At 42.5% G+C, this 51,828-nt stretch overlaps 1 protein-coding gene across 2 annotated transcripts; it reads right to left on the bottom strand.

Moving 5' to 3' along the window:
- Positions 1-5,709: 5,709 nt before the first annotated feature.
- LOC114667887 (myelin-associated glycoprotein-like) lies at positions 5,710-46,846 on the bottom strand. 2 transcript variants are annotated; one of them, XM_028823403.2, is made up of 11 exons: positions 46,708-46,846; positions 44,053-44,134; positions 33,688-34,029; positions 22,855-23,148; positions 21,923-22,183; positions 14,185-14,445; positions 12,180-12,440; positions 11,124-11,223; positions 7,719-7,796; positions 7,497-7,584; positions 5,710-6,111 (listed from the first exon to the last, which is right to left on the bottom strand). In XM_028823403.2, the coding sequence occupies exons 2-11, from the start codon at positions 44,099-44,101 to the stop codon at positions 6,037-6,039; spliced, it is 1,809 nt and encodes a 602-aa protein (XP_028679236.2). In that variant the 5' UTR covers positions 44,102-44,134; positions 46,708-46,846; the 3' UTR covers positions 5,710-6,036. The 2 variants fall into 2 exon arrangements, with proteins under 2 accessions (XP_028679236.2, XP_051776649.1); XM_051920689.1 differs by lacking the exon at positions 14,185-14,445.
- Positions 46,847-51,828: the final 4,982 nt, after the last annotated feature.

The raw sequence follows: 51,828 nt of genomic DNA, 5'->3' as shown, positions 1-51,828 counted from the left end.
TCTGGAAAGTATTGACAGCGCATCACTTTCTCCACATTTTGTTACGTTACAGCCTTATTCCAAAATGGATTAAATTCATTTTTTTCCTCAGAATTCTGCACACAACACCCCATAATGACAACGTGAAAAAAGTTTAATTGAGGTTTTTGCAAATTTATTAAATATTAAAAAACTGAGAAAGCACATGTCCATAAGTATTCACAGCCTTTGCCATGAAGCTCGAAATTGAGCTCAGGTGCATCCTGTTTCCCCTGATCATCCTTGAGATGTTTCTGCAGCTTCATTGGAGTCCATCTGTGGTAAATTCAGTTGATTGGACCTGATTTGGAAAGGCACACACCAGTCTATAGAAGGTCCCACAGTTGACAGTTCATGTCAGAGCACAAACCAAGCATGAAGTCAAAGGAATTGTCAGTAGACCTCAGAGACAGGATTGTCTCAAGTCACAAATCCGGGGAAGGCTACAGAAAAATTTCTGCTGTTTTGAAGGTCCCAATGAGCACAGTGGCCTCCATCAACCGTAAGTGGAAGAAGTTCAAAACCACCAGGACTCTTCCTAGAGCTGGCCGGCCATCTAAACTGAGCAATCGGGGGAGAAGGGCCTTAGTCAGGGAGGTGACCAAGAACCCGATGGTCACTCTGTCAGAGCTCCAGAGGTCCTCTGTGGAGAGAGGAGAACCTTCCAGAAGGACAACCATCTCTGTAGCAATCCACCAATCACGCCTGTATGGTAGAGTGGCCAGACGGAAGCCACTCCTTAGTAAAAGGCACATGGCAGCCCGCCTGGAGTTTGCCAAAAGGCACCTGAAGGACTCTCAGACCATGAGAAAGAAAATTCTCTGGTCTGATGAGACAAAGATTGAACTCTTTGGTGTGAATGCCAGGCGTCACGTTTGGAGGAAACCAGGCACTGCTCATCACCAGGCCAATACCATCCCTACAGTGAAGCATGGTGGTGGCAGCATCATGCTGTGGCGATGTTTTTCAGTGGCAGGGACTGGGAGACTAGTCAGGATAAAGGGAAAGATGACTGCAGCAATGTACAGAGACATCCTGGATGAAAACCTGCTCCAGAGCGCTCTTGACCTCAGACTGGGGCGACGGTTCATCTTTCAGCAGGACAACGACCCTAAGCACACAGCCAAGATATCAAAGGAGTGGCTTCAGGACAACTCTGTGAATGTCCTTGAGTGGCCCAGCCAGAGCCCAGACTTGAATCCGATTGAACATCTCTGGAGAGAGATCTTAAAATGGCTGTGCACCGACACTTCCCATCCAACCTGATGGAGCTTGAGAGGTGCTGCAAAGAGGAATGGGCCAAACTGGCCAAGGATAGGTGTGCCAAGCTTGTGGCATCATATTCAACAAGACTTGAGGCTGGAATTGCTGCCAAAGGGGCATCGACAAAGTATTGAGCAAAGGCTGGGAATACTTATGGACATGGGATGTCTCAGTTTTTTTTATTTTTAATAAATTTGCAAAAATCTCAAGTAAACGTTTCTCACATTGTCATTATGGGGTGTTGTGTGTAGAATCCATCCATCCATTTTCCAACCCGCTGAATCCGAACACAGGGTCACGGGGGTCTGCTGGAGCCAATCCCAGGGCACAAGGCAGGAACCAATCCCGGGCAGGGTGCCAACCCACCGCAGGACACACACAAACACACCAATCACACACTAGGGGCAATTTAGAATCGCCACTCCACTTAACCTGCATGTCTTTGAACTGTAGGAGGAAACCCACGCAGATACGGGGAGAACATGCAAACTCCACGCAGGGAGGACCTGGGAAGCGAACCCGGGTCCCCAGGTCTCCCAACTGCGAGGCAGCAGCGCTACCCACTGCGCCACCGTGCCGCCTGTGTGTAGAATTCTGAGGGAAAAAAAAGAATTTAATCCATTTTGGAATAAGGCTGTAACATAACAAAATGTGGAAAAAGTGATGCGCTGTGAATACTTTCCAGATGCACTGTAGATGACGGCACTCTGGTCACCTATGTCACCTAATGGGTTAGCTGGCACAATTAAAATCGCTTCACTGTCATGGGTGCAGTCAGGTTTTGGTGAAATGGAGGATACAACCCTGGACGGGGCAGCTGCCCATTGCAGGACACGTCCATGTATTATTTTTAAGTCATATAATTTAACTTAACTGATGTCAAAAAATAAATTGTGCAAACATGGCTCGGTTTTTACAATAATAGATTTTATTACTGCTGACTGTGGATAGATAGTTCAGTCCATCAAACCCATTTGTTTAGCTAAGCTCTCCCAATATCTCACCCAGATTTCTCTTAAAAATTGATAGGAAAGGCACTATATAATATTTAGATGGACAAATACCAAAATAACCAAATACAGGGATTATTAAAAAAAGTAAACTGATTTGGCTAAAGATAAAAAAGACCTGTCCCAGTCCCAGTAAGGTGCTATACAGGTGTATTTCTATTGGTATATAAGGAGCCCCCTTGGTGTTTCTTGACACACTTCTGCTGAATAATTCGTTGGCTGAAAGTCCTCAGAGCTGGTGTGTCACAGAGACGATGTGCAGCTTTGTTCATAATGGCACTCAGTTTTGTTTTAATTCTTTTCCTTGCTCCGACCTTCAGTGTCCCATAACTGAGTCTGTCCTTTTAATTAGCTTGTTAATTCGGTGGGCCTCTCCTGATGTGATGAGACCAGTCCAGCACACCACACTGACCATCACAGACATGTAAAAAATTTAAAGGATGTCACTCCCTGCATTAAAGGAACACAGTCGCCTAAGGATGAAGAGTCCGCACTGCCCTTTCTTCAGTTGCTATGTGTTATGAGGCCAGTCCAGCCTGTCACTGATGTGGACCCCCACGAGTACTTGTAGTAATGAACCACCTCTACATCAACTCCCTGATTGGTGACCAGACATAGAGGCCCTTTCCTAAGTCAATAAGCAGTTCCTTGGTTTTGATGATGTTAACCTTCAGACAATTCTCACAGTTCTCCACTTGACTCCCCTTTGTTTCATCCCTCCTGTTAATACGTCCCATAAGTGCAGAATCGTCTGAGAATTGCTGCAAGAGATGGGACCTGCTGTTATAGTGAGAGGTGTACAGAACAAATAAAAAAGGAGACACTACTGCTCCTTGTGATGCTCCAGGTGACAGGTGCAGCATGAAGTGCTTGATGTTTCTCTTTGAAGATTTCACAGCTATAGATCGATTAGAGGAAATCACCGGTGAGCCATGCATTGTCATTTAAGATTTTTTTTCTTCTGTTAGTAATAAACTTGTCTTCTCGGTGTTTGCTTGATTAATGTGTGGATCCTGAAAAACACGAGATATTCACATAGATACAAAGGCGTTTCTCTGTGAATAATTACCCTGTTTTTCTTAACTTACTACATGGGGTGTTAGACGGTGCACCTACCTGTATTTTGTCTCGTGCTGCCCTTCCGTTTATAGTGTAGGCCTACATATCGCACATATACAAGTGTGCAGATTCTCATTCAAATCACTCCATATTTCAATTTTAAGGATAAGGAACAATTCAGCAAGAAAATCTAAGGTGCCACCGTCACAAAACCCCGTCAATGGCAGGTCACTTCCGGTTGCGGTCTGTCATTGTTCATCCAGGGTTGATGGTTCCGGTTCAAAATCTTCTTACTTGTCCTTTTTTGTTCATTTTTGATGTCACTGTTGCTTTTGTTGAGTATGTGCAGTAGTCTTTGCATTTGATCTTGTATGCAAGCTGCCTTGGCTATAGTCTGTGTTTTGTGGGTGGAACAAGAGGCGGGGCCACCTGCCAATCACCACCAGGACCTGCCTTCTGCCTTATATATATGGAGGTCCCACAACCCAGCTCTTAGACAGTTCATTTCATTGCAAATGTGCTCAGGTGGGGTTTGGTGAATTTTTCTAATTTTCGTGCGTTGTGAGTTTTGGGGATATTTGAAGCTTACTGCTCCGTATTTGACTTCATTACTGAATTGTGCTTTGGGATTGCATTGTGTTTTTAGGAAAATCAATTTTGCCTGTTACTGATACTGGAAAGTATCAAGTGGAGCCACCTGCTGGTGAATTCATCACAATGTAGAAGTTGCTGGCTTACCTGCAGGCTTTTCAGAACTCCAAAAGCTGTCATACCAGCTGTAATGAATGTCAAAGATCTGAGAGTAACTCATAAACCTCACAAATGTCATATTCATGCCTGAAATATGTCTGCTAATGAAACTGAAATGTCAGTCAGTTAGCCATTATCCAACCCGCTATATCCTAACACAGGGTCACAGGGGTCTGCTGGAGCCAATCTCAGCCAGCACAGGGTGCAAGGCAGGAAACAAACCCTGGGCAGGGCGCCAGCCCACCACAGGGCACACACACACACACCAAGCACACACTAGGGACAATTTAGGATCGCCAATGCACCTAACTTGCATGTCTTTGGACTGTGGGAGGAAATCAGAGCACCCGGAGGAAACCTACACAGACACGGGGAGCACTAAAGACGTGAACCCTGATCTCCTTACTGTGATACAGCTGCGCTAATCACTGTGCCACCATGACACCCCAAAAGAGTACATATTTTTATGAATTTACTGTATTGCTGATTTTTATTGTACAGGCATAAACAAAAATGTTCTTTTCAAAATAAATATGGAAAAAGAAACATAAACCCATGTAGAGAATGTAAAAAACTGCTGCTGTCATTTAAATCAAAGAAGCACCTGAGAGCAACAAAGCAAGAAAGACCTGAAGTATCAGTGCATTCAAAACTTGGAGCATCGGAGAGGGCAACCTTAAACAGGCCTCAAAGAGATAGATAATAATACATTTTATTTAAATAGATAGATAGATAGATAGATAGATAGATAGATAGATAGATAGATAGATAGATAGATAGATAGATAGATAGATAGATAGATAGATAGATAGATAGATAGGGTGAAAGGCACTATATAGATAGATAGATAGATGAAGGGCACTGTATAATAGATAGATAGATAATAATACATTTTATTTAGATAGATAGATAGAAATAAATAAATAGATGGATAGATAGAAAGGCACTATATAATAAATGTAATTAGATAGGAAAGCCACTATAAAATAGATTTATTTATTTATTTATGTATAAAACCTTTATTGAAATAATGATTAAGACAGATAGATAGATAGATAGATAGATAGTATATAGTGCCATCCTATCTATCTATCTATCTATCTATCTATCTATCTATCTATCTATCTATCTATCTATCTAACTAGATCTATATTTTTTTAATCAACATTTATTGAGATGATAGACAGATTGATATATTGATAGATAGGAAAGACACTATAAAATAGATAATATATTTTTCTTTATTAATTTATTTTTTAAAACAACCTTTATGAGATAGATAGATATTAAAGGCATTATATTATAAATAGATAGATAGATAAATATGAAAGGCACTATATTATAGATAGATAGATATGAAAGGCACTATATGTCAGATAGATAGATAGATAGATAGATAGATAGATAGATAGATAGATAGATATGAAAGGCACTATATGATAGATAGACAGATCGATAGATATGAAAGGCACTATATGTCAGATAGATAGATAGATAGATAGATAGATAGATAGATAGATAGATAGATAGATAGATAAATTGGGTGAAAGGCACTATATAGATAGATAGATAGATAGATAGATAGATAGATAGATAGATAGATAGATAATACATTTTATTTAGATAGATAGATAGATAGATAGATAGATAGATAGATAGATAGATAGATAGATAGATAGGGTGAAAGGCACTATATAATAGATAGATAGGGTATATACTGTACATAAAAATAGATACAATAGAGAAATGGTGACAAATGACATTATATGATGTGCAGATACAACAAGTGCTATTTTGTTCATAATGACAATCATAAGGAACTCTTAAGCACCCTTCTTCTTATCATTTATTGCGTTCTTTCTGTTCCTCCATTCACTATCGCTGTCTTCTTCTATTATTCCTTCCATTGTCTGACCTCTTGTTTCATCCCATCATTTCACATGTTTGCATAAATGTCTTCAGCTTCCACTGTGCTGCTCCTGCTGTATTCGTGTGGCATTTCTTGTAGCTCCTGTCAACATAAGGACAGCCAGATGTTATAACATGTGGTCCCTTGCTGATATTCGAGCTGTTTGAGAGTTGAGGGGCTTTTCATGAGAACAGGAGACCTCCGTGTGTGTTTTATTCTGTCTCTCACAAACAGCCTGCCTGGTGCCTTCCTGTAAGCCCACGATAACTGGGCAGTTGACAGGTGCTGTGTGTGGGGCAAAGAGAAGAGAAAGCCATGACGGTGTGGGTCTGACACGTGTTCAGCAGTGTGCTTACCTATTTGTGTAAGCAAATGGCCCTTGCTGCTTTCTCCTTTGTTGTTCTAACATCATGGGGGCTAACTCTTAAATTCTGACCAACTCCAAGCATTGATTATATAAGAATGGGCAGCTGCCATCAGTCAGGATTGGGCCCAGAAGTTGATTGCCAGCCTGCCAGGGTGAATTGCAGAGGTCTTGAAAAAGAAAGAAGGGCCAACACTGCGAATATTGACTGTGCGCGTAAACTTAATGAAATTGTCAATAAAAGCCTTTGAAATTTATGAACTGCTTGTAATTCCAGTTCAGTACACCACAGAAACATCTGACAAAAAGATCTAAAAACGCTAAAGCAGCAAACTTTCTGAAAACCAACACTGGTGTCATTCTCCAAACTTTTGGCCACGACTGTACACTAATTTGTGTGTTAATAAGTTAAACAGCCTGTGTTTGCTCATCATTGTAACTTAGATGAAGTTCAGACCATATTTATACATAAATAGTTATTTCCAAAGGGTCCACATACTTTTCAGGATATTAAAACATTAGAACAATCTGGACGGCAGACAACAGGCCATTCAGCCCGAACTCGCTAGTCTACTTAATTCTCCTAAAATAATATCAAGTTGACATTTGAAAGTTCCTAAAGTCCTATTGTCCACCACGATACTTGGTTGCTTATTCCATGTGTCTATGGTTCTTGGTTCTTGGTATGTGGAATCTGGAAATGTCATGTGTGATGCCAGCATGCCAACTGTATAGAAGATGGCTTCACTCTCCCACTTCCATGTCCAGATTTCTGGACACCTTAACAACCCTTGCATTACTTCAGAATCAAAGTAAGGTGTCTGGACATTTATGTGTTTTCTTTGGCTTGATTTCTGATTGGGCTTTGGATTGTTTTGTGGGGATGAATTTTTTGCTCATCTCCTGTTCTTGTTGTTGTTCTTATGGTCTGCCCTTTTCTTTACTGGTAGAAACATCTGGAAGGGGTGCCAGTTCACCACTAAGCACATTTGTGATCACAGTGGGATACATGAGAATTAGAAGTATAGAGCTTCGACTAGTGGGAGGAAACCACACAAGCCATGTGGATAGCTCGGGGGACCGTGAAATAAGTAGTGCGATTAAACTCGTATTTGAGATGTACCTCAGTGTTTCCGTAGACAGGATGCTCATTGCAGTAAATATCCTGATCATATGAAGTCTGGTGTTCGTTTATTTCCCACGAGGTATACCTGAAGTGCAAACAAAAAGGGGAGAAGTCTTTCAATTCATGAATCCAGCACTAAACTCACTAATGTTAAAAACTGAAAATTTCCTCCATTTTTCTGTAACACGGAACCTTAACTTCAGTCGGACAAAGTCTTACCTAGACTTCTCACCATTCCTGTAATCCTCAGAGTCTACTGAAGTTTTTTTATTAACGTAGTTTATGTTTTTCTCCGCTCTGTGAAAACAAGGAATTTTTGAGATGAGCAGACATGTTGGAAGATCAATGTATGACAGCGGAAATGCTCATTCATGATCAGGCTCTTTTTTATGACTTTTTTATTATAAATTCTTCTAGACTTCTAAAAATGATTTAAAACTTATTTTAGGGGTTTTACAGAACAAGGAATCTCGTGGTCACATCTATTGAGATCCTTTCCATTTTTAATAATATGGAAAATAAGTAGCATTCTCCTATGATGCCATTTTGGTTTTCTTATGGGCGCCGGTATTTTGAGGGTTTTGTTATTTACCGTTGCTATACCATCTCTAGGTAAGGTCAACTGAAAGTGTGCCAAGCGTAACATATCTGAGTCAGGAGCTTAAAGGTTGCATCATACACTTCCAGGTTGTCCTCGATTGGCTTCAACCCAAACCTTAAAACTTTCATTTCTTTGTTGAAATTCTGGCCTTGCTTTTTGACTATGTTATACCTTTTGACACCTTTTTTTAATTAGTTCAGGTTCTACGTTTCTCTTCTTAATTTATTCAGTCATTTACTTGTTATTCTTTGTAATTAATTTTGGAATTTTGGATTTTAGGATCCTTGGTAGTTAATTAACAATTAAAATTTTTGATTTCGACAATTGTTTTGGTGATTTTGGCTTTCCCTTCTACGGTGAATTATAACACGTGGCAGCTTCTCATGCAAAGCAGGGACCACTCGTGGTCAGGGTGCCAGTTTACACTTTACACTCACTCATAGTGCCTGCTTACAGAAGTCAAAAATAGAACACACGTCCTTCGAGATGTGGGAATAAATAAACACTGCCTTGGATTCAAAATGACGTGAAAGCTGAAAGAGGCCACTTTAATTCTTCACTCCTGTCTCCGAAAGGGGGTCTGTGAACTGAAGTAACATCAACAGGGAGAATCCGGCTGTCCAAATGAGGTCCCTCGATCAGCACTTTCTATTATTTGAATGGTTACATCACTGCAGCTGGCAGCCACTTGGTATTCAAGGTCATTAAAGTTATTCAGCTGTATGAGGAGAAATCAAGCTGACCACGTGAGAAATTTTAGGTTATTAAAAGATAAGTAAAAAAAGTGCCCTTTGCTCTTTTTACAGTGTTGTGTGGTCACTTTAGTTCATGATGTCTGCCATTTTTGCTTTGTGCCCTCCCCAACCATAACCTATCATCTATGGGGCAGGAGTGAAAGCTTTAGATTCATTCAAAATTTTGATTGCAGATTTTCAACGTTTTAGGATCCCCTTGATACCAAAAGCATTGATACTCGATGATGGGTATGTGTCTGTCTGGGTATCTGTGTGTCAAAATTCTTGAGGACGGTCAAGAGCTAAAACAGCTGGACGGAAAAATACCAAACTCAAAACTGAAGCCTGTTATGAGATGACGATGTGCTGATTAATTTTTAAGCCAAATCATGCAAGAGAAAGAGGTGCTCTAGGGAGACCCTCAAATACCGTAATTCTGCAATGAATTATGAATTCTTTTTCTTCAATTGCTATCGTAATGACCTATTTTATGATCAGAAAGATCAGCATCAGAACGGAAAACAATTACTGAAATGTCATAGATAGTGTAGCAGTAGGGGGCGCTAGAGCTCCCTTGAACCTACAGATACCACTGTGGGTTCAAGGGAGCTCTAATAATAATAATAATAATTATAGTTTTACCAAACACCTGGTAAAACTCTAATTATTATTTATTTTATAATAATACTGTGCATAAAGCACCCTCCACTCCACACTACACATACAAGTACACTATAATCACTAATCAATACCAATCCTCCTCTCCCAGACACTTCGCCACCCTACCACCCAGCTCAGCTCAACGTCTGGGCTTTCCCACAGTCCTTTTATATTCCCTGAGTGTTTCCAATCCTACAGTCCATGATTCCTTATCACTTCCGGGTCGGGTAAAAAGTCCTTTTCTTCAACCCGGAAGCACGTCGTTCCTTCTGGTCATGTGATCATGACGTACTTCCAGGTTATAGGGCACGTATAAGTCCTTGAGCCTCTCTGCAGCATCCTCTGGTGGGCCCCACGGTGTCCAGCAGGGTTGGGAATACAAACTCCATTGTCCATAATTCCCTGCTGGTCTTCGGGGCACTTCCATGCTACAGGGAGGCCTCCATCTAGTGGTCTGGGGGTATTGGCCAGGGATGAACAGCCGGCCATCTCCCACAATAGATAGAGATACTTTATTAATCCCAAAGGGAAATTCACATAGAATAGTTTGGGTAACTTGGTTCCTAGAGCGCAATGCCTATCACGTCCAGATTTTTTGTTCTGACTTCTCTATTCCTGTTTATGAAAAAAATATTTTTGGATTTTTGGTTTCCATTTAAAACTTGAAATTTGATTGCCTGTCTCATCTGGTTATGACTCTCGTCTGTATTTTTTTTTTGTTCCTGTTTCCTTTAAAATCTCTCCTGTCTCATTCTGAGTCAGTACAGTATTCATGGATATCCAAGATTGCGGATATTCCCTAGACGAGTTTGTGTGCCTCATTAAAGACCCTCTAGTTATTGACTTCTGGCTTGGTTTGATGTACAGATTTTTGTTTTGCGCTTTTATTTTGTTGAAAGTTTGTGAGTCCTTCTGGTTTGGACCTTTGCCTATTAATTCTGGTTTATGGTCATCTCCTGCTCCACCTTAACCACCATAGTGGCCTACTCTTCTCCAGCTGGTGGCAGAACAGAAAGTACAAGTCACATAAGAACAAACTCAATGAGAGCTGAAGAGTACAAGCTGACTAAATGGGCCAATGCCACAGCACATGAGTAGTGGTAGCAGGCGTCTTCAACAGGACCTTTAGGTCATCACTGGCACATTAACCGAGTCGTAAACGATTAGGACTGGGGTTAAGGGAAAGCAGACAAAGAAAGAAGACAAAGGAAATCCTCAATGAAACTCAAAAAAAGGGAAATTGCAAACATGACAAAAAGAAAAGGCAAACACAATCCTAACATTGCTGTTGTAGAATTCATGGACACAGCAAGGTGCATATGACCATAAATTCTACCTGGAACTTAAACCAAAACTTGAGGACAACCCAAAATTTGGATTTTAAGCGTTCTGTCGGATGTTGGCCACACTCATCACCGGATTTGTCTGTAGGGTTCCCGCTTATATTTCGGAAATAAGATGAGAATATCATTAAGGCTTAACAGTTGCAACTTTCAGAACAATGGAAGCTATCACACAGTAGGGTGCACATCTCTAACATTTCAATATTAAATGAATCCTGGCACAAATCCTAAATGCCCACCCACATCTGACATATCAGTAAACCTCAGTTAAGTTGAAGTAACTCACGTGTTTTTGCCAGCTCTCCGCCTGCACACCACAACAACGAGAACAACGATTAGGAGCACAGCGGCACTCGGCAGCGCTATGAAGAGGTACCACATCAGATCTAAGGAGACAGAGAGAACAGAGAGGGCTGAGGCAAGGAAGTGGTGAAGTGAGAAGGACGCTCAAAGATTAGTAAAATATCCAGTTTACCACAATCACTTTGGAAAACCTGACAGAAAATAACAAATGCTGTAATGGAGAACCACTAGGATGAGTCGGGTGTCACTTCTGAAAATGTTTGACTCGTTATGGTTGAGCACTAATCAATCTCCGTATCAGCTCAGAGGGCTTCTTTCCCTGTCCAGAGACACTTTGGGAGGTAAGTGCACTTTTAGTAGATAGGGACACCCATGCAGGTTTTCTGTTGGCCATTGTTTAGATAGCTCAGGGTTTTTCTTTATATTCTGGTGAGCACCTTCCATAGGTGCAAAGACACTAAACATGGACAAAGGTGAGAAGTTTGACTTGAAGGCCATCACCTGTCATTTGGCACAATAACCTGTGCTTCAGGAGAGGTCATCTACCTGGACCTAAGCATGTTTGGACCCGGCCAGTACTTGGATGGGAGACCATCTAGGAAAAGCTGGGGTTGCTGCTTGAAGAGGTGCTGGTGAGGTCAGCAGGGGGCGCTTACTCAAGTTCTGAATGTGGATTCCAGTGTCCCAGTGCAGTGATGGGGACACTGTGCTGTAAATATAGCACCACAACCAGTTAACTCGGATTTACATTGAGAAGACTCAGAGTGCCCAGTGAACTACTAGGAATGAGTGATTAAGTTGGGATTCACATTTTAACGACACAACATTTCCTAACAGATTCATCTGTAAGTGACAATTGAATGTAAGAAAGGGCTTGGAAAAGCTACCATGGGGGAAGTGTTGGGATTAAACTGGGACTGACGCTGAGGGTAAACTCTGAAAGATACAAGGAGTGAAATAACTGGCTCACTGACAGATAAAGAAAACGGCTCTTATTTGTGTCCTCTTAACTCTCATAGTCTTCAAGTGGACACTGTACCATCTTTGGGCACCGTGAAGGTCATGCTGGCTCTGCCGTAATCGTTCACTGCCAAGCAGGAGATGCTCTGGCTTGAGGTGATGGGGTCCATTAGGATGGCAGTTGTCATATCACCCTGCTTTGTGGTGATGGAGCTCGACAGGTTGGTCCCAGAGAGCTGCCATTGGATGTCCACCGGGGGAGTTGAGTTGACAAAGCAGATGCAAAACAGGCCGGTGGCATTGATGGCACATCTGGAATCATTGTGAATTTCTGGCTTTTCTAAAAAAAAAAGAAAAAACAAAAAAGTGTTTTGAAGTCTCTAAAAAGAGTTGGAGAGAAGTTAACTATTTTTTTAAGTCTCTAATAATAATAATGGGTCCAATGCTATGGTCAGAAGAGTGGAGAGGAGAGGAAGCTCAAGGTGGTGAGATGTTCAAGAAAATAAACTTCCAGCTGTTCAAAAGGCCAAAAGATCACCCAGCGACAACTGTGCATTAATCGACTGGGCATTAATCGACTCCCTTAGGTGGCAGTTTTACTGAGTAGTTAAGTAAGTATGTCCAGCACCTCCATGTTAATCAGATATTAATGACTGTCATTTGTGGTCTCTAGAGGGGGCTATTGAGCCAAACTCTAATGTTGCCTATAAGGCAAGAATAAGTGAAAAGAAAAATGTGCTTCTTTCCACACTAGTTTTACTTTGTCAGTAAGTATGCACATCTGGTACTTCTGTACTGATCACATGACACACACAGTACGTTCCACACTCCAGCTTATTACTGCCTGGTGTGCATTATTCGTGTGGCCTCTTGTATTCTGTCTTAATGTGTTTATTTATTTAGAGCAAGTTCAGCACAAAAAAAGCAAAATTGCACCACCACTACTTCGGGTCCACATTCCCTGCCCTGGGTAATTTTTTGAAAGTATACGTGTCATGCTGAGAAATGGACAGGTGAACATTTACTAAGCTAACCGGGAAAAACTGAAACCAAAACAAATCAAAATACACCTAGCTACCCAATCCTTTTTTTTTTTTATATTTTTATTTTATTAATTTTCATTGTAATCATTCCATACAAATAGATCAATTTATAACCCAACAAAATTGAAGATAAATCAAACCCCACCCTGACCTAGCTACCCAATCCTAACGATAGACAACAATCAAAGTCGTGAACAGAAGGAAAGACATCAAACCCTAACCCTAATGCTAACCCTAAGCACAAAACCCCTAAATTATTATTTTTTCTTTATTGTTTTAAGAGGTTGTATCTGCAGATCGGATAATGAAAGGAGCCCCCAGCCGACCCTTAACCCTGTTGTTCAGATTACCCGTGGGTCACGCCCCTTGATGCCACACCCCTAGAAACACAGGATGCGGCACTAACAACGGCTGCAATAGAAGGACCAGAAAATAGTGGTCAAGAAGTAGGATTTACAAAATAATATCACACAAACCTAATCATGGCATGAACTAGGATTCTCAAAGCACTTCAGGAGAGGTCATCTACCTGAACCTAAACACGTTTGGACCCGGCCAGTATTTGAATAGGAGACCACCTAGGAAAAGCTGGAGTTGCTGATGGAAGAGCTTCTGGTCAGGCCAGTAGGGGGCGCCTACTCTGAGTTCTGAATGTGGATCCCAGTGCCCCAGTGCAGTGATGTGGGCACTGCTGTAAATATAGCACCGTATCCAGTTAACTTGGATTTAAACAGGGATTTACGTTGGGAAAACTCTGAGTGCCCAGTGAACTACTAGGAATGAGTGATTAAGTTGGGATTTACATCTTAATGACCCAACATTTCCTAAAAAATTAAACTGGAAAGGGCAATTGAGGCTAACAAAGGGCTTGGAAAGGCTACAATGGGGGAAGTGTTGGGATTAAACTGGGACTGACGCTGAGGGTAAACTCTGAAAGATACAAGGAGTGAAGTAACTGGCTCACTGACAGAGTCGGTGATAAAGAAAACGGCTCTTAATTGTTTCCTCTTAACTCCCGTTGTCTTCAAGAGAACACTGTACCATATTTGGGCACCGTGAAGGTCATGCTGGCTGTGCCGTAATCGTTCACTGCCAAGCAGGAGATGCTCTGGCTTGAGGTGATGGGGTCCATTAGGATGGCAGTTGTCATATCACCCTGCTTTTTGGTGATGGAGCTCGACAGGCTGGCCCCAGGGAGCTGCCATTGGATGTCCACCGGGGGAGTCGAGTTGACAAAGCAGATACAAAACAGGCCGGTGGCATTGATGGCACATCTGGAATCATTGTGAATTTCTGGCTTTTCTAAAAAAAAAAAAGAGGAAACAAAAAAAATGTTTTGAAGTCTCTAAAAAGAGTTGGAGAGAAGTTAACTTCTTTTTTTAAGTCTCTAATAATAATGATGGGTCCGATGCTATGGTCAGAAGAGTGGAGAGGAGAGGAAGCTCAAGGTGGTTAGGCCAAAAGACCACCCAGCCACAGCTGGGCATTAATCGACTCCCTTAGGTGGCAGTTTTACTGAGTAGTTAAGTAAGTATGTCCAGCACCTCCATGTCAATCAGATATCATGACTGTCATTTGTGGTCTCTAGAGGGGGCTATTGAGCCAAACTCTAATGTTGCCTATAAGGCAAGAATAAGTGAAAAGAAAAATGTGCTTCTTTCCACACTAGTTTTACTTTGTCAGTAAGTATGCACATCTGGTACTTCTGTACTGATCACATGACACATACAGTACGTTCCACACTCCAGCTTATTACTGCCTGGTGTGCATTATTCGTGTGGCCTCTTGCATTCTGTCTTAATGTGTTTATTTATTTAGAGCAAGTTCAGCACAAAAAAAAGCAAAATTGCACCACCACTACTTCGGGTCCACCTGCCCTGCCCTGGGTAATTTTTTGAAAGTATACGTGTCATGCCGAGAAATGGACAGGTGAACATTTACTAAGCTAACCGGGAAAAAACTGAAACCAAAACAAATCAAAGTACACCTAGCTACCCAATCCTAATGAGAGACAACAATCAAAGTCGTGAAAACAAGGAAAGACATGAAACCCTAACCCTAATGCTAACCCTAAGCACAAGACCCCTAAATTATTTTCTTTTCTTTATTGTTTTAAGAGGTGGTATCTGCAGATCGGATAATGAAAGGAGCCCACAGCCGACCCTTAACCCTGTTGCTCAGATTACCTGCAGGTCATGACCCTTGAAGCCCCTCCCCTAGAAACACAGGATGCCGCAATAACAATGGCTGCAATAGAAGGATCTGAAAATAGTGGTCAAGAAGTGGAATTTACAAAATAATATCACAAAAACCTAATCATGACATGAACTAGGATCCTCAAAGCACTTTGGGAGAGGTCATCTACCTGAACCTAAGCATGTTAGGTCCCAGCTAGTACCTGGATAGGAGACCACCTAGGAAAAGCTGGGGTTGCTGTTGGAAGAATTGTTGGTGAGGCCAGCAGGGGGCACTTATCCTGTGGTCTGAATGTGGATCCAAAATTTCCCGTGTAGTGATGGAGGACACTGTGTTGTTAAAATGTAATGTAAAACCTGAGGTCCTGACTCTCTGTGGTCTTAATATCCCTGGGCATCCTTCATAAAGAGTAGGGTGTATCCTGATGCCCTGGCTAAATTGCCCTTCATGGCCTGGTCATTCTGGCCCCCCAGTACTCCCCTGCATCTAATTGGCTAACTGTCTCAGCAGTTCACACCTAATAGCTCATGTGTGGTGAGCATATTGGCAGAAAAATGGCTGCTGTTGTGTCATCCAGGTGGAATAATGTTACACATTAGTGGTGGTTGAAGTGGCTCCTCACTCGCTGTGTAAAGTGTTCTGAGTAGTGAAAAAATCACTATATGATTGTAAAGAATAGTTATTATTATTATGATGTCCCAAAAGTACTTCAAAAATGCTCACTAGAGGGAGAAGTCCTGTCAAAAACCCAACCTAGACACGGAATGGGCCTCACAGAATCTTTACAAAATAAAATTTAAAACATTATTCAATAACAATGAAGCTCTGTGGGGACAAAGACAATTAGATTTGCCCAAAACAATAAGGCAGTCCTTCACAACCAATAGTCCTAATACAGATCTCAAGAAGAGTCAGAATACAACGTAAGATGTCAGCAATCCAAGAACCACAAAGCACATTTGAATGGCACTCAGATCTCATCACTCCTAACTGCCAAGAACTGTGGGAGGACCCTTCAGAATTGTAGAGCGTAGATTGGCAGGTGGCCACACATCTTGGGGGACCACCTGCAAAATACATAGAGCATAATACAGGTTTAGATACAGATACATAAAAGGTACAAAAATACTACAAATCATAAACAAAATAAACAGTAACACATTTAAATAAATCAAAAAGGTACAACCATGACACAAAACACACATTTGCACCCTAATCAGGAGAGAAACCCTTGGTGTGGCATGAAGGGCTTGACTGGTGTTAACCTAATTCAAGGTTGCATAGGGCAGATCTTATCAAGGCAGAGCATCTCAGACCATTTGAGAGCACCAGGATGGCCCCCATTAAGATGTGAGCAGGCTTTTAATTCCCTTCCTAAGTGTGATATTCATTCAAAGCCTCAGTCTGCTGATGTCCATAGTTTGCCCGCTGTGAGTGTTTTACATTTTTCTAAACAGTACCCAACAGAGGATGAAGATCATGCAGAGGAGCATCTTGGCACCAGTCCTCCTGGCAAAAGCAGAAACACTGGACTGCACTGCAGTGTGCCATCCCATATAGTATGGATGGCAGTGCTCTGTTTTGATATAGGAGTTTCCTTCTAGGCAGACTGGGGTGAGGCCTCTAAAAGAAGGTATGGAGCAGGCCAGACTTTTACCTGGTCTGTCCAGCAGAGGCTAATCTGACTTCAACCAGACTCCTAAGGCTACCTGATAGCTTCTCCTGGGGCATGCCCAAAAAATTGGAAATTGACAAAATTGCTAGCAATATCTTGGAAACAAACTGATGATGTCAGTTTATACTTCTCTCAGCTCTCACTATTTCCATGCAGCATTGCCACATAAGTGCTGATAGAGTGAAAGAGCCGACGTCACCTGGAAGTGCTCACCTCTCAGTATTTCAGAGGTGAAACTTGTGTGGCTGGGACAAGGAGTTAGTTCAAACTGTAAGGAGACCACTTCTGAACCAGATGTTGTGGGTTCATGGTTGACCACCGGTAGGTTACCACAATACCAATCTGCGAGCTGAGATGCTTTGTGGTTTCTGGTATGAATCCACAGCGATACACTTGAGAATCTGGACAGAGTTAATCCTTGGTGACAAGGGAGGGATTTACATTGTTAGGGGTGGAGTGTAGGGGAGCGGTGAAAAGAAGGATTTAGGCAGAAAAGGAGGATTTAGAGGGAGAGAAAGAGAGCTCAACTGGTGTCCCATATTTATGTATATGACATTTCACAGGCTGTAGCATTTAAACTACTACATGCAAAGTATCGAAAATGGCATCACTGTGTAGCCTGAGAATGGAAGTAACGATGTGTTGGGCCGGCAACCCCTGCTGTGTTCGAATACAGAATGGCGGCAAATTGATTGTTACTAGAGCAGCGCATACATTGTGTGCGTTTATACTCCACAACAAACAACTATGCGGTGGTGAAACAAAGGATGGCAGTTGAGTTTGGAGGCAGTGGCCCTAGTGTGCTGACCATCGCAAGAATAAACACAAAATTTGACATCAGCAGTACTGTTTTGCAAGCGAAGGGAGCAGGTAGGCCCAAGAGTGTGCGTACCGATGCCAACACAGCTCTTGTGGCGAATGCCTTTCAAAGTTGAGTTCTTCTTCAAGTGTGTATTGATCTGGATGGCGCATTGGTGGACCACGCCATGGAAAACAGGGGATTAAAAAACATTTAAGGTTCTTAATGTTCATGTTCCATTATGTTACTTTGTAATAACATTGGTAGTTTCCTGACAATAAGGCCTTTTCAATCATATAGATAAATATGGGCCACCCTGTATTTATCTCTCTATTATAAAAAAAAATCTTGGAAGGTGACAAGACGTGATTTTCTCAGAGAGACACTTATAAGTCCCGTGAGACGAGTCCACACCCGGAAATAAAGGACAAAATAGAACGTTGTAAAGAATTCAAAAATGTTGGCGTGGTACACATGCAGAGCAGGTTAGAGATAATGGAAGTACGAAAATTTGAAAGTCTCAAAAAAGGATAGTAGAGATCACATTAGTGCAAACAAAAGGAAATGATTACTCTGTGAAATAATGGAACAGTGAAAAGAGACCAAATATATTGTTCGGATTTAAACTTTAAGTCATTGAGTTGTAGATCATCTAATTCATGTTGCCAGCGAGAATTAAAAGATTCCAAAAACGTTGTTGCGGTATGAAGTCCCGTGAGATGGAGACTTTGAATGTGAGATTCTTTCAAGTCACACCCTACTTACAACTGTTTTAAAGCAAGACCAAAGGTCATCTAACCTCAGTCGTGTGAATGTTTTTGTCAGACACACTTAATGTGCTCTCAGCTCTTATAAATTTTATCAGGACAATAATTTTACATATTCTAGATGACATGTCAACGACAAAGCGAAGAAGAAAGAGCATGGACAAACATTCAGAAAAGTAATTTATTAGAGAAAAAGAAACGATATTCACTCACAGGTTATACGTTGCATTGTCATGATGAAAGTCCAAAAATGGAATCAAAATTCAATGTGATCTTGAAGAAAAGTTAATTCCAAATATTGTTTTTACTGAAGTTTTAAATTAAAAGTGAGAATAATGCATATGTAACAATTCCCATGAAAATAACAATCTGTTAAAATTGTATATCTGGTTAACCAAACCCGGGGGTGGGCGAGCGAAGTGAGCAGGGGGCAGAGCCCCCTAGTATATATATCTATATATATAGACATATATACTAGTTGATTACCCAGTGGCTTCGCTCACTGAGTGCAAGGGAAAAAAATAAAATGTAGTCTATAAGTTATTAAACAGTAAAACATTAACATTTAAGAAGTAAAGATACATCGAGGACTACTGGAGTGGTTTTGGGTAAACTACATTTTAAAGGCGCTATAACACAACAGGTAAGTAGTAGATCCCTAGTGAAAGGCGCCACACGACCGCTGTGGTATAGAAATTACATGCTCTATGTGATTGTCCAAATTTTTGCCTGACAACCTTGCACTACATGCCTGTGATTTACTTGTTAAAACAATTAATCACAAAAGCAACCTTGAATGTTGTGGGGTTTTAGTGACCTGAACTTACTTTAAGGGACAGTAAGTAGTTGTGCAGGGTAATTTACAAACATAGTCCTGCTTCGATGGCGCCGATTACACTCATTTGCAAAGATTTCCACTCTCCCAGGAGCCGACGGGGGACTTGAAGGGTGCAAGAAGAGAGGACGCTGCCCGAAACTGCTAAGCTCTCGACCCCGCGGAGCAGCCTGACATTCCGCGCCTCCCAGCGTCCAGTTTGTTTTCACACACATTGTTTACAGCTCGCCGCAGTTGAAAAGTAGAAAGACGCAAAGCTGTTTTCCTCATCTCTTCTACTATCAAGTACTGCCAATTAAAAAAAAGTTACAATGTGGCAGTTTCAGCGACAGTCACGTGGATGAATAAATAAAACTTCTCTGTCAGAACGCACCTGGCTAGTTCCTGTATTATAATATGTTTTGTGGTCATAGGTAATTTCCATATCGTGTGGTCATACATAATTTCCATATCACGTGGTCATACGTAATTTCCGTTTCCAACGCGAAAAGAATTTTATATATTCCATATATATACAAACGGGAGGACGGCGGCTATGCTACGACTGCCGCCGGCCGGGCCACTTATGGCGAAGTTGTCCTCGGACGACAGGGGATCAGAGGGATTCCCAATACAACGTTCCCCCTAGGTTCTCCGAGGAGTCTCTACGACGTAGCCATGGCTCGACCCATGGATCCTCCTGGAGGAGGACCTCCCTCGCGGGGCTGGCCGCTTCGAACCTTGGTTCTTCGCTGGGTGGGGAATACTGTGGGATATGGCCGGCCTGTCACCCCGGCCAACACCCCCAGGCCGCCAGATGGAGCTGTTCCTGTGGCATGGAAGTGCCCCTAATACCAGCAGGGAATCCTGGGCGATGGAGTTTTCCTTTACAGCCCTGCTGGATACCACAGGGGCCAACAGATGACGCTGCAGGGAGGCCCAGAGAGTTGTTTGTGCCCTATAACCCAGAAGTACGTTGTAGGCAAAGTGACAAAGGAAATGACGTGCTTCCGAGATGAAGAAAAGGACTTTTTATCTGACCCGGAAGTGATAAGGAATCACATGGACTGTAGGGTGGAACCACTTCCGGGTCAGGGAATATAAAAGGACGATGGGAAATCCCAGACGTTGAGCTGAGCTGGGTAGAAGGGTGGCAATGCGTCTGGGAGTGAGGAGGATTATTGATTGTTTATTAATTATTTGAGTATTGTGGAGAGGAATGGTGCTTTGTGCATGTTATTGTCCTAATAAATATAACATTTGGACTTTTACCTGGTGTCTGATGTATGGTCTGAGGGTTCAAGGGGTCACGGAGACCTTAATCTGTCACAATAGCTAGATAGATAGAGAGATATACAGTATATATTGAGAGAAAGAGAGATGAGTGAAATGATTGTTGTGCCACATTACAAAAATAAATTGGATGTTTCATGCGTAAGTTACACATTTTCTTTTTTAGGTGTGAAATCTGCTATTTTGACAATATTAAAGTGTACCATTTTACAAACAACGCCTCATGTAATTTGGTTTCATATCCTGTTCACCTGATCACAAAAATATCCAAATAACACCACTCATTTAAGTATCAGATAAGCCGCTCCACTTTCTTCCTACCAGATTTTGACGTACCTGTCTGCCTTTGTCAGATGCAAGAGTCAAAGGGGTTTATGCGTAATGCCGTGACACACTCTATCAATATTCCTCATCCGTCCTCAGCCGAGAAGACTAGTACTCAGAAGGAAATCCAGGACCCCATTTTATACTGCAGTTCCAGCTTTGCCTCTCTTGCTCCCAAACAGATAAACCCTAATGCTATTGTTCTATTTACCTCAGAAGTCGGATGTCGGAGCTGGGAATGATGTCACCCCCAAGTTGACTACAGTCCAGCAAAATTTTTGGAAAACCAATGTAGACACCCCAAGGAAAACCTTTCTTGTGCTTGCTTTTTTCGGGAATAATACCACTTGATAACAATGCACAGAGACACTGATAAACAATAGTGCTAATAAACATCCATCCACAGTACTCCACTAAAGTTCGCAGTGTACGTCGCCATTTTGGATTCAGGTCGTAATCTAAAGTCGGACAAAGTTGGACTTGACACACCCACCCCGAGTGTGCAGGTAGGAAATTTGACTTGTGGAGGCATTCCAATTGAAAATTCTGACAAGAAACTCAGAAATCCTGACACTCCAGATCAAATATCTCACAGCATAATACCAAAATGTGACCATTGAGACGGGCACACCAGAGTGGCCTCACTCGTATGTTTTTTTTATGAATTTCTTTTGTTTTTCACCTTTGCGTACAGTTTTTAAGCAGAGTCACCTCACTGATATGTAATTCATGTGTTCTCTCATCACTTTGTATCTATCTTCACTTTTTTATATCGTTTCGTGTCCTTTGCACACACTAAACGAGGTAAACAGAAACTCTTTGATCGTTCTTGTCATGACGGTAGCAGACCCCACTTAATTTCCATCAGTACACAGCCTTTTCCCCCCCACATTCCTAATTTACCACAGTACCGTGCAAGGGCAGAAGAAATGACTTCTCATCCTTTCCGTAAGAATTTGTAGCCAAGCACAAAACATTTCTGCTGAGCGGAAACGCTGCTTGCAGAGTTCCAACAGTTGTCGTTCCCTTCTGATAGGTGATGTTGGCCCCCATTTCTCTGTTTCGTACACGCCATGTAATTTGAGACTCCGGATTGGAATCCACATGGCACTGGCAGCTCACAGTCGTGGTGTCGACTGAACAAGATGAACTGTTTTGAATCCTTGGCTGATCTAAAAAAAAGATGGAAGAGCTTTTTTAGATTATTTTCATATGTTAACTCTTTGAAGTAAGAACCCCTTCATAGAAAGAACTGTGGGAATCTACAGGAGCCTAGCAAGTCCGGTAAGTGACGGTGAGATCTTTTGAAAAATATGCAAAGCCCTATTATGACGGGTTTGGTTTTAGAACCAGGAGTCGGGGTAAAGTAATTCTTAGTGGAGAACCTCAGGAATTTTAGTCCCACCTGACTTTACAAATTGTGTGTCAGTAACAGAGTCATCTGTGCGATTCTGACGAGACTAAAATTTCAGCGGTCCTCCGGTAATAACAAGGGTATGGAGTATTCCTCAAAGTTCTGAGCGCACTAATTACTTCCTCATGGACATATTAGCACTATAAATAAGGGTTGCTAATGTGGTCTGATTTGATGGTACACATACATTAGCTTCCATAAGTCAAGAACAGGGAAATGCCGGATCAGAGTACTGGGAATACCGGACCACTTCAAGCACTGACTTCAACCCACTTCCTGGTATAAAACTAACCCCATCCGAATAGAACTAAGGAAACCAAAGGACGTTGATGGACTGAATGGTGTCCTGCCGTTACATGAAAACTTCCTCTCTTCACGTGAAAAAGGCCATTCTGAGTAAAGAGACACAAAGCTGACCACCTCACTTACATTTCACATTCAGAAGTACAAAGCTTTCCTTTATCTTTCCACCCCTGTGCTCCACCATACATGTCAATTTCTTGTCATTATCTTGTATGGCAGGAGTGAATTCGAGTGTTGAAGATGATTTCCACTCGCCATTCTCTAATTTCTGGTGTTGGGCATGACTTAGGCCTTTGGTGTTCCTCCAGGTGAATTGAGGGGGGTGACTTGGGCAGCTATGCAGGGCTTCGCAGCTGGCAAAAATGCGATCACCTGCCTTCACGTCTCTGGGTGAATTCAGTTTGGGTTCCTGGGGATCATCTGAAACAGAGAAACTCAGAGTTAGGTCAGTTTCTTCCTACTGTGACCACTAAAGGGTGCTAGATAGAACAAGATACAAGGAGGAGGAGGAGAAGGTTAGCAGTAAGCGCTGATATATGACAAACCACCTCAGGATCCCAGATTAGGACCCCTGTGACACCTCAGCACCACACTAGTTCAGATGGAATGGAACAGTGTGAAGACTCTAAAATAAACATTTAATGCCAGTCATGTCGGATTAGTTCATTAGACATTGCTTTACATTCTGAACATCTCCATCTCAGATGGCATGTTAGAGTCGCACCACTGCCTTGCTCCTGTCTAGGTTTTATCCTTAATTTTTGTGATTTTTCCATTACTTTCTTTCTTTTGTTCTGCTTTCATTTAGTTTCATATTTGTAGTTTTGCTCCGCTTTCTTACATTAAATTGTGTTTGCATTTGGGCTCAACCAAAATTGTTTCTCCGGCTAAGTTTATTGTTATCAGGTCTCAGCATGGGTTCCTCTCCAAATTCACATTCTGCGTCTCTTTTGTTCATTTTTGATTCTTTTATTTATGTCGATTGTGTATTTTTGGTTTTGTCTATGTATATAAGTTGTCTTTATTATGCTCCATGTGTTTTGGGGGTGGTCAATCACTGGCAAGAACTTCTCTCTCACCCTATAAATCCGGAGGGTCTCCCATAGTTCCTGGTGGTTCATTATGAATGCGCTTTGCAGTCGGTGAGTTATTTGTGTTTTGCTTGTGCGCCTTTTGTATCTTTTGGAAATTTTGAACCCTTTGCTGTTTATTGACCCCTATATTTGAATTCTGTACTGGGACTTTCTTTGACTAAAATTGCCTTTGTGTTCTGTGGAACTTCCTTATGATTGGAATACATTTTGGTGAAGAATAAAACCCTGCCCGGGATTGGGTCCTGCCTTGTGTCCTGTGTTGGCTGTGATTGGCTCCAGCAGACCCCCGTGACCCTGTGTTCGGATTCAGCTGGTTGGAAAATGGACAGATGGATAAATCTTTCATTTTATAAAGATTACAGTGCTTGTTCTTATTTCTAGACAAGTTCTGACGGTGATATTAATGGAAGTGTTTTGAACTACATGCCCTGGAACTCATTAGTGGTTGGGACTTCAAGTTCATGACAATTGTTTGTTTAGTAAGTCTATTTGTTATTATTTAATTATAATGTTGAATGTTGATATTAATTATGTTTTTGTTTTGGTTCTGTATGTACTTTATTTATTATGGTGTGACTAATTTATTTTTCCATTTCGTAGCATATTAAGTTTCTATGCATTGATTTCTTGTTATCAGCCCTGTCTCCTTTGTGTGAAGCCCAGGGAGGCAGGGCCCTGTAACAGTGGACAGCCCCAGTAGGAATTTAAGAAGAAGATGCTGTTCTGTTTTCAGCTCTGGCATTATTGCATTTCATTTCCTGCATTTTGATTTTTAAATTGTTTCTGGATTTGGACCCCATTGTTATGAACTAAAGAGTTCAGAAAATGTCCACTGGGAGGATGAGTGTACCATCAAACTTTGGTTAATTAAAAGGGCAAACACAGGATCTTTATAAAATAAAGATGTGTTTTAAAGAAACTAGGCTTGGTTACAATGTGAAGTTTCAAAGAGCACAAAAGGCATACAATGTCTGTAAAAGGCAAATCCAAAAGCAACCCAAGTCCCAATATAAATTCAAGGCAAAGTCAAAAACAGAGCACAGGTTCAAAAATCCAAATAATCAACATACTGTAAGCGCAGAAAAATCATAGTAAGTCACCACTCCCTACTACATTCAAGATGAACCGGCAGGAACTGTGGGAGCCCCTCTGGTTTTATATGGTGAAGTTCCCTTCCAGGTTTTTTTGGGAATTTTTCCTTGTCTTCTTAGAGAGTCAAGGCTGGGGGGCTGTCAAGAGGCAGGGCCTGTTAAAGCCCATTGCGGCACTTCTTGTGTGATTTTGGGCTATACAAAAATAAATTGTATTGTATTAAGGTTTAAGGTTTCTTTATTTAGTCATGTTTACACAAGAAAATATGAAATTTGCCTTCTCAGTTGCATCTAATAACAGACTGAATGAAAATAAAACAGACAAATAGAAACAAGAAAGGTTAAGGTAAGGCAGTTACCGTAGATACTTGCGTATAAGTCGAAAAATTTATGCCTTAAAATTCATTCAAAAAAACAGGGTCGACTTATCCGCGGGGCAACACAATTGTCCATAGAATTTGGGTAATGACATTGTACACTCAGCGCTTCACGATGTTAAGTTACCGGTCATCTGCCATTTCCCATGGTCTTTGAAATAATTATAAGCCAGCAATACTATTGCTAATTAGCTAGTTTTTTTCTAATTTCATTAAATAATTCTTTAAACTGTGAAATACTTGAATTTGAGCATTAGCTTTTGCAGGTTTTGGATAACAAACATACTATTAGCTGTCACGTGCAACCAGATTTGGAATCAAAAGAACCAAGGCAACGCACGCTATCAATGCGATGCAAGCGCAGCCCACGATTCAAAACATTTCTCTGCCTACCTGTTTGTCTCGTCTGACAGTAGCTGAAAAGCAGCATCAGGAGAGAGCAGCCTGAAGTAGTCCAGCAGCTGGTGATCTGTCGTGTCCAACAGTAAGCCATGCCGTCTTGTGAACTCCGGTAGCCCACGGATCAATGTCTGTGTATTCCTCCCACGCGAACCTTGCGCGAATACGTTCGCTGGCAGCGGATCAGCTGGCGCGGCATCGGCTGGTGTCCGATCAGCTGATGCCGGCTTCTCACTCTCTTGTTCGATCTCCTGATCACTGTCAATAAAGTCCGATTCTGAAAAATCAGAGTCCGACTCCGCGATAATGCGCAAAACATCGTCTGCCGAGTGTTTTCTTTTCTGCACTCGTTTTGCTCCCTTGTGACATATCGACGCCATCTTGCCTTTGTTTATATTTGTTTACATTTCGCAACTCACGCACACGCAAGGATTAGTTGCCGAGTCAACAAGTCTAGCATTTCTCCAAGCACAGAGGGAATGCCTGTGACGTGAAAGTGAGTTTTGTCGCCATTAACAGCTGATTGTTGCCCTCTATCTCTGATAGCTGTCAAGTTTTACCCTTGACTTATACGCAGGTCATAACAAATTTCGTAATTTTTGGCTTAAAAATACACTCGACTTATCTGCGAGATCGACTAATACGTGAGTATCTATGGTAGATAATACATATTTACACCAAAAAAAAGGTTACAGGATATATATCAACAACCTTAATCATTATCTCCGATATTTCTTATTGAAAAGTCGTATGGCACTAGGAAGAAAGGAGTTTCTGGAGCGATTTGTGTGGGTTTTCTCCTTCCTGATTTACTGAACTTTAGTTCTACATGTAATGGATGTCTGTCATCAGTTGAGATGATTTCCAGTTTCTTTAACATTGCCCCCTAACACACACTAGTCAAACAATCTACATCAGCCCCAATAACTTTAGCTCTATACTTCGTAATCTGCTGGAGCTTTTTTGAGTTTTGGTTTGTCAGACTATTAAACCAGGCAATGAAACTGAAAGTGATCACAGACTGGATCAGACTGCGATAGAAGGACAACATGAGGTCCTTGTCTACTTTAAATAGTTTAAGTTTATAGAGGAGAAATAAGCGCTGGCAGCATTTAGAAAATAATGTTTTTGTATTTGTATTCCAGTTAAGATTGTATTGTATTGTATTGAAGTGCAGTTCCTAGCAGTGATTGGCAGGTAGCCCCGCCTCTTGGGGAACCACCCACAAAACACATGGAACATAACACAGTCAAAGAAAAATACAGCAGATAATTAACAAAAGCAACATTAACCTAAATAAATGGCTCAACAAAATACAAAAAGGACAGAAAACATAGACTTGAACCCCAGCCAGGTGAGGGATCCTGACCGAAATATCACACCCCTTATTTTTCTTTTGTCTTGTTTTGGCTGTTGACTTTTTAATTTCCTGACTGTTCCTTAGTCTTTTACTTTGTTTTGGGACAGTGTTTCCAGATTTGATTTGACTTTGATGATGTGACTCTTTTGGCTGCAGAATCCTGCACTTTATCCCGACTTTGATTTCTGATTCATGTCCGGAGCTTTGTTTATTTATGTCACGTCTCTACACTGTTTTAACCTTTGGCTTGTTCTTTTGATGTCTTCTCCCGATTCCCATTTCGTTTTAAAAGTTTTAGTACCCAGAGCAGACAGTACACATTTAAGGTACTCACTCGTATATTTTGGACTCTTTGGATTTTTTTACTTTTAGATTTGCCTAATGCACTTCCATTCAAACACATGGGTAATGTAGGGCAAAGTGGGCATTGCTCTTTCTGCTAAGCTTTAGTGGCACAGCAGGCCTATTAAGACAGCAGATTCAACAAGGATGCAGACATCCAGTTCTGCCAAACTGCCACTCACAATCCAAAATGAGTGGCTGAACTTGTCGTAACAGGACCAGCATGCACTTCACCTGGTAACAAAGGTGGAAATCAGAGTTCAACTGACCTCTTTGCACATGACTCTTTCGGTCTAGAGAACGTGAAATGAACACCCAAGGACACGGAGCCGAAATTAAACAAATGACAATTCTGATGGATGCACCAATGAGAAGGCACTGACTCTGTAACTGAGGTTGACTTTAATCCAATCACGAGAGATTACACATTTCTTTCCAACAACTAGCTGCAGCCATATCTCTGGGACACTCTCGAGAGAGAGAACCTCTGGGCATTCTGAGGAAACTCTCAGGGGAGCATTCTGCTGTCACACTCTCCAAAACTCTGAAACTAAAAAGCTGATGAGCCGCTCTCTCACTGGGGAGCTGAAGGCTGACATACTGTTCTCTTTGTGGACTAGGAAGCCAATACTTTGACATTTTGAACGTGGTAGGCTAGTTTTCGGGCCATCTGTGTAGCGATATATAGCCAAAAAGCCAATATAACAGCCCACCTATCTACCAGCATAACCCTACTGACCTGAATTACGGCCTACGCATGGCTGGTACACTACGCTACAGTTACGCTACCCTGCTCTCTATACCTTGCAGTCCACCGCCAGAGAATCTTATTCCTGAAGGGCTGCCAAACCTATCTGCTATCATAATCCAGCTGGCCAGCATACTGATCTCCACTATGTTAGAGTATGCACATAATTTACTGCTATCTAGTTATGATCTTACACTCTTAACAAGTTACACTGCTCTTTATTTATTTTTTTGTTGCAGGTCAAATTTGCTTTTGCTCGTAGGTTTCTAGAAGGAAATGCAAAAGATTTTAGTCGTACTACAGCTTAGGAGCAACTCAAAATAACGAACGTGTAGTGTGTACAGAGAAGTACACAACAGGCAAAGAGAGCTGTTGCCCTTCTACTCTACGAGAGGCTTCTGGCTTCCCTGAGCCTACCTGAGGGCACCCGCGTTATGACGTGACAAGTCCACCACCCCAGTCAAACTCCCCCGAAGGGAGTTTGGGCTCTTGATAGCAGAAGCAAGAGACCCATGGAGGGGCAGAGGGAGGGCACCAGCCGATTGATCGCAAGGAGGTGAAAATCATGTGAAGCACCTTAGGTCTGCACAAAATGATGAAATGAGTTGTGGCTTATCATCATATTATCATAATATAATAGAATTTTACCTTTGTAAATCAAACTTTTTGATTTTCAAAATTGGGAAAATTGCTGTGGAGGCTGGGGTTATAGTGCCAATGCAGGGTTCAAAGGGTTAAGAAGGGAACTTCCACATCTAAACCCTGGTACCAGAGGGAGTAACGCTTTTAAATATGAAGTCGCAGACGACAAAGCAGAGGTCCTAACTGAGGAAAACACTGCATGCCATGGACAAAGGACCACATTGAAACGAGAAAAAGGGTGGACTCCGATGCAAGAAGAATCTTCCACTTGAACCTGGAGCAGCAGCAACAAATCAGCAACTCCACACAACATTATCTATAAAGACTTGATATCATAAAACTATCCATGTCAATATAAGTTACAACTCCAAATAGCCAGTAAAGTGGCAGCCTCTTCTGCGTTACTTTTTGTTTCTGTCTCATCTGTCTGCGTCCTGTCTTATATAGTGGCCTCCATAATGTTTGGGACAAAGACACATTTGTCCTTGTTTTAGACCTCCGTGACTTTCTTATATACAAAGTGTAGGGAAACTATTGGAATCCTCTAAAAATTACATTTTCGAGATTTTGATGATTAGACCTCCGAAAATACAATTTTTGGAATTATATCTGTGTGTGTGTATGTTGTCACACACGTGCGCATGGGAGGCAGCTAAAGGGCTCGAGGGAAGGCAGTTCTGAGGCATGCCGGGATGTGGCAGAGTGCACTGGTTCTTTTTTTCCCTTGCCTGTAGACCATTCCCGGGAGATCTCACCTGGCTCTCATGACGTCACTTCCGGGACTGAGTCAATGGAAGAAGACCTTACCGGCTCCGGCCTCTGTGATGTCACCTCCGGACTTGAACCAATGGCAGATGAACCTGAGCCAGACCCATATGACCTCACTTCCTGTCTTCCCCTTTAAAAGTCTAACCGTTTCCTCTATGTGTAAGTCTTGTTTTGGACTCTGTTGTATGCACATCAGTGCTCTTTATTGAACAAACAACTTTGCAGCCAGGATACCACATTATATGGGTGGCTGCCCCAAACTTTATCTGTGTAATGTCTCGTTATTGCGACAATGTGTAAACATGATAACCTGAGTACACTTTCACTTAGGTCAACCAAATTTTGCATGCAACTATTCGGTACAAAACGTAGATTTCTCTCAATTTTTGGGCTATTTCCGTTAACCAGAAGTGGTACTTTACCTTTTATTCATGCAGCTGCATAGTCTGATTTATTCAATTTTACTTTTATAATAATCTTTCAATATATTATTAATTTGATTTGATTTGTTGACCCCTCCTCGAACCGCCACCTTATCGTGGTGGAGGGGTTTGCGTGTCCCTATGATCCTAGGAGCTCTGTTGTCCAGGGCTTTATGCCCCTGGTAGGGTCACCCAAGGCAAACTGGTCCTAGGTGAGGGATGAGACAAAGTGCAGTTCAAAAAGACCTTCTATGATGAACAAAAAATTTGGATGGTGTTTTCCCTCACCCGGACACGGGTCACCGGGGCCCCACTCTGGAGCCAGGCCTGGAGGTGGGGCTCGATGGCGAGCGCCTGGTGGCCGGGCCTGCACCCATGGGGCTCGGCCGGGCACAGCCCGAAGAGGCAACGTGGGTCCCCCTTCCCATGGGCTCACCACCTATGGGAGGGGCCAAGGAGGTCGGGGTGCAGTGTGAGTTGGGTGGTGGCTGAAGGCGGGGACCTTGGTGGTCCGATCCTCGGCTACAGAAACTGGCTCTTGGGACGTGGAATGTCACCTCTCTGAAGGGGAAGGAGCCTGAGCTAGTGCGCGAAGTTGAGAGGTTCCGGCTAGATATAGTCGGACTCACCTCAAGGCACAGCTTAGACTCTGGAACCAATCTCCTTGAGAGGGGCTGGACTCTCTACCACTCTGGAGTTGCCCCCGGTGAGAGGCGCTGAGCGGGTGTGGGTATACTTATTGCCCCCCGACTTGGAGCCTGTTCATTGGGGTTCACCCCGGTAGACGAGAGGGTAGCCTCCCTTTGCCTTCGGGTGGGGGGACGGGTCCTAACTGTTGTTTGTGCGTATGCACCAAACAGCAGTTCGGAGTACCCACCCTTTTTGGAGTCCCTGGAGGGGGTGCTAGAGGGCATACCTTCTGGGGACTCCCTCGTTCTGCTGGGAGACTTCAATGCTCACGTGGGCAATGACAGTGAGACCTGGAAGGGCGTGATTGGGAGGAATGGCCCCCCCGATCTGAACCCGAGTGGTGTTTTGTTATTGGACTTCTGTGCTCGTCACGGATTGTCCATAACGAACACCATGTTCAAGCATAGGGGTGTTCATATGTGCACTTGGCACCAGGACACCCTAGGCCTCAGTTCGATGATCGACTTTGTGGTCCTGTCATCGGACTTGCGGCCACATGTCTTGGACACTCGGGTGAAGAGGGGGCGGAGCTGTCAACTGATCACCACCTGGTGGTGAGTTGGCTTCGATGGTGGGGGAGGATGCCAGTCAGGCCTGGTAGGCCCCAAACGTGTTGTGAGGGTCTGCTGGGAACGTCTGGCAGAGCCCCCTGTCAGAAGTAGCTTCAACTCCCACCTCCGGCAGAACTTCGACCACATCCCGAGGGAGGTGGGGGACATTGAGTCCGAATGTGCCATGTTCCGTGCCTCTATTGTTGAGGCAGCTGACCGGAGCTGTGGCCATAAGGTGGTCGGTGCCAGTCGTGGCGGCAATCCCCGAACCCATTGGTGGACACCGGCGGTGAGGGATGCTGTCAAGCTGAAGAAGGACTCCTACAGGTCCCATTTGTCCTGTGGAACTCTGGAGGCAGCTAATAGGTACCGGCAGGCCAAGCGGAATGCGGCTTCGGTGATTGCTGAGGCAAAAACTCGGGCGTGGGAGGAGTTTGGTGAGGCCATGGAGAACGACTTTCGGACGACTTCAAGGAGATTCTGGTCCACCATCCGGCGTCTCAGGAAGGGGAAGCAGTGCAGTGTCAACACTGTATATGGTGGGGATGGTGCGCTGCTGACCTCGACTCGGGACGTTGTGAGTCGGTGGGGGGAGTACTTCGAAGACCTCCTCAATCCCACTAACATGCCTTCCAATGAGGAAGCAGAGCCTGGGGACTCAGAGGTGGGCTCCCCCATCTCTGGGACTGAGGTCACCGAGGTGGTCAAAAAACTCCTTGGTGGCAGGGGCCCCGGGGGTGGATGAGATACGCCCGGAGTTCCTCAAGGCTCTGGATGTTGTAGGGCTGTCTTGGTTGACACATCTCTGCAACATCGCATGGACATCAGGGACAGTGCCTCTGGATTGGCAGACCGGGATGGTGGTCCCCCTCTTTAAGAAAGGGGACCGGAGGGTGTGTTCCAACTACAGAGGGATCACACTCCTCAGCCTCCCTGGAAAAGTCTATTCAGGGGTCCTGGAGAGGAGGGTCCATCGGATAGTCGAGCCTCGGATTCAAGAGGAACAGTGTGGTTTTCGTCCTGGTCGCGGAACAGTGGACCAGCTCTATACCCTTAGCAGGGTCCTGGAGGGTGCATGGGAGTTCACCCAACCAGTCTACATGTGTTTTGTGGACTTGGAAAAGGCGTTCGACCGTGTTCCTCGGGGAATCCTGTGGGGGGTGCTCCGGGAGTATGGGGTACCAGACCCCCTGATAAGGGCTGTTCGGTCCCTGTACGATCGGTGCCAGAGCTTGGTCCGCATTGAAGGCAGTAAGTCGAACCTGTTTTCAGTGAGAGTTGGACTCCGCCAGGGCTGCCCTTTGTCACCGATTCTGTTCATAACTTTTATGGACAGAATTTCTAGGCGCAGCCAGGGTGTTGAGGGGGTCCGGTTTGGTGGGCTCAGGATTGGGTCACTGCTTTTTGCAGATGATGTTGTCCTGTTTGCTTCATCAGGCCGTGATCTTCAGCTCTCTCTGGATCGGTTCGCAGCTGAGTGTGAAGCGGCTGGGATGGGAATCAGCACCTCCAAATCCGAGACCATGGTCCTCAGCCGGAAAAGGGTGGAGTGCCCTCTCAGGGTTGGGAGCAAGATCCTGCCTCAAGTGGAGGAGTTCAAGTATCTCGGGGTCTTGTTCACGAGTGAGGGAAGAATGGAGCGTGAGATCGACAGGCGGATCGGTGCGACGTCCACAGTGATGCGGGCTCTGCATCGGTCTGTCGTGGTGAAAAAGGAGCTGAGCCGCAAGGCGAAGCTCTCAATTTACCAGTCGATCTATGTTCCTACCCTCACCTATGGTCATGAACTATGGGTAGTGACCAAAAGAACGAGATCGCGAATACAAGCGGCTGAAATGAGTTTCCTCCGCAGGGTGTCTGGGCTCTCCCTTAAAGATAGGGTGAGAAGCTCAGTCATCCGGGAGGGGCTCAGAGTAGAGCCACTGCTCCTCCGCATCGAGAGGAGTCAGATGAGGTGGCTCGGGCATCTGATCAGGATGCCTCCTGGACGCCTCCCTGGTGAGGTGTTCCGGGCACGTCCAACCGGGAGGAGGCCCCGGGGAAGACCCAGGACACGCTGGAGGGACTATGTCTCTCGACTGGCCTGGGAACGCCTTGGGATTCTCCCGGAAGAGCTAGAAGAAGTGGCCGGGGAGAGGGAAGTCTGGGCATCTCTGCTCAAGCTGCTGCCCCCGCGACCCGACCTCGGATAAGCGGAAGGAAATGGATGGATGGATGGATTGATTTGTTGATGATGGTTCTTTAATGTGCATAATATAAAAATATAATCATTGTCTTGTGGTTTACCCCTCAAATATCCATCCCCATATCTGAGTATACAAGAAAGTCGAGTGGAGACCACTCCCAATTTACTTTTTTTGTTGATATTTTTATACATCTGTACATTTAGTGCCAGGATTGTTCAAAAATCTAAAAATCTAAATCAACTGAGCATACAGTACATGGAATGAAAAGTTGAAAATAATAAAATCTCACCTACTAATTCCACGGTCACTAGATTTTCTTTAAAGCTGTAGCTATTCAAGTTCTTCACCTCAATCCTGAAATGGAGCCGTCCAGCGTCAGTATTCCGAACTTGATCGATCTCCAGAGTGCAGTTCCTCAGCTCAATGTCGCCAATCTGCTTCCAGCGGTCCACTTGTTCTTTTGAACTGAACATTGTATCAGAATTCTTGTACCAGATGGTAGTCACTTCATCTGCCGATTTTGCTTCACCAGGATAAGTGACCTCACAAGGGACCACCACACAGGAACCTTGGAGTGCTGATATTTTATGAGGAACACTCAGGCTCCAGGATTGGCAGTCGGTACAAACAGCTGTAAGCCAATAAACAAACAAACAAACAAAAAAATAATAAGGATGACATAAAACATCAATGTATCGAGTCTCACTTTTGTTTTAATAACAAATTAGGAAGCATCAGTGATTTACATTAAAATCTATAATCTGCATCTACAATTTTACCTTCAGTTCATTAGCTGTTTATAAAGCTTGCCAGACACAAGAAGGAAAAGTACAGTTGTATCTTCTTATTAAGGACGGGTGGGCATTGCCCTTCATCCTCCAGCAGATGATGCTGTTGTGCAAAAATTCAGTAGGTAGTTTGGCCTGTAGGGGGCATCTCACATCTCCAAATCTCATATGCACCTTCACCACAACAGTCTCGGGTTCAAATAAGCTATTTTTTATTAAACAAAATACCTTCTGACAGACTTCTTCACTATAAACAATTCTCCTCCTCCTCCTCCTCATCATCATTATTTATTTCTTTTTTTTTCTCCTTCCAGGTGAGTGTTGTCCTTCTCCTGTCCCGACTCAAACTCATCTGGATGAGGGCGGAGGGCTCCTCTTAACTGGGAGTACTTCTGGGGTATCGGCACTGTACTGAGGGAGCAATTCTGGATCAGGTGCAACCTCTATCGAACAGGACCCTTTAGTTGAACCTGGGGTACCCACCAGAACTACTCAGAACAGTACCCTCAATAATTCGTCAGTGAGAGAAGTTTGGAACAACCACAACTTGTCGTAGAGTTGGCCAGTTGGGGGAATTGGACCTTGGTGAGAGAGGTGACCAAGAACCCAACAGTCACTCTGATTGACCTTCACAGAACCTGAGTGGAGATGATGGAAACATCCAGAAGGACAACCACCACTTCAACACTTCACTAATCTGGGCTTTATGGCAGAGTAGCCAGACAACAAATGGAAGTCCACTTGGAGATTGCAAAAAAGGCACCTAAAGGACTCTCAGACTGTGAGAAACAAGATTATCTGGTCTTCTGAAACCAACATTGGACTCAATGGCCTCAGAACTAAGTGTCATGTCTAGAGGAAACCAGACACAGCTCATTACCTGTGCAATACCAGCCAACGGTGAAGTATGGTGGTGGCAGCATCATGCTATGGGGTTGTTTTTCAGTGGCTGGGACAGGAGACAGGGCATGGTGGAGGAAGAGCTGAATGGAGCAAAGTTCAGCGATATCCTTTATAAACTCTGCTTGGAGTGCTCTGGAGCTCAGAGTGGGATGAGGGTTCACCTTCCAACAGGACAATAACCTTAAGCACAAAGCAACGACAACACAGGAGTGGCTTAGAGACAACTTGGTGAATGTCCATGAATGGCTGAGTCAGACCCACACCTAAACCCAATCAAACATCTCTGGAGAGACCTGACCCCTGTCCACCGATGGCCTCCATTCAGCCTGATGGAGGTTGAGAGGATCTACAGAGATGAATGCCAGAAAATCCGCAGAAATCCAGATGTCAGGCCCAAGAAGACTCCAGTTCCGAATGGCTGCCAGACGGGCTTCAACTAAATACTCTGTAAAGAGTCTGAATACTTGTGTCAATGGGATTGTTCAGTTTTTTACTTTTAATACATTTGGGAAAAATACTAAAATCCTGTTATTTTATTTATTAATGTATTTTTGTCTGGGGTACTGAGTGTTGCTTGATGAGGAAAGAAAACATTTTAGAACTAAGCTGAAACAAAAACTGTAAAGTGTGAAGGGGTCTGAAGACTTTATGACGGCGCTGTAAACAAACAGATTTCCTCCACATTCTGAGAAATAAATAATAATAATAATACACTTTATTTATATAACACCTTTCCCTTGCTGAAATGTTTACTGCTTTAAGATTATTTAATGGTGACCTAAGAAATGCCTATTGTTAAATATAAAACTCACTTCAGACTTCTTTTACTGATCTCAGCTTTTAAAGTGAAGTTGATATGTCTTTATTTTATCTGCAGCTACGCTTGCTAGAGCTGCGGATGTTGTGACAGTTCATGATGTGCTGTTAAAATGTGTGACTTACCAATGTATTTAGGGTTTTGTGTACTTGCAGCTTTAACATTTTTCTCTGTCTCAGCTTCCTGGCCACAACTTTAAACTTTGCACTTGTTTTAGCAACAGTGTCTTGCTTAGATGATGAGAATGTTGAGTCAACATACATAAACTCCAGAATCCATTCCAGAGGGTTCTTCCTTTAGGACAGTATCTCCCATCTTGTATTTATATAGTTATAATATTTCTTGAACCTCTGTAAAAAGCTACATTTCACCTTCAGGAAAAATAAAGAACTATCTGTCCATCTAACTATGATGTAGTGCCTTTCGTAGCTATCTGTCTATCTATTGTTATGAACGCGCATGTAAGGATCACATTCCTCGCAACTCATAGTTATGTAGTACCACTCTGGGACAAAAGGGGGCACTGTCAGCAACATTATCATCTCCAAAGCCACACATCCACGGAAAGAACCGTCTGACTTTGGTACGAGCCAAACTGGAAGATGGAGCTCCTCAGAGTCAAACCTGCTTAACCGAACAGCACTTACATGTTAAAAGGAGGCTTTAGCTTGTGGTTTATTGTTTGACACCATTCTGCAGGATTGTTTGTTTTCAGTTTTTTTCTTTGAATCAAATGGGACAATTTGTTATATAGTGCCTTTCATATCTATCTATCTATCTATCTATCTATCTATCTATCTATCTATCTATCTATCTATCTATCTATCTATCTATCTATTTGTTATATAGTGCCTTTCATATCTATCTATCTATCTATCTATCTATCTATCTATCTATCTATCTATCTATCTATCTATCTATCTATTTGTTATATAGTGCCTTTCATATCTATCTATCTATCTATCTATCTATCTATCTATCTATCTATCTATCTATCTATCTATCTATCTATCTATCTATTTGTTATACAGTGCCTTTCATATCTATCTATCTATCTATCTATCTATCTATCTATCTATCTATCTATCTATCTATCTATCTATTATATAGTGCCTTTCATATCTATCTATCTATCTATCTATCTATCTATCTATCTATCTATCTATCTATCTATCTATCTATCTATCTATCTATCTATCTATCTATCTATTTGTTATATAGTGCCTTTCATATCTATCTATCTATCTATCTATCTATCTATCTATCTATCTATCTATCTATCTATCTATCTATCTATCTATCTATCTATCGTGACTGTGTGCAGAGGGTACAGACCTATAAATACCTGGAAGTGCAGCTGGATGATAAATTGGACTGGACTGCCAACACTGATTCTCTGTGCAAGAGAGGACAGAGCCGGCTATACTTCCTTAAAAGACTGGCGTCCTTCAACATCTGCAATAAGATGCTATAGTTGTTCTACCAAGATGTTCTGTGGCAGAGTGACGGGCGCTGAGCAGACTCCTATCAATCATGGAGAATCCACTGCATCCACTGAACAGGATCATCTCCAGACAGAGGAGCAGCTTCAGCGACAGACTGCTGTCACCGTCCTGCTCCACTGACAGATTGAGGAGATCGTTCCTCCCCCAAACTATGCGACTCTTCAATTCCAACCATGGGGGGGGTTGGGGGGGGGTGGGTAAACATTAACATTAGTTCCTCCCTGTGTGGATAGCGCTTTGAATACTGAGAAAAGCACTATATAAATGTAATGAATTATTATTATTATTATTCAAAGTTGTTGTCTGTTTTTACCTACATTTTTATTACTCTTTAATATTGTTTTTTTGTATCAGTATGCTGCTGCTGGAGTATGTGAATTTCCCCTTGTTATTAATAAAGTATCTATCTATCTATCTATCTATCTATCTATCTATCTATCTATCTATCTATCTATCTATCTATCTATCTATCTATCTATCTATCTATCTATCTATCTATCTATCTATCTATACCAAGTGAGAGTATGAAGCCATCAGGCCTGAGGCATTGGGATTTAAAGGTAGAGACTGTAGACATCTTCATCTACAGACCTCACCAGAGTGACCCACAGAGTTGTGTATTTATAAAGTGTGGCAGTATGAGGGAACACCAGCTGGCCAGAGGCTACCAAACTCAGTGAGCACATACTGTAGACAAAGGTCCGTGTATTTTCATCTTTCTCTTCTAAGATTTCAATGTGAACAAACAGCAGGATCACTGAAGCTCAAGTGACACAGGAACAGAGTCATATATCAGGCTAAGTGACAATCTAGCCAATGGAACCACTACAATCATAAAAACCCAACAGACTGGGCAGAAGTGAAGTGAGAAAGGCTGGAGGTTGGGCCGGGGTATAAAACCAGAATGTTGACATCAGGAAACTGAATGGCCCACTCACTGCACAGAGGTTCAGAGCATATGCTGATTGCTGCACCCACCACACAATGAACCACTCGGAGTGGGCAGCAGCAGGTGGCACCTCAGCACCACACTGGAACAGAAATGACACTAAAACAAACTCTGTGTGACATGTCCTCACTAAGCACATGTCATGAAAATAAAGAACATCTGGAAATGTTTTATAATGCTTCATGATAACAGGAAACTCGCGTCCAAAATGAGTCAACTATAAATATACTTGATAAGAAGTTTTCTAATAGCAAAACCAACAGCAGCAGATGCATACATTGAGCAGGCCGAGTGTCTGCAAAAGCAGCCACCAGCTGACGTGAAAACAGACAAGATGGAAGGGGGACAACTCAGATACAGTAATCCCTTGCTACTTCGTGGTTCACTTTTCGCGGATTCACGACTTCGCGGATTTTATATGTAAGCATATCTAAATATATAACGCAGATTTTTCGCTGCTTCGCGGGTTTCTGCGGACAATGGGTCTTTTTACTTCTGGTATTTGCTTCCTCAGTTGGTTTGCCCAGTTGATTTCATACAAGAGATGCTATTGGCGGATGGCTGAGAAGCTACCCAATCAGAGTTCCTGTGTGCTGCTGATTGGCTCAGCGATGGAGTGCTGCATTAACCAGGAAGTCTCATCTCACTCATTCAGCATTAACGTGCTCTTGCTACCGCATTCAGGGGATTATCACCTTCATCGTCATCATTTTTACTGCGCAGCATATTCATCACCATCATCACGTCATATATAGCTACGTGTACTTCACTATACAGTAAGTGTAAACTTATCAACCGATTTCATATTGCTTAGCAGTTGTCCCTCTTATTAACAGAGTAAAGGGTGGGTTGTAAACAATACAGGAAGGGTTTAAAAACGTCCAAATACACGTTAAATAATTAAATAAATATGGTGTCCCTACTTCGCGGAAATTCAGTTATCGCGGTTGGCCTTGGAACCTATCTCCCGCGATAAGTGAGGGATTACTGTATTGCACACTCAGTGCGCTCAGCCCAGCAAGAACTATGTTCAGATATTTTGTGAAATGGATGTCATCAGGTTCATCCAGATGGTACATTGGCTTTGGATACAAGTGCTTTCTGAATGATGGCTCTGACTCAAATTCCAGGATCATGAATGAAGCTCATAAAGTCATAAACTAACCTCTGAAAACAATTTGTGGGTTCACATTAACACAACATTTTCATTGTCTAAGCAAGAAATTAAAATGCTAAATAAAATGTTAGATTATAATGTTAAAAAAAAACAAACTGCTGAAGACTGAGAAAACACAGGGTGTGTGTGAGGACTGCTATGAGATGACGATTGACCGGGTGATGGTTAACCAACAATGAGATGAGGTTTGGCACAGTAATGATGTCACTTCCGCCCACCTGCTTTAAAATCCAGACAACCTTCACTTGTATTCAGTTCTGTTGTTGGACTCAGACCTGTACACTTCTATGTTGCCAAATCTCCATTATTGCAGCCTTATTCGAGTACACGGGTGGCTGCCCCAAACCTCTTTTTGGTGTCAACGTCTAGTCATTTGACAACTACAAAACAGATGGAAATCCTCAGGGAACGTCTCTTCATTTATCTAAGTGCGGATTTTTTTTTTGCTTCAGTGACTTGTGGTTAAAGAAGTTTTGAACCTGAACTGAGATGAGGAATCGATGCTGAAAAGGATAAATGAGGATCATTTGATAAAAATAGCCAAGTGGAGAATTTCCAATGTGAATAAAAAAAAACTTAAACAATGAGAAGGAGAACAATCTGAAAGAGTTGTAAGTGCCACTTAGGATGGACGGGCATCACTACCAGAAGAGGGGAAGGTTCCTTACCTGGACGGGAGGCCACCACTGAATGGACAGGTGTCCCAACCAAGAGGGAGAAGAGTGACTTCCCCTAACCAAGTAAATGGACGGACATCACAGCCAGTAGATGGGAAGATTACTTATCTGGATGGGAAGCCGCAAGTAAATGGACAGGCATTCCTGACTGGACATGTGCTTAAGATGTTCCCTGGCCAGGACTGTCTCAGAGGGATGTTTAGCAGCCCTCCATATTGGCGCCCATTTGGAAACCAGGGGGGGATGCTGGGAGTTGGAGTCCGGCAGCACAGCCCTGCTGGAGTCCATGGGTGCCACAAGGGGGTGCTGCAGGGAGATGCACTCCCGAGAATATGGGACTTCTGTATGACCCGGAAATACTTCCATCAGGCAGTAGCTCTGGCACCAGAAGTACTCCTGGGTCCTCAATTAAAGGGACCACACTCCCTTATTCAGGCATGTCAGACCTGGGAAGACACTCAATTGAAGGAGGGCAGTGCAGTGATGAAAAGAATTGTAGAGAGGTGCTTGGAAGAGAGAAGAGTATGTGCTTTGTGCTTGTTACTCTGGGGAGGTACTTTGGTAATAAACCATCCTTTATTTGTATCCAGGATTATGGGTGTGTTTGTGAAGGGTTTGGGGCTCACTGACTCCCCTGTTTCTATCACAGAGTGTAATTTAACAACCGTATAAAATAAAATGCAATGAAAGAAGTTGACATTAGCATGGACGGATTTTCTTTAACATGACAGGTCAGGACACTCTCAGGCCCTCTGGGACATTTTCTGTAACACACTGCCAGCAGCATTAGAACCTGTCCAGGCTGAGCATTCCATGGAGTCACACATGGTGGGGTTTGCTGAAGACTGGGATGATGGCTCGATCACAGTCAGGCGAGCGCTTACTTTTGTTTCTGTGGTTTGGATCACCTCTGCTTTTTTATAGGAAGTGTTGACTAAATTAACAGAAAATAACATCTCTGAATTTTCACTTCACTATTTTTATTGAGGGTGTTTTCCTGTAAAAGCTTGAGGGTGTGATACAGTAATGAGAAATATAAAAGTAATAGAAAATGTAATGTAAGCACAGAATAAGATTTATAAAATACTAGGGGGCTCTGCTGCCTGCTCACTTCGCTCGTCCAACCCCGGGTTTGGTTAACCGGATATACAATATAAAGAGATTGTTATTTTCATGGGAATTGTTACATATGCATTATTTGAAACTTTAGTAAAAACAATATTTGGAATTAACTTTTCTTCAAGATCGCTTTGAATTTTGATTCCGTGTTTGGACTTACATCGTGACAACGCAACTCATAATTGCCTGTGAGTGAATATCGTTTCTTTCTCTCTAATAAATAAAACAACTTTCTTGTCCATGCTCTTTCTTCTTCGCTTTGCCGTTGACGTGTCATCTAGAACATATAAAATTATTGTCCTGATAAAAGTTATAAGAGCTGAGAGCACATTAAGTGTGTCTGCCAAAAGCATTTACATTACTAAGAGCTGAGAGCGCAGGAAGAGTGTCTGACAAAAGCATTCACACGACTGAGGGGTTAGATGACCGTGGTCTTGTTTGAAAATAGTTGTAAGGAGGGCGTGATTTGAAAGAATCTCATGTTAAGAGTCTCTGTCTCACGGGACTTCATACCGCGCCAACGTTTTTGGAATCTTTTAAATCTCACTAGCAACATAAATTAGACGATCTACAAGTCTCCGACTTAAAGTTTAAATCTACATAATATATTCAATCTCTTTTCACTGTTCCGTTATTTCACCGAGTAATAATTTCCATTTGTTTGTGTTAATGCGATCTTTACTCTCCTTTTTTGAGACTTTCAAATTTTCATACTTCGATTATCTCTAACTTGCTCTGTATGTGTATCACGCCAACGTTTTGGTAATCTTTTACTTTTTTGCTTTTTAAATAAACAGGATTCTGAGAAACTAATTCATGCATTTATCTCTAGTAGGATTGACTACTGCAATGCGGTGTTCACTGGATGTTCAAACTGTTCTTTATACAGCCTCCAGTTAATCCAAAATGCGGCTGCAAGAATTATTACAAGAACAAGAAAATACGAACACATAACTCCAGTCCTTAAATCCTTACACTGGCTCGCAGTTAAGTTTAGGGCAGATTTCAAAATCCTTCTTTTAACATATAAAGCATTAAATGGTCGAGGTCCGGCTTACTTGTCTGAACTTATCATGACTTACAAACCTGAGTGCACATTAAGATCTCAAGATGCCGGTCTGCTTATGATTCCAAGGATTAATAAAATAACAATGGGAGGTCGAGCTTTTAGTTACAGGGCCCCTAAACTGTGGAATGGTCTGCCTGCTACTATAAGAGATGCCCCTTCGGTCTCAGCTTTTAAATCCCAGCTGAAGACTCACGACTTCAGTTTAGCATATCCTGACTAGAGCTGCTGATTAACTGTACAGACTGCATCTCTGTTGTTAGTCATTAGCACTTAAACATAAGTAACATGACAGTTATAATTGTATAATAACCCTCACTTATTCTGTTTTTCTTCTCGGTACTCAAATGTGGCACTTGGTGCCATGGCCCACCTGCCAAGTTGTTTTGCCTGCCTAAGGAAAAGTCATCCCAGATGGAGGATCGCAGGAATCGTGGGAAAGAGGGGTCCTTTCATCGGATTGGCTGGCCCAACACTGTTTCAGCCGTGGAATGGCCAAATGGGCAGCTTGAAGGATGAGGTCTCCAGGACTCTACACAAATCCAAATCTTATTATGGGATATATCATCTACTGTTAAATTCTGTTCTGTACTTCTAAAATTTATATTTTTTATTTCTTACTATATTGAGAAATTGTTCTGTGTACTGTACTGCATTGTATTGTATTGACCCCCTTCTTTTGACACCCACTGCACGCCCAATCTACCTGGAAAGGGGTCTCTCTTTGAACTGCCTTTCCCAAGGTTTCTTCCATTTTTCCCTACTAGGTTTTTCCTTGTCTTCTTAGAGAGTCAAGGCTGGGGGGCTGTCAAGAGGCAGGGCCTGTTAAAGCCCATTGCGGCACTTCCTGTGTGATTTTGGGCTATACAAAAATAAACTGTATTGTATTGTATTGTACTTTTCGCAGATACGCCTTTTCATTGGGAAGAAACACTACTTTTATCCCTGATGGCAACACGAATTAGATGATCTACTAGTCTCTGACTTAAAGTTTAAATCCGAACAATATATTCAATCTCTTTTCACTATTCCGTTATTTCACCGAGTAATAATTTCTGTTTGTTTGCGTTAATGTGATCTTTCCTATCCTTTTTTTTGACTTCAGAATTTTCGTACTTTCATTAGCTCTAACCTGCTCTGCATGTGTACCGCGCCAATGTTTTTAAATTCTTTACGACGTTCTACTTTGTGATCTACTCTTTGTCCTTTAAATCTCTTTCTCGTGGGACGTATAAGTGTCTTTCTGAGAAAATCACGTCTCGTCTTCTTCCTTCCAAGATTTTTTTTTTTATAATAGAGAGAGATATATATTTTGGGAAGGTTTCAATATGCTAGTTAGAATTTGGTGCCCAGAAGGAGGAAAAATGGGGTGATTTTCAAAATATTATAATATATTCATCCATCCATCCATCCATTATCCAACCCGCTATATCCTAACTACAGGGTCACGGGGGTCTGCTGGAGCCAATCCCAGCCAACTGTTGTCTGACAGCAGTGCTAACTGACCGTGTCACCCATTTCTCAAGTTGACTTTAAAATTTTAAATTACATTTTTCTTGAGAAAAGTTTAAATGGGTAAAATGGGAGGCTACATTAGACCTCAGTTCTTCCATTTCTGTGGATAGTTGAGAACAGAAGGTTCATTTACTTTACCTGTTAGAAGAAGACACAGCAGTGCCAGGCCTGGCTGGAGGGCCTTCATGTTTCCAGTTTTTGAGCCTAAAACACCTTCAATCTGTAAAGAAGAAAGTACAATGGAGCTTGAATACAGTTTGGAGTGTGCAAAACCTGGGGATAGAGGAGAAGAAAAAGAAGAAGCAGAACGAGGAAGAGGAGGATAGAAATGCTTCAAAAGCCAAATATCAGATTCAATTCAAAGATTTGTGCATTTTCCTTAAATTAAAAAGAATTACATCGAGAATTTAGTCTGCAGTGTCTTATACACCTTGGGCGCTGCTCCTCCTCCTCCACTGCCCCTCTCACTTGTGAGATCCATGAGGGTCCTTCTGTATCCCAAGTTATTCTAATGGTATGTGCTCCCCTTAGGGTCTACCGGGAAGTGCCCCAGGTGCTTGATTGCCCATTTCCGGCTGCACTTCCGGGTGTGGTGAAAACACTGCCCATAAGGGCCCAGCAGCTCCTGCTGCAGCACCCCCTGGCGGCGCCTGCGGATCCCAACAGAGCTGCACCAAACTCCAACTCCCATGAAGCCCTGCGGGAGTCCGGGGCACTGTTGCAACCCAGGGGGGTTGCCATCTAGCATCCCAGGGGAGGTATTGGGTAGCCCATGCTTGCTCCCCTGGAACACATACTGAAGGGGCTTCCCAGCCAGGGGTCACTCCTTTAAGTCCTTCTTGGACTGTGGGGAAGACATCCTTAAGGTCAATAAATTTTCTTGATTTTAATGCAAAGAAAACTGAGATTGTGTTGTTTGAGATCTCTGACCTCCATAGTGCCTCTGAGTGAAATCTCGGTTTGCTAGTACCATTCATTATACCCTGAGCTAGGAACTTAGATGTGGTATTTGATAGTGTGAGAGCATAAAGGGAACGATCAAGGGGTGATGTAGTTATTTAGGGGTAATATAGTTTTTGTGCATTAAAAAATTTGGTATGCAGTGCATATTAAGATAAACATACAGCATTTGTCTTAGAAACTTGGTTTTGTACATCCATCCATCCATCCATTTTCTAACCCGCTGAATCCGAACACGGGGGTCTGCTGGAGCCAATCCCAGCCAACACAGGGCACAAGGCAGGAAACTATCCTGGGCAGGGTGCCAACCCACCGCAGGACACACACAAACACACACACACACCAAGCACACACTAGGGCCAATTTTAGAATCACCAATCCATCTAACCTGCATGTCTTTGGACTGTGGGAGGAAACCAGAGCGCCCGGAGGAAACCCACGCAGACACGGGGAGAACATGCAAACTCCACGCAGGGAGGACCCGGGAAGCGAACCCAGGTCTCCTAACTGCGAGGCAGAAGCGCCACCGTGCCGCCCTAAGGATTTATAGTAGACTCGAAATGTGTGCATTATATTTTTATGGTCAATGATTTCATCCCCATTCGTGTTGGTGATTACTGGGATTGCATTGCGAACTTCTTGCTTGTGGATTTGTTGAGCTAAAAGCTTATTAGCTTTCTCTCCGTGTTCATAGTAATGATTTCTTGATTTATAAATTAGTTGTTAAGAGGTTGAGTTCTGAATGCAGAGCCTGCCTTTTCCTATGCAGAGCCTCGCTTGGACGCCTGGCATGTTCTTCATCTGTTCTAGTAATTTTGCTTCTTAGCTCTGATACTTTCTTGGTTTCTAATTTATTCCTGTGAAAAAGATATGAAATAATCTGTCCTCTTAAGAAGGCCTTTGGAGTTTCCCAGAGTATTCCTGCAGAAACCTCTGAGGATTTATTTGTCTCTAGGAAGAAACTGATTTGTTTGGATATAAATTCTGTACAGTTCTCGTCTGCTAATAGAAGCAGGTTAAGACGCCATCTGCGAGGTGAGTGTGTGGGGCATAATGACTTAAGATTTAATTTTAGGTACATGTGCTATAGAAATAGATGTTGTTGTTGTTTAAGACATTTCCTGATCCTCTTTCTTCCATACTTGGTCACAAGAAGGCACAATGTCTCTCAAAATCAAGGGGTCTCAGATCAGGATGACATGCCAACCAAGCTAGCAGATATGCACAGTGGAGGTAGGTATGTGCATCAGTAAGGTTGGCTTCCTTTACTCTGCCCCATTTACAACATAACATAACATAACATGACACTCTCAGACCCCCTTAATCTGATTCAGGGCTGTGCACGCCCAATCTCGATTGTAGCTCAGATGATTTTAATTTTATATTTTGCTCCTCACTCCAGAGTGCTGCCCAGATTACCCATCCATTTATTATCTAAACCAAGCAAAGCCTTGGCCATCTACAGAAATAAAAATGAAAGGACCGGAAAAAATAAACACACACACAAACACACCATCCAAGAAGAAAATGAAGACTCCACACGGTTAAGAACAAGGCATGGAATTTGAACCTGGAACTCCAGAGCTGTAGACAGCACTGGCAACTGTGCCACCCAACAGAAAACATTTAATCAGAAGGCACTGATATGTGTGACGACGTTTTGCTTTTTTCCTGCTGTGGTACAAAATGACTAACGCAGTGTTAGAAAGAAAAAAAAAGAAAGAAAAAGAACATTCTGCCCCTTTAATTAGCCTGATTTTAATTTCCAGAGCTCTTTGAAAACAGCATATCTGCCATTTACTACCAAAGAGAGCAAATTCAAACAGCACTCACCTTCAGGTCGCCAGCAGACGTCTGTCCTGCTACCAGTCAGGAAAGAGAGAGTTGTGTGATGGCGATGGCTCTCTTAACACTGTCGCTTCATGAAGGCGCAACGTCAGCAGCTCAAGTGACTCTACTCAGCTTTAATAATTGTCTATAAATAAATAAATGCCTTTTCAGAAAAAGGAACCAAACTGTCCAGTGTGTACATCTATATGTATGAAATGTATTTACAGCAAGACGCCTTCCTTTAGACCACTTGTAAGTGTTTTGAAGTTTGAGGTTTTTAAGTCTCTAATGATAAGTCCGAATGATGATAAGGTCAGAGGGTCAGAAGGAGAGAAAAATCAAAAAAAAAAAAACATTTTCAGGGCTTCAATGCCAAAAGACCACCCTGTCCTTTCTGGATATTCAACCTAACATACGTAAATGTGCTTAAGTTATTCCTTATTTGGTTTTTAGGCTTCACCTTAGAGGATTCGATGCAGTGGGACAGCTGGAGCCTCCACCTTTAAACCGAGAGCACATCTCTCCAGTGTTGACGTCATTACATTGGTCACCCGTGCCTTTCAGAATTGACTTTAAAATACTGCAGGGGGGCATCATGATAAAAAACTAATAATGATAACATAAAATAAATGTCTCCACTGGTCTGTGCTTTAAATTTGTTTGCTGTATGATTCCAGTCATTTCAATCATTTTTATAGTTAAAATCGCTGAAATGGCATTTCCTGTTTAAATATCTGGGAGAAATGCGAGGAGCGGCAGCGACAACTCTCACCACACCTCGGACTGCGCTCTCCTCACACACTGGCTGGCGAGTGCCTTTTGCTGTCTGTCTGTAAGTCGCCAATATAAGGTTTGCAGACACATTTATTATACACCCTGACTTTCCACACGCCGGCTAATATCTTTAATGAATGTGTGTGACAGGGCGGCATGGTGGCGCAGTGGGTAGTGCTGCTGCCTCACAGTTGGGAGACCTGGAGACCTGGGTTCGCTTCCCGGGTCCTCCCTGCGTGGAGTTTGCATGTTCTCCCCGTGTCTGCGTGGGTTTCCTCCGGGCGCTCCGGTTTCCTCCCACAGTCCAAAGACATGCAGGTTAGGTGGATTGGCGATTCTAAATTGGCCCTAGTGTGTGCTTGGTGTGTTTGTGTGTGTCCTGCGGTGGGTTGGCACCCTGCCCGGGATTGGTTCCTGCCTTGTGCCCTGTGTTGGCTGGGATTGGCTCCTGCAGACCCCTGTGACCCTGTGTTCAGATTCAGCAGGTTGGAAAATGGATGGATGGATGTGTGTGACATATTTAGTCTTGCTGACCAGACATAAAACCGCAGTGAGAAGGCACAAGGCGAGACAGACAGTACTGTGCCGCCCTGAAGGGGGCGCATGTGAGACCAACAGGTGCTCGTTGCTGCCATTCTAAGCAGAGGCGCCAATAAGTTAGCGACATCAGAAAGTCAAGTGCACTGCAGTGGTCCGTTTATTTTTATTTTTTGTCCCGACTGACTGCCAAAATGGAAGATTGACTTTTAAAACTAAAGGAAAATAAGGAGGACTTTTACAAGAAAGTGACGGAAATTTTCGTGGAGAAGGACAGGCACATGGACTTCATTTGTTTTTTCTGTCCACCCGGCCATCAGACCTTACTTTATTCTTTGTTATTTAGTATTGCCTGGACTTATTTTAATTTTATGTTTTTAATTTTTATAAACTTCTCTTTGCATTCCATCATTTGTTTGAAAATGTGCTCTAGAATAAATGTTATTGTTGTTGGTGAATTTGTGCCAGGGTTCAAATTGCACTTAGCTTGTGAAGTAGGTTACTGTTAAAACTAGACCAACTTTTTTATCTGTGCTCAAGTTTTATATTTTTATCTCCTGAGCTATTAAGATAATGCAATTTTAGTCATTTTATACCAAAATAAAATATAAGGCTTACGAGAAAAAGTTTATATTTAATGCATAATCATTGTTCTATTGTTGTACTCAGGCTAAGTTTTCTGTTGATGGCAAGCTTAGGAAGCATATGGTTCAGAACAAAAATGAACGTGCATCCTGGGCATGGAGGGTACTTTTAACACTCCTAAAAAATCACATACTCAAAAGCTAACAGGACTGGGGTTAATTGTGGTAATTTAAGGGCTCAACGTTTGTCACGTCCCTTTAGCAGTTGGGTATAATCAATCATGTTAAGTTTTCTGATTATGTAATGAATTCCTTGGAATTGATGAATTGCATAAATATAGCGCAGGGGGCGCTCTTTTCCTTTGTGTAACACTTGGTCATAAGATATGAATTTGTTGCCTCTTGCGAGATTTTGATAAAGAATAATGATTGGCACTTTCTCCTGCCTGCATTTATTGCCTGTACGGGACACCCAGTTAAATTTCTTCCACAGACTGAAAGCAGAACAGCAAGAAAAATAGGATTTGTCTCAAAATCCGGTAGTAATATCCAAAGACAGAAGCAAAATAAATCGAATAAACTGTCAAATCAAGAACAACAATTCCTACAGTGAAGGTCTCTACAACCTCAGTGCCCCACTGCTGTGTCTCACTGCTGGCTGAGAGTTTAAAGCCAGAAGGAGGAGCCAGCAGCAGTGATGTCAGGGTGGCTCCACCTCCTGGGGCTCCACCCACAAAGCATATGGAATGGCAGGACATTTAAAGTTATAGTACATCATTCACAAATGGTAAAGAAAACTTTTAGAAATGACAAATAAACATGAAAATAATAATTCAATAAGAAACAGAAATAACTATAAAACAGAAAATAAACACCAGCCAGGGAAAAAAAATCCCTGGCTATAACATAACAACTCCAAAGCCACGATGCATAACTTGCTTAAGGTAACAGATACTCCAAAGTCAGTGTTGAATGCCAGGATGCTTAAGCAAATGGTCATGGCGACTGGCACAACTGTAGTTATCAGTCAGCCTTACACTCTGTACAGCCATACTAGGTGGCATGACATCAGTCCACTTGGTCTCAGTGTTGAGGTGATGGCACATTTCGGACATGGACGGCTCAGCTTCAGAGCTTTAAGGCCCTTAGACCTTGTTTAATGTAACAGATCCCCCAAAGTCAGTGTTGGATGCCAGGATGGGTAAGTGAATGATTATGGCAACTGGCACAACTGTAGTTATCAGTCAGTCTTAAAATACACTTTGTAAAGCCATACTAGGTGCCCTGGCATCAGTCCACCAGTTCTCTGTGCTGAAGTGATGGCACATTTTGGACATGGGCAGCTCACCTTCAGAGTTTTAAAGCCCTTAGACCTTGTTTAAAGTAACAGATACTCCAAAGTCAGTGCTGGGTGCCAGGATGGGTAAATGAATGGCCATGGCAACTGGCACAGCTGTAGTAATTAGTCAGTCTTACACTACACTCTGTAAAGCCATACTAAGTGCCCTGGCATTGGTCCACCAGGTCTCAGTGCTGAGGTGATGGCACATCTCAGACATGGGAAGATCTACTTCAGAGTTTTAAGGCCCTTTGAGCATTTGGGAACTGAAATCAGTCCTTGTTGAAGTGTAGTGTGGCACTTGGCACCACATTCATGGTCACAGTCTAGCTGCGTTGACTTTTGTTTCCTGTGTTATTTTTAATTTATTCCACGTTCTTTACTTAGAATTATCTTGCTCAGTTGCTCCTTTTGCTCATTTCACATGTCTTGCACTGATGACATATTACCAGCAAACCTGGCTGTTGCTAGCATCCCCGTTAAGTGCTCGCCCTGCACATTTATGAGTATGAGACGTCATGGCAGCCACTCTGTGCGGCCACAATGTCAAGTTTCTGCTGGACCTTCACCCCTGGCCTCGTCCTTATTTGGTTTTATTTTCTTTATGTTTCTGTTTTTTTTCCTCTCTGGAAGCATGTTGTCACTTTGTCGCAATGGGTTATGAGTGCAGCTGGATGGACTAAAAGTGGCAAAGGAGGAAGCAGGAAGGAATCCCCAGCAAGCTGACACAAACAATATAAATGTTCTGTCCTGCCGGAAAAGTAGTGGGTTGCTCCAGAAAAAAAAATGCAAACAACAGGTTTGTTATCGTGACGCGTCTCACTTATAACTCCGATTTCCAACAGGTGACGTTCCAGTTGGGGATTCCCTATGCCCTAGCGCTGTTGCCTCTTGCTTCACATCCAAATGTCGCCTCATACCTTTTCAGGTTAAATCCCCTTTAGGCCGACTGTCCTGTCCGCACCTTAAAGGTGCAAATCCCCCTTTAAGAGGCAAACCCACATCAACCCCCTCTTCGCAAGAAAACAATTAAGGAGAGGGGCAAACTAACCAAAGGCCAATAGTGCAAAGAATTGTTTTCTTTTTGAACAACTATGGGGTTCTGGGCTGCCATTTATTCCACTACTGCTCCACTCGGGTACGTATCCTGATGTCCGCAGTTTGAATGTGTGTAGACGTGCCAGTCAGGGCCGTCTTAACAGCATCATGGGCCCCCCGGAAAAGCAGTGCACCTACACAACCACTCACAGGAATAAAAATGTTAAGTGGTCCATAAAATGAAACATATATTTATTGTATTGGTACTTCCAACAAAATCAATGTCAATGTCAATTTATTTATATAGCACATTTAAAACAAAATAGGAATGCTGTGGCCAAAGAAAACATACAAATAACATAAATAACATAAATAGAAATAAAATATATGAACATAAATAAAATAAATAATAAATAGAAGTAATGTTACATAATCACAATGAGGAAACCATCAGTATTACCGAAAATCAATACAATACAATACAATACAGTTTATTTTTGTATAGCCCAAAATCACACAGGAAGTGCCGCAATGGACTTTAACAGGCCTGCTTCTTGACAGCCCCCCAGCCTTGACTCACTAAGAAGACAAGGAAAAACTCCCAAAAAAAACCTTATAGGGAAAAATGGGAGAAACTTTGGAAATGGCAGTTCAAAGAGAGACCCCTTTCCAGGTAGGTTGGGCGTGCAGTGGGTGTCAAAAGAAGGGGGTCAATACAATACAATACAATACACAGAACAGAACAAATCCTCAATAAAAAATAAAAAATAAATTTTTTTTTAGAAGTATGGAGCAGAATTTAACAGTAGATGATATCACATAATAAGATTTGGATATTTTTAGAGTCCTGGA

The sequence above is a fragment of the Erpetoichthys calabaricus genome, chromosome 17 (assembly GCF_900747795.2).
Source record: "Erpetoichthys calabaricus chromosome 17, fErpCal1.3, whole genome shotgun sequence".
In the NCBI taxonomy this organism is placed as follows: domain Eukaryota; kingdom Metazoa; phylum Chordata; class Cladistia; order Polypteriformes; family Polypteridae; genus Erpetoichthys; species Erpetoichthys calabaricus.
This window is presented reverse-complemented; position numbering and strand designations above follow the sequence as displayed.

Bases quoted from the DNA above. Each gene is read 5' to 3' on its own strand.
- LOC114667887 (XM_028823403.2), bottom strand. From the start codon at position 44,101: ATGAAGGCCCTCCAGCCAGGCCTGGCACTGCTGTGTCTTCTTCTAACA. The intron at 22,184-22,854 runs GTAAGTGAGGTG...TCTTTTTTTTAG, and splicing joins TGTACTTCTGAATGTGAAAT to ATCAGCCAAGGATTCAAAAC. The intron at 14,446-21,922 runs GTACTGTGGTAA...TTTTTTTTTTAG, and splicing joins ATTTCTTCTGCCCTTGCACG to AAAAGCCAGAAATTCACAAT.